The following is a 71139-nucleotide window of genomic DNA, read 5'->3' on the forward strand; positions in this document are numbered from 1 at the left end:
TGACACCCAGCACCCAGAGTTGGGATGGGAGAGAAAAGAGTTAATACATATGAAGCCCTATTGGAGTATTTGCTGGTGCATGATAAGCACTCAGTAAAGTCTGCGGACACCTCACTTTTAAATTTTAGCTCCTACCCACTTGTCCCAATCTGCTGTTGGCCAACATGTCCACAAGTTGTAATAAAAATTAATTACTAGAGGGGCACACGGGTGACTCAATGGGTTAAGCCTCTTCCTTTGGCTCAGTTCATGATCTTGGGGTCCTGGGATCGAGTCCCGCATTGGGCTCTCTGCTCAGCAGGGAGCCTGCTTTCCCCTCTCTCTCTGCCTGCCTCTCTGCCTACTTGTGATCTCTCTCTCAGTGTCAAATAAATAAATAAAATATTAAAAAAAAAAGAAAAGAAAGAGCTTCATTTAAAAAAAATGAATTTACTAGAGGGGCACCTGGGTGGCTCAGTGGGTTAAAGCCTCTGCCTTCCGCTCAGGTCCTGATTCTGAGATCTCCCGCATCAGGGTCTCTGCTCAGCAGGGAGCCTGCTTCCTCCTCTCTGCCTGCCTCTCTGCCTACTTGTGATCTCTGTCTGTCAAATAAGTAAATAAAATCTTTTAAAAAATGAATTACTAGAAACATAAAATCCACACGATAACAGAGTCATACAAGAAGACTTTCACAAGGAGAGGTCCCCTGCAATCAGGACAGGTTTTATAGAGAAGTTGACACAATAGATCGTCCCCCACACGTGAGGGACCCCTATAACTTTGCACCTAGGAATTTTCCTCCCAGAGCTGTGCCTACATACACATGCATGGATACTCACACACACAAAATCAGAAATCTTCCTTTCATCCTGCAAACTCACCTCAAGAAGACTGAACTTCAAACTGGGCAATCCTGGGCTGAAAGCGAGCGGCTTTGTGACTCACTCTCTGTGCTGGATTCATCGGACCGGTCTTCCTAAGGCTCCTCCCTTTTATAGGGTGTGGGCTCAAGGATGCACTCACAGATGTGATTGGATAAAAAGGCTCACTGATGAAATCCCTGATGGAATCTTCATCTGACTCCAGCTCCACCTCTCCAATACGTTATCACAGAACAACCTGGAAGGGCCCCTGGGGGGCTCAGTTGGTTAAGTGTATAGCTTTGGCTCTGGTCATGATCTCAGGGTCCTGGGATGGAGCCCCTGCCTGCCTCTAGCCTGGGCCCCGCCCTAGCCAGAGCTCAGACCCCCATGCTCAGTGGGGAGTCTGCTTGTCCCACTGCTCCTCCCTCTGCTCCTGCTTTCTCTCTCATATAAATACATAAATAAATAATCTTTAAAAACCCCAAAATATCCCTCCTGCAGGGACAACTGACCACAAACACACTCTCTTTTTTAAGATTTTTAATTTTTAATTTAAATTCAATAATTAACATATAATGTATTATTATTTTCAGAGATAGAGGTCAGTGATTCATCAATCTTATATAATACCCATAGCTCATTACATCACGTGCCCTCCCCCACCCCACCCCCAACATCCCTCAGTATGTTTCCTATGACTGAGAGTCTCTTATGGGGGTTCCTGGGTGGCTCAGTCGGTTAAGCATCTGCCTTCAGCTTGGGTCAGGATCCCAGGGTCCTGGAATTAAGTCCCACATCAGGCTCCCTGCTCAGTGGGGAGCCTACTTTTCCCTCTAACTGCTCTGCCTGCTGTTCTCCCTGATTGTGCTCTCTCCATGACAAATAAACAAATAAAATCTTTTAAAAAATAAAATTTATTTGAGAGAGAGAGCAAGAGAGAAAGAGAGAGAGAAGGAAAGCACAAGCCAGGGGGAGAAGTAGAGAGAGAAGCAGACTCCCTGCAGAGCAAGGAGCGTGATGTGTGACTTGATCCCAGGATCCTGGGGTAATGACTGGATGTGAAGGCAGACACTTAACTGACTGAGCCACCCAGGTACCTCGGAACACACTATTTCTGCAGTGAAATGCAACAACACCTCCACAGAATGGAAATAGAAAGATTAACACTAGTCTCACATAAATTGTGGCCAAGTTTTGTCTTAGGTGAGTCTCACCCAAACTTGCTAATACTTTCTAATTTTCCGAGATTTGTGGATGACAAGTTTGGCAGAGAACAAGGCCACTGTTCTTGCTTCCTGTGTCGATCCCAGGCTGGTGAGAAGGGGACTTGCACCTCCAGGAGGTGCTCCTAGTCCAGAAAAAAGACCACAAGGGCCGAGACTAAGGTCATTTCAATGGAAAGGGAGAGACAGATTCTTATTTTATGTTGAGAAAGTGCACGATGTCTGAGACTCATTTGTCAGAGATGGAGGAGTTACAATGGGGAGAGATCCCTGGTTTGAAACGAGGCTGGGTGGGTGGCAGGAATAGATTTTTGGAAAGCCAGCATTTCTGTTTCCTGACTCTTTGTAGTGGGAATGACCACCAGTACAAGATGAGGGAGAGTTGGGGAAGCAGAAAGCACAGTAAGGGAAGGGAGCTATGGGGCAATCCAAACATCATGTCTGTCCTTTACTTTCAAGCCATATCCACATATCCACAGTGAAACCACCCCACCTCATACTGTGCAGCCCCCACCACACCTCATTGGTGGGGTCTGCTCTTGTCCTCCTGCCAGTTTTCTGTCCTCAAAGTAGCTGTCACAAGGACCCTGTATAAACCATCTGACCACATCCTTCCCCTGCAGAACACCCTGATGGCTTCCAGAGTCACTCTGCCACAGTGCAAACCGCCCTTGGCAAAGGACCTCCCCACACCCTAAAATGTTGCAGACTCATGGTTTCACAAAAATGCAATAAAAATGAGTTAGCAGAAATGCAAAGCCAAAGAGAAAACAAAGGCATACAAATTGTAAGGGCTTTTATGTCACCAGATTCAACAGACATAAAACGTCTGTAACTTGTCCTGAGTTTATATACTTGCTCTCTGCTTAGGTACTTTGCTCACCAAAGACAGGAGCAAGTGTGCAGAATGGCAGGGCCCCTGGACCGCTCTAAGAGTCACAGACACAGTGTGAAACCAGCTTCCTGATAGCAGCCCAGAGATCCTGTTGATCTGGCTTCAGTGGCCTGTCTGCCTTAGCGGCACCCCCCTGCTACAGCCTCACAGGCTCCCACACTTCTCGCTGGCAGCCTCACTCTCGCCTTCAGTCTTTATTTCCCCCTCCCTTTGCTCCTCATCTTCTGTCCAGGTCTGCAATGGACATGTTTCCTCCCATCTTGGGACCCCACTCCCATCAGGCAGTCTTTGGTCATCCTCTTTGCTTTATTTTTCTCCACAGCAATGACCTTCATCAGACAAACTATATTCTTCTTGTCTTGTTTATCATCTGTCACTCCCCATAGAATTTAACCAACTCACAGACAGAAGATTTTTTTCTATACTCTATCTGGAGTGGTTTATATAGAGCCGGGCACTTGTAAGTTCTCATTACTTATGTGTCTGTTTGAAATAAGTAATACAGATATGAGAGTCTGTGCCCTAAACATCCATGGTGGCCATAGAGAGGTCAGTGTCAGATGAACCACAAAAGGAAGTATAGAGCAGAGATGTCGAGGTGGCTCTGGGATCCAGGAGAGGTAGTGCTCTTTCAAGGGCTGCTGCCTACATCCCAAAATCAAGATAGAGAAATTAGAAGTTAGAGGAAATCACCGATGAGAGCAAATTCCGGAGTCCTGTTCCAAAATATAGGGAAATGCAGGCCATCGCGGACCTGTCTGGATGAGAGCCCAGAGCTGAGGACAAGCTGAAGAAAGCCATTTCATTTACCACCTACAGGGCCGGACAGCCAATACCTTCATGTACCACCTCCTGTCTGTGGTGCTGGAATAAGCAGCAATATCATGTCAAGAGGATTGGAGGAGTGGTCAGTCAGGCTATCAGCTGCTCCTGGGCTGTTGTGCCGTTCTCTCTCCTCCCACAGACCTTTTAGGTGACAGTTCAGGTGATACCTGTACCCTGGCCAAGTTAAGCTGAAAACCGATGACCTGGTTGCCTAGTATAGAGGGAGCGGGACTCCCTTCCCTGACCCCCTGCCCTTGTTCCACATTCACTGCATCTGCCAGAGCACATAGCCTGATTTTGGTCTTTCCTCCGTACGCACGTGAGACAGAGCATCTCATACATCCAGTGAAAGTAATTAGATATGGACAAATCACAAAAAATCATAATAAACAATATATGACATCTGGAAAACAGTGATGGAAGAGTACAAATAAATGCAAATAAGCAAATAGAGTATCCAGGAGGGCCGCCTGGGTGGCTCAGTTGTTAGCAACTCTTGGTTTCTGCTTGAGTCATGACCTCAGGGTTGTGAGATGGAGCCCTGCGTCGTGCTCTACGCTCAAAAGGGAGTCTGCTTCGGGATTCTCTCCTTCTGCCCCTTTCCCCGCTTGCTCTCTCTCTCTAAAATAAATTGATAAATCTTTTAAAAAATAATCAAGGAGATGAAGAAAGACAGAAGCCATAGGAAGAAGATATGCCAAAAAGAATTAGGAAAATATTGGTCATGGAAAACGTTTATAAAGATAGGACTGGGAGGTGCCTGGGTGGCTCAGTGGATTAAGCTGCTGCTTTGGCTTGGGTCATCTCAGGGTCTTGGGATTGAGCCCCATATCAGACTCTCTGTTCAGCAGGGAGCCTGCTTCCCCCACTCTCTCTGCCTGCCTCTCTGCCTGCTGGTGATCTCTCTCTCTGTCAAATAAATAAATAAAATCTTAAAAAAAAAAGACAGGACTGTGTAGAATAAATAGAATGAGATATTTACAGAATTAATTAGTGAGTCAGACTATCAGAATGAAGATGAGATCTGAAAGGCAAAGGATGAAACAGAAAGCATAAAAGAGCTAAGGTCGTGATCCGGCCTGTGGGAATGGGTATTTTTCTGGTTTATGCTTGTGAAAGTGACTAACACACAATGGTACTAAACATCACTGTGGAATACGTAAAGAAAATGAAAGTACAGTTACCAAGATCTGGATGTAAGTATTACCAAAATGAGGGGGAAAGTATGTGATGACCCAGCAGAAGACACATGGTAGGAGATTCAGTGGCTTGAATCGGGCATGGACACAAGATCCGGAAGTTGCTGGACTCTGAGGCATGTGAGACGCGGCAGCAGTAGTTCAGGGATGAGGCAGGAGATGCACACTATGGGTGACTCGGGCGAAGAAGAAGGATACGCATGTGATCCTTGTTGTGGGCACCACGACAACGTAACCTAAGTGTATATGTATAATGGTTGGTAAGAGTGGTAAAGAGAGGCCAGAATTTCCTCACTGGGAAATGGTGTAGCTCATTTAAAGGGAAGCAGATGGGGCAGGGTCTGGGACAGGACAGGGAAAAGGAGATTGATATTTCGGTGAAGGAGACCACGGTGTGAATTGAAAAGCTCTCTTCCTTCTCCCAGTGGCCCTCAATCTTTCCCCAATTAGTAAAGCTCAGAGGAAAGGAACAAATTTCTGATTCCTTCACCTCAGGCTGACCCATCAGAACTGGGCACCCAGGGTCACATTCCAGGCTTCATATTGTTTTCTTGTTAGTTATTAACAGCTCAGTGGGAGAGCTTTATATCTCTGTCAGGCAGTTGTTGATAAAGATGATGCACACATCCATACGAATTATAATGCTTTTGATATTGATGGGTTTTGAAATCAGATCTTTAAGTTCCAAATCTGTTCTATTTTAAAGAAAATGTTTTGACTCTTATAGGTCTTTTGCATTTCCATTTATATTTTATTTCATTATTTTTTTTAGTAAACATAACTTCAAGATGTTATTATCTTCATAACATAACTGAAGGCGAAGCTTAGAACTGGATTGCTTGGCTCTTTATCTTCTTCTCCTTTTTTTTTTTTTAGATTTTATTTATTTGAGAGAGAAAGAGTGAGCATGAGAGGGAGAAGTTCAGAGAGAGAAGCAGACTCTCCACAGAGCTGGGAGCCCGATGTGGGACTTGATCCCGGGACTCCAGGATCCTGACCTGAGCTGAAGGCAGTTGCTTAACCAACTGAGCCACCCAGGTGCCCGGCTCTTTATCTTCTTATCTAATTCCAGTTCATGTGTGAAAAGGGGCAGGAGGGGGCGAGGAGCTAAGTGTTTGACTGTGGGGACAGACGGATTCTAAATCATCTAAATTGTGACCATTACCAACTGGCTGACCTTGGTCACGTCTACTCTTCCCAGGCTTCAGGGTTCATGTCTGTAAAAGTGGGCAAATGGACATAAAACTGTACAGCACAGAAAGTGAGGCAGACATTAAATAACAGATGATATTATACAGCTCAGTGAAGACCCTATCCCAGTGCAAAGGTGAGGAAAGATTCTCAGCAAAGAGAAAAGCAGGCACCAAGACTCCGAAGCTAGTGAGAACTTGGCATGTTTGGAATCAAGTGAAGGCCAGTAGGCTGGAAGAGGAGAGTGATGGTTGGAGGATGAAGGGAAGGGGCTGACGAATATGTTTTCATAGGCTATGATGAGAAACTTGGATTTAGTCTGACCATTCTAGGAAGCTGTGGGAAAGATTTAGCAAGACAGACACATCATATTTTTAAAAATGTCTTATTTCAGAATAATTATAGATTCACAGGGAGTTGCAAATATAGTGCAGAATACCTTTCACTTAGTTTCCCCTATGGTAACATCTGACATAATCTTCATATCAAAACTGGGAATTTAACATTGGTTCAGTCTTCAGACCTTTTCCACAGTTACCATTTTACACGTGCTTGTGTGTGTGTGTGTGTGTGTGTGTGTGTGTGTGTAGTTCTGTGCACTTTTATCATAGGTGTCGATTCATTAACTACCTCCACAATCAAGATACAGAACTTTTTTTGGCAGAAGGTCAAAGTTTGTATTTAGGCCCCAAATGGAGATGGTGCAAATCAAATGAAGAGAAGTCTGAGGTGGAGCAAAATATGCCTGCGGAAATGAGGGGTCTTCATAAAAATAGTCCTTGGGGGCTCAAATCTTGGTCTTAGCATTTGACATGTGTCAGTAAGCATTTTGGTCATGACATTACAGTGACCATCCTGACTAGCTGGGAGTTGTTTTTTGAAGGGAAGGCCAGGAGAACAATCAAAGTTTAGAAATGTATCCATCCAAATAGATCAATTGGGTGTAGGTTTGCTATGAGCAAAGTTTAAGATCATCTGAGTAGGCTTCAACATGGTCGGGCAGTTTAAGGGAAACTTATGGCATGTCCAACTGCACAAAATTTTGCCAGTGAGATGGGAACAAAATTATGGCACTAACCAGTGGTTGGCTGTGGCAATGGGGTTTACAAGGGCATTGGTGTCAGTGTGCCAAAATACAGCTAGATGGCTGTTGCATTGCCAGATGGGGTCTGCTCAAGGCCTGCAGTGTTCCAGGCCCATGTTATTATCTACACAAAGTAAGTATAGCCAAGCTATGAGAAGCCGGAAGGCTGGGCGACATATTTGTCTTGTGGGAGTGCTATAACCAGAGGCACCGAGGGCGCACTGACCACATGGGCTTTGTGTGGACTGGGTAATACTCCCACTTCAGGTCTATGTAGTTGGAGGGAACCTGCATTCCTTAGTGGAGTATCTTACTAGATAAGTCTGGTTTTAGTCTTTCTTGGCTTCTCTGGTATTCACACTGCTGTGGGTATGAGTTCTGGACACATGATCTCTACTTCCTAAGTGAGATTAAAAAAAAAAAGATTTATTTGTTTGACAGACAGATATCACAAGTAGGCAGAGAGGCAGAGAGAGAGGAAGGAAGCAGGCTCCCTGCTGAGCAGAGAGCCCAATGCAGGGTTCGATCCCATGACCCTGGAATCATGACCTGAGCCAAAGGCAGAGGCTTTAACCCACTGAGCCACTCAGGCGCCCCCTAAGTGAGATTTTTATAGGCATTTGAAATTAAGTATGTTTTATAGCCAGGAATATTTGGCAAAGCGTGTGGTATAGGCTACGCAAATCAACACCTATCAGGGTGCCAAATAACTCTGGCAGATAGCCAAAGGGACACTCGATAGAGAGATGATCATATCCCACAGTAACTCAAGCCTTGACCTGACTTCCATCCTGCTCAGGACTGGGGGAAGTCCAAAAAAGACAGATAAAAGAGGAAGAGGAAGAGGGAGAAATGCCTAATCAATGTGATCCTTGTAGATGCTGATATGTGAGGTGTCACTGGAGAAAGGAGGTGAAGGCAACTGATTTCAGTGCATTTTGATATTGAGTAGAGGGACCCAAGGCCTGGGGATTTACTATAATGAGGTCCAGTGGTAGGAGGCAGACCCATTTATAAGATCACTTGTTGTCTATAATTTCCAAAAGATTTAAGTGTTGAGGCATTCTATAAGACCAGCAGCCTGGGACAGATAGGGAAGGTGAAACATCTGTTGAATGCCTTGTTCTAAAGTGAGAGCTTCTTCATTCAATGTTGGTAATGTCTGGAACTCTAAAGGGCATGAGTGTTTTTGTAAGGCTTTGTATGGTAGCTCCATCAGTGGCATGTGTAGTGGGGTGGATGAATAAGGTGTATGAGTAGGTATTCAGTACTGTCAAGTCATAATAATAAGTGGTATTGGCAGAGGCAGGCAGATGCCTGATAAAATTGATTTGCTGGTGACTATAGGAGATCCCTCTGGGATGGCACCCCTCCATTGTATTGCCAATGATACAGATAGAGTGCATTGACGTGTCACATGTAGGCCATGACAGGAGAGTGGGGGAAGCCCTCTGAGTGGGGGAAGCCCTCTGAGTTTAGCCCAAATTTCAAGGTTTGAAGTTCCTCTATGACTGATATTTTATGGTCTAATGGGCTTTGCAAAGAAAGATTTATGGGGTCGTCTGACAGTTTTCAACCAAGGATTTGAAAGTTGTCCCAATCTATCAGCTTTGGAATTAAATGAGGCCCTAACAGCATGAAATTTGGCATGGGCAAAGACACAGGTGATCTTAATTAGTACCTTTGGGGTAAAGTTCTTTACCCCAGAGGAGTAAGTTTTGAATGAGGTTTTATTATTGCCGTTGGTTGCACCAAAGAACTAGAAGTGGCAATGACACAGGAGCCTGTAAAGTGTCCTTGGGGTCATCTGTTGGCCAGGGCATTCCCCAGTGCTAAGTGACTGCCTGGAGTTAGGCCACTTGTATTGACTCTTGGGTCCATTTTTGGGGATGTCCTGTTTAAAGGAAGAAAAGCAGCAGCTCTTCAGAAAATTCCATCACATGTACTGGTGGCATTATCAGCAATAAAGCATGTGATTCCCTTTGTTGTTCAATTAGTTATCCTAAAGCTATCCCCGGGTAATCAAAGGTCCAGGAGAAGGGTGCCCTCCTTCATTACTGTGGGATCTGGCTAGAGACTGAGGACAGGTAAAGCCCTCTTCTTTCAGGTGGGATCCACCAGCAGGTCCTGGTTTGTCTCCATCCCCTATCAAAGCCTTGATGGTCATGCTGAGTTTATCGGATGTTGCCTTCATGACCAAGGAAATAATGGGTAACATTGAGTGCAGAGTGTCACAGGGTTCAGGTCCTGGGACAGCTTCCATTTCCAAAAGGGCTCAGCATGCAACCAGCAGTTGTTCTTCAAAGGGCATGTAATGTGGTCAAAACAGGCAGCTTTCTGCACCGGAAAGGCTTACAGGTAACCAACTGTAAGCATGAGTGGTCCAAACACTCTAAGAAACACAGGTGAGCACAGAACTTCTACCACGTTGCCAGTAGGCAACTAAAAGATGGGCCTGTTGTAGGGCCATCTGAACTGAATATAGGGCTTTCTGTTGTAAAGATCCCACTAGTAGGCTAATTTTTGGGTGAATGTATAATAAACCTTAGTAGTATTTGTAAATGAAGAATATGTTGCCTTCAGAGCCAGAAAGACTCACTAGGTTTGGTCGCTCAAGACTGACTAAAGCTGGGGCGCCTGGGTGGCTCAGTGGGTTAAAGCCTCTGCCTTTGGCTCAGGTCATGATCCCAGGGTCCTGGGATCGAGCCCCACATCAGGTGCCCTGCTCAGCAGGGAGCCTGCTTCCCCCCATCTCTCTGCATGCCTCTCTGCCTACTTGTGATTTCTGTCAAATAAATAAAATCTTAGGGGTGCCTGGGTGGCTCAGTGGGTTAAGCCGCTGCCTTCGGCTCAGGTCATGATCTCAGAGTCCTGGGATCGAGTCCCGCATTGGGCTCTCTGCTCAGCAGGGAGCCTGCTTCCCTCTCTCTCTCTCTGCCAGCCTGTCTACCTACCTGTGATCTCTGTCAAATAAATAAATAAATCTTTAAAAAAAATCTTAAAAAAAAAAAGACTGAAGCTGACAAAATTAGAAGTTGCCTTTTTTTTTTTTTTAAGATTTTTATTTATTTATTTGACAGACAGAGATCACAAGCAGGCAGAGAGACAGGCAGAGAGAGAGAGGAGGATGCAGGCTCCCTGTCGGCAGAGAGCCCGATGCGGGGCTCGATCCCAGGACCCTGAGATCATGACTTGAGCTGAAGGCAGAGGCTTTAACCCACTGAGCCACCCAGGCGCCCCTAGAAGTTGCCTTTTAACAACATGAGTACAGTGGCCCTTAGGTACACTAGATGAACCTAAGACTCACTGAGGTGGCATGACCTTGAACTTTGGGGTGGGGGCAGAGCCCATTCGCTCTCTGTAAGTGCAACAATGATTGTTCGCATATACTGTGTGTCTAGCAAGTTCCCTCAGAGGAGGATGTCATCAGTGTAGTGGAATACATGGGTGCCTGGGGACAGCTAAAACCAATCGGGGTTTTGCCAGTAGACAAAATGTGGTGGTTGAACTTCTGAGGTATCCCATGGGAAACTGAGTAAAGTGATAAACTGTTGAATTCACCTTTGAGACTGAATGTGATTGAAAGGGTGTTGAGGGGCGCCTGGGTGGCTCAGTGGCTTAAGCCACTGCCTTTGGCTCAGGTCATGATCGCAGGGTCCTGGGATCGAGCCCCGCATCGGGCTCTCTGCTCTGTGGGGAGCCTGCTTCCTCCTCTCTCTCTCTGCCTGCCTCTCTGCCTACTTGTGATCTCTGTCTGTCAAATAAATAAATAAAATTAAAAAAAAAAAAAAAGAAAGGGTGTTGAAATAAGCACTGAATAGAACATACAGAACAGCAAAATATTTGCCAGCAGACGACTGGATGGCTTCACTCATTTCAGTTATGTGAGTATAGCGATTTTAACAGACGGGACTAAGGTGGTAGTAACTTACCGTGAAATGACATTCCACTGAGGATTCTTAAATATCTACTGTGGTGGGATGCCTGGGTGGCTCAGTTGGTTAAGCAGCTGCCTTCGGCTCAGGTCATGATCCCAGCGTCCTGGGATGGAGTCCCACATCAGGCTCCTTGCTTGGCAGGGAGCCTGCTTCTCCCTCTGCCTCTGCCTGCCATTCTGTCTGCCTGTGCTCGCTCTCTCGCTCTGACAAATAAATAAAATCTTTAAAAAAAAAACATCTACTGGGGCACCTAGGTGGCTCAGTGGGTTAAAGCCTCTGCCTTCTGCTCAGGTCATGATCTCAGGGTCCTGGGATCAAGCCCCACATCGGGCTCTCTGCTCAGCAGGGAGCCTGCTTCCCTTCCTCTCCCTCTGTCTGTCTCTCTGCCTGCTTGTGATCTGTCTTTCAAATAAATAAATAAAATCTTAAAAAAAAAACAACAACATCTACTGTGGTTTCTCAGATATAAACAAAACTGGTTACATCCTATATGTCAATGAACCTTACCTAATTTATATGTTAATGTATTCTTGGGGACGCCCGGGTGGTTCAGTCAGTTAAGTGCCCTGCAGCTTGGGTCATGATCCCAGGCTCCATGGGATCAAGTCTCCCATCAGGCTCCTTGCTCAGTGTGTAGCCTGTTCCGCCTGCCTGCTGCTCCCCCTGCTTGTGCTCTCTCCCCCTCTGAAAAATGAATAAATAAAATCTTAAAAATATATATACATATATATTCTTGATATATCTTCAAAATGATTCCTGGCCCTTTTCCAGTTTTTTTTTTTTTTTAAGATTTTATTTATTTATTTGACAGACTGAGATCACAAGCAGGCAGAGAGGGGGAAGCAGACTCCGCACTGAGCAGAGAGCCCTATTCGGGGCTCGATCCAAGGACCCTGGGATCATGACCAGAGCTGAAGGCAGAGGCTTTAACCCACTGAGCCACCCAGGCACCCCGAGTTTCTTTTTTCTTATTCAATTGATTCAATTGTTGTTTTGCTTACTGACTTTTGCCTACTACTTCCTTTCCTTATTTCATCTTTGTGCTTACTTAAAATTTTTCATTTAAATACATGAGGACAAATTTACACAAATGATTTTAGTCCCTGCCAGATGCCTGTAGACAACTGTGATTACAGCTAGTGAGATGTGTTCTCTGAGATCCAGCCCTGGATCTGAGGCAGGGAGACAACAGACAGCTATTATCTTCCCCAAACATGAGTGCTACTAACATTCTTGTTATTAAAAAAATACCAAATACAGGCAACTGAAATGTGACAGATTTCAATAAACCTTAATTTATATGCACTGGAAATCTTTAGAAATTAGACGCTAAGACTCATTCTTCAGTAAAATATGGGTGATAATATCAAGAATGTAGAGAGCATAACAACACTTTAAATGTTCCCTCTGAATGTTTTCAAATTTATTGAAACTTGCCAATCATTTTTATGGAACCCCAAGCTGAGAATTATGATGGATTACTTACATTTTTTTTTGTCAACAAAAACAAAGATATAAGTTTCATATAAAATTCATAATAAATTCAGATAAAGTTCATAATAAAAACATATAAAGTTCATAATAAAAACGTGAAAAAATTTTCATATGAAGTTCACAATAAAAACATGCTTTAACCCCCAAATAAAGTGCTGGAAAATTGCATCTCAACTGTTAGTTTGCATTCCTGCTGATACCTTGCAAGAAAAGCAATTTCAAAGTTTGGCTTTTTTCCAAGAATTTCTGTATTTCAAATATCTTGCCTGCTTTTTTTTTCTTCAACAATTGAAGTATTTAACTGAATTGTCAGCAGTATTATAGATCTTCTTTTGTGCTTTCAATAAAATTTTTGGTTTCAGGGGTGTTAAGGATATTCGAAAACATTAACATGTATATCTTAACTATGGTGCAGTTTATAGCTCCTAATTATAGCTCTAGTAAATCTCAACTTGTCATGTCTTAATCAGTTTAGTATGTTTTATTATTGCCCATGTTCTACAAATTATTTGCAGCTACTGGATTAGAAGTGTGGTAACAGAATCCTATGTCTCTGGCGATTCTTCCCAACTGTGCTCAGTGACATCACACTGGCAGCTTGAGATCGGCCATAGTGGGAGTATTTATACCAGCGAACTTGAAAGACTCTACAAACCAGTACTTACATGTATTACTGAAAGTCTGGACTTAAGAACATGATGGAAAATATGTAAATAATGCAGATTAAACTTGAAAGTGTGTGGTGCATGTAGTCTTACCTTCTACTTACCACAGAAACACCTGAGGGATAAACGTAAGCTATTCCTTTGTTAACAAAAAAGGAAATAGCCACAATTCATAAAAAAGAAAATAGGCTAAAGATATGAACAGACATTAAGATACATGGATGACAAATAAACACAAGAAAAAAATGTTCAACATCATAAATCCCTAGGGAAATGTAATTAAAATTACTGCTTGCTTGTTAAAAAGGTAAATTCCAAAGACTGAATCAAAAGACTGATGCCGGGGCGCCTGGGTGGCTTGGTGGGTTAAGTCTTCCGCTCAGGTCATGATCTCAGGGTCCTGGAATCGAGCCCCGCATCGGGCTCTCTGCTTAGCAGGGGGCCTGCTTCCTCCTCTTTCTCTGCCTGCCTCTCTGCCTACCTGTGATCTCTGTCTGTCAAATAAATAAATAAAAAGTCTTAAAAAAAAAAAAAGACTGATGCCATGTATTGGCAAGGATGTGGAAAAACTGAAATGCTCATGTGCTACTGGTGGGTATGCAAAAACAAAAAATCATTTTGGATACTCTGGTAGTTTTTTTTTTTTTAGAGATTTTATTTATTTATTTGGCAGACAGAGATCACAAGTAGGCAGAGAGGCAGGCTGAGGTCGGGGGAGTAGGCTCCCCACTGAGCAGAGAGATGTGGGGCTCAATCCCAGGGCCCTGGCATCATGACCTGAGCCGAAGGCAGAGGCTTCAACCCACTGAGCCATCCAGGTGTCCCTCTTTGGTAGTTTCTTAGTAAGTTAAACATTTACCTGTCCTATGGCTCAGGCATTTTACTTTGAGTTACTAACCCAAGAGAAGTGAAAAAATACATATGTACATATTAAATTATATATAAGTGTTCTAGCAGCTTTATTTGCAATCGCCCAAACGAGGTACCAAAGGCTCCTAACAGATGAACAGATAAACAAATGGAATATCCATAGAAAAGATACTATGCAGCAACAGGGTGAAACACTTATATAAGCATCACTGAAGAATTAATTATCTTAATTAATTATCTTAAGATAATTACAAATCATGAATGAAACCAGAAAAAAAAAAAACACTTTATGACTCAGTCTATATAAAATTCTAGAAAATACAAACTATTATAAATGAAGGTAAATCAAAGGTTGCCTGGAGAGGGGAAAGACACATTATAAAATGATGTGAGGCAAATTAGGGCTGATAGACATGGTCAAAATCATGATCACGATGAAGTTTTGCAGATTTGTATGTACATCAAAACTTAACAAACTGTACACCTCAAATAGGTGGAATACATTGTATGTCAACTATACCTGAATCAAGTCCTACAGAATAGTTCCAAACAAACAAAAAAACACAAAAAAATACAAAAACAAAACCTGAATAAAGTTCTATGAAATAGTTCCAAACAAAAAAAACACAAAAGACGTCCCTCCCTCTTTTCATAAAACCAGGTTCTGCAGCCCTGTATTGACTCTCTCTCTTTCCCGATGGCCTTGGAGAAGCAGCCTTGCCTTAGTGGTAGCAAATACTTATGACTAAGTAAATCCATACCACTCACTGAACAGGAATGCTGGCTAGGTCACAGAGCCACACCGAGGGACTAAGGGATCTCCTTTCTCTGCATGCTTGTTTTCCTATGTGTGTAGAAATGGCTTAAGGTGAATATACTAGAACCAGTAGCTTATTTTTCTTTGACAAAGATCTCAGCGACAAAAGATGCACAAACCCAGAGGTCCTGAGTTTCTATACATACCTATCCTGCACAATCACAGTCACTGGAGCATTTCTTGATGCAATGCTAGAAGGGGCAAGTGCAGTGTACTTTGCTTCAGACTCCTCCATTGTTACTGTACCAATTATAGTTCCCCTGGGGCTCTGTATTCTCACCATGACATTTGCCTAATGAATCCTTGGTATCAGGGCACATGGCTCCCTTGTAGCACCTGGGGTAGAGGCTCAACACTACTGAGCGTTATGTGACATCCACTGTGAAAAAGAAAAACAATTCCTGTAGTTCTTAGAACCACTGAAGGTTGTCACAATTTCCTGACTCTTCAGGGTGTTCTCTGAGCCCATAAAAAAATCCTGAAACCCAGTCCACAAATTAGGACAAGGCCTGGCAGTCTTTCCTACGAGACCTCAGGCAACAATGTAAATTGTTGGAAAAGCTGGAAAGAGAGCTATTTTCTTTCCAGACTCTCATCTCTGAGGCACACAAAGCATTAGGAACCCCCACAAAGCTGTTCACTCTGTAATGCCGACAGAACCCAGCCATTTTCAAATCACCTCACATAGCGAAGAGAACCCCAAGAGCAAAGATGGCTTAAACAATAAAGTCTTTATTACTGCAAAATCTAAAGGAATAGGAGGCAGGGAGATCCCAGGCTGGGGACTTGGGAGGTCAGGAAAATCCAAGAGGAGTGTCACAGAACAAACACATCCTTGAAAATGTGGTCCTTCTTGGCAAGTTACCAGCAGAACTCAGCTTGGGTCCTCTGGGCCATGCTCTAACTTCTACAAGAGAAGAGAATGAAGACCCTATAAGGGCTAAGAGTAATCATGATTTCCTCCAGCAAAAGGGAGGGAAAGAGGTCAGCTTCCCTGAGCACACTGTGGTGGTAACTAAAGCACTAGTGCACACTGTAAACGCTGAGTGGTAGAGGTGATAAAACTCTTCCACAGAAACTGGCAGTGACATAAACCTGGCAAGAGCCCTGGACAGGTTAGAAGTGTGACACAGCTCCTGTATAGATTCCCACATACTAAAGTGAGATCTCTCCATTGTGGATTTTCAGATGTATGGACTTAAATTTAGGTAGATGGCTTCCTCACAACTTCTCTCCTCCAGTGTAATTATCTAAGGCCTTTCTCTAGTATGAAGTCTCTGGTGTTGAATGAGGTCAGATTTGGAGCTAAAGGATTTCCCGTATTTTCTGCATTCAGTAGATCTCTTTTCAGTGTGAACTCTCCGGTGCTGAATGAGGCTGGAGCTTTGGCTAAAGGATTTTCCACATTCCCCACACTCATAAGGCCTTTCGCCCGTGTGAACTCTTAGGTGTTTAACAAGGTTAGATTTGCAGCTAAAGGACTTTCCACATTCACTGCACTCAATAGGCCTTTCTCCAGTGTGAACTCTCCAGTGGTTCTTGAGGTTGGAGCTATGGCTAAAGGATTTTCCACATTCCCCACACTCATAAGGCCTCTCTCCTGTGTGGACTTTACGATGTGAACTGAAGCTGGAGCTTTGCTTAAAGGATTTCCCACATTTACTGCACTCATAAGGCCTTTCTCCAGTGTGAAGTCTCCTGTGGTGAATGAGGCTGGAGCTTCGGCTGAAGGACTTCCCACATTCACTGCATTGATGAGGCCTTTCTCCAGTGTGAACTCTCCTGTGGTAAATGAGACTGAAGTTTTGGCTAAAGGACTTCCCACATTCACTGCACTCATAAGGCCTTTCTCCAGTGTGAACTCTCTGATGTTGAATGAGGTTGGACCTTTGGCTGAAAGATTTTCCACATTCCCTGCACTCATAAGGCTTCTCTCCAGTGTGAACTTTCCTATGGCTATTGAGGCTGTAGCTTTGGCTAAAGGATTTCCCACATTCATTGCACTCGTAGGGCCTTTCTCCAGTGTGAACTCTCCGATGTATAATGAAACTGGAGTAATAGGTGAAGAATTTTCCACATTCATTGCACTCATAAGGTCTTTCTCCAGTGTGGACTTTCTGGTGCTGAATAAGGTTACATCTTCGGGTACAGGCTTTTCCACATTTGCCACACTCATAGAGTCCTTCTCTAGTGATAACTCCCTGGTCCTGAGCAAGTGTGTCTGCGCAGCTGAAGGCTTTCTTGCATTCTCCACAGTTGTGATGACTTTTATCACTGTGAAAGACAGCCTTACACTCATTGTTCGGCTTCTCCCCAGTGTAAGTGACCTGTTGTTGGAGAAATCCCATGCTAGCTAAGAAGTCCTTCCCTGTCTCCTCACAGGTAAAGGGCTTTCCTGACACGTGGACTGTACAGTTCTTTATAAATGAGGCTCTGTCCACAGAATTTCTGAAGGTTATCTCTCCAGTGTGCTGCCCCTGGTACTGCTGAAGGTTGACATCTAAACAGAATTGTTTCCTACATGTATATGGTTTTTCCCCAAGATATGTTCCCTGGTGCTCAGCCAAGTACAAAATGCTTCTCAAGATCGGGCCATGCAGTTCAAAGGGCTGGGCCTTCTGGGAAGGTGAATCTGCCTTCAGAGTCCCAATCTCTGAAACTCCTATAGGAATGCTCTCTTCGGAAGGTGCATGCTCATCCTTCACTCCAAGCCAACAACCTGAAAGCAAAGAAGTGATGATGAAATACATGTTGACTTTATTGGGAAGGGGCAAAACCCATCACAAATGTACATCTGACACATTAAAGAACCAGTATAAGGAACTGTTTTCAGGAAAAGGAAGTTGGGATTAGGTTTTGGAAACAGCTGCTTTATACTACTGGGTCCCCAAGGTCACAGAACTGGGGAGGCCTCATTAGGCACAGGATACAAGAAAAGGGTTGGGCTGGGGTGAAACACATATTCTACAACTCATTCTACTGTTAATGGCTTTTAGCAGGATTACCTCTGCTGTGACCTGTGATGCTGGACAGAAGTCTATGTCCACATGTAGGAAAATCTGACTGGAACAAAGTAAATGGCTTTAAGAATTCATAAAAGGTGGGGCGCCTGGGTGGCTTAGTCAGTTAAGTGTCTGACTTTTGGCTTCAGTGCAGGTTGTGATCTCAGGTTAGTGAGATCGAGCCCCAGGGCAGGCTCCACACTGGGCATGGAACCTGCTTAAGATTCTTTCTCTCCCTTTCCCTCTGCCACTACCCCTCTCTTAAAAAAAAAAAAAAAAAAAAAAAAAAATTAAAAGATATGTGCACACTTTACTGTGGAGAGAAGAGTGTGAGGAATGAGTAAGAAAAAAGGTCCAGAGAGGTGGAGATTGGCCTGGGGCTAGAGAATGAATAAAAGTGACAAGTCAGCAAAGTGTCAAGAATGGAGAAGGGACGGTAGAAGTGAGTTGTGGCCACCAGCAATGGCACCAAAACACAAGTCAAACACAACAGGTTCCTGGTGTGATTTGTAACAAAGGTCTGATATCACATTCTCCCCCAGCTGTCATTCACCTAGATCAGGCCCTCTCTGGGCCCATCTTGTGAAGACTGGAATTATATCCATCCTGTGAAGCACAGGAGACTCTTCCCCTAACCCCAGCTGAGTAACTGCATGGGACTTGGAAGATCCAAATCCTAAGGATAAGATAGGATAGGTCAGTTGTTAATACTGGCCTGGAACACCTCAGCACACAATGGATCACAGAAAACATACTATAAAAAGTACCTCCATGCCCAGCTAGAGGGAAGATGGTGGGGCAGTAAGCACCAGGAGCCTGTCTCCTCACCCGGGACCACAACTGTATTGACAGACTCAATCTGATGTAACTATTTTGCAACTCTAGAGTCTAATGAATGCTTGCAACTTGCTAAATTGCTTTAACTTTGGTCAATATCAGTTCTTAGCAATGTGTTAAGTTATAAACATCCCAACTTGTCTAACTCTTGAGTCCTACAGCAGGCAGTCATACACATTTTTCTAGAGCAGCTTGCTGGAGTCCAGGTGGGCAATAAGGACTCTGTCCTCCAAGTATCACAGATCTATGCTTCTGATGGTGGAGGTGTAATAGACAGGTGGGCAGCCATTGTTGCAAAACCTCTCCCTCCCTGACTCAGGCAATTTTACACGAGATTTAAAGGGCAGATATCTATCCATTCCACCACCTCCTGTTTCTCTTATTCCTGTTTTGGGAGACAGAAATTCAAGACTAGGATATTCAAAATCACATATATGGAGGAATAGAAAAAAATCATCATACATGCCCAGGGAAAGGCACAGTCTTAGAAAAAAACAGAGGAGATCTTAAGTTTATACCTCAGACTGATCTCCAGTAGACACCCTACAACCATTAAAAAAAAACCTCCAAACGTTTGGTTTTCAACAACAAGAAAACCAACAAATCAGAGGACACACAAAGCAACAAGAAAGTTTAATCCATTCTAAAGAAAAAGAAAAAAATCAAGAGAAAGTGTCCTTGAGAAAGACTACATTGTGTACTTATTAGACAAAGACTTTATTTTTTTCTTCAAGATTTTATTTATTTGACAGTGAAAGAGAGAGAGAGAGAGAGAGCGCACACAAGCAGAAGGAGCAGGAGAGGAAGAAGCAGGTTTTCCACTGAGCAGTAATCCCAATGTGTGGCTCCATCCCAGGACCCTGGGATCATCACCTGAGCTGAAGGCAGATGCTTAACCAAATGAACCACCCAGGTGTCCCTAGACAAAGACTTTTATTTAAAACATCTGTCTAAAAGACGCTCAAAGAGTGCTCGCTTCGGCAGCACATATACTAAAAGACGCTCAAAGAGCTAAAAGAAAATGTGGACAAAGTCAAGAAAATGTTGCATGACCAAAACATAAATATCAGTAGAGACAGGCAATATAAAGAATAATCAAAAAGAAATTTGGGGGCTGAAAAATATAATAACTGAATGAAAGAACTCACTAGAGGGATACAAAAACAGCTTTGAGTAGGTAGAAGTAATCAGCGAACCTGAAGATATCAAATCTGAGGAAAAGAAAGAAAAAGGATTGACCAGAAGTGAACAGAACATAAGAACCTATGTTCTTGTGTTCTATAGTATACCAAATATAGTATAGTAAACCAACATATGCAATATATACAATGTGTAATATAGTATGTGTATAAACATATGTATATATGGGTATAAAATGTGTATACAGTAAACCAATATATGCAATGTGTTAGCCTAGAAGAGGGAAACAAAAGGACAGAGAGCTTATTTGAAGAAACAATGCCTGAAAACATCCCAAATTTGATGGAAGACACAAATATTAACATCTAAGAAGCCCAGTGAACTCCAACCAGGCTAAACTCTGAAACTCACTCTTGGCACACACTACAGTCCAAGTGTCAAAAGCAAAAGGCAAAGAGAGAATCTTGAAAGCAACAAGACAGAAGTGACTCATCACATACAATGGATCTCCAAGATGATCAGATTTTTCATCAGAATCCATAGAGGCAAGAGGTAGTGGGCTGATATATCCAAGGGTTGAAGGAAAAAAATCCAAGAATCCTATAACAAGCAAAAATGTCCTTAAAAAAGGAGAGAGAAATTAAGACCTTGCAGATAAGTAAGAGCCAAGGAAGTTCTTTACTACTAGATGTATCCTGTAAGAAATGGTAATGGGGGTCCTTCAGGTTGAGATGAAAGGACACTAGACAGTAACTCAAAGCCATCTGACCAAATAAAGATCTCTGTTAAATTAATATAAAAACAATTATAAAAGCTAATAACTTGGGCTTATAACTCCACTTTTGGGGGGCACCTGTGTGGCTCAGTGGGTTAAGGCCTCTGCCTTCGGCTCAGGTCGTGATCCCAGGGTCCTGGGATCAAGCCCTGCATCAGGCTCTCTGCTCGGCAGGGAGCCTGCTTCCTTCTCTCTCTCTGCCTACTTGTGATCTCTGTCTGTCAAATAAATAAATAAAATATTTTAAAAAAATTTAAAAAATAACCAAAACTCCACTTTTGGGGGGCACCTGGGTGGCTCGGTCAGTTGGGCATCTGCCTTCCGCTCAGGTCGTGGTCCCAGGGTCTTGGAATTGAGCCCCACATCGCGCTCCCTCCTCACCCGGAGGCCTGCTTCTCCCTCTCCCACTCTCTCTGCTTATGTTCCCTCTCTCACTGTGTCTCTCTCTGCCAAATAAATAAAATCTTAAAAAAAAAAAAACCAACTCTACTCTTTGTTTCCTATGTTTAAGAGATTAACACATAAATAACAATTACTGATCCAAATTTCTGGACATATAACACACACAAGATGTAATTTTATGACATCAGTAACTAAAGGGTGTAGGGACAGAGTCGTATAGAAGCAGAGTTTTAAAAAAATATGACTGAGGGGTGCCGGGGTGGCTCAGTAGTTAAGCCTCCGCCTTCAGCTCAGGTCATGATCTCAGGGTCTTGGAATTGAGCCCTGCAGAGAGCCTGATCCAACCCCCCATGCCTGCCTCTCTGCCTACTTGTGATCTCTGTCAAATAAATAAATAAAATCTTTTAAAAAATATGATTGAAGCTAAGCTAGCATAAATTCAAATTAACTGTTATAATTTTATATGTTAAATGTAACCCCATAATTAACTAAAACAAAACAAAACAAAACAAAACCCAAAAAAGAAAAAACAAAGCTCTCTAGAAGGTATACCAAAAAAACCCTCCAAAACAAAACCAACAAATCAGAACATCTCACTACAAAAAAATAAATAAATAAATAAAAATCAGTTGAATGCAAAAGACAGTAATACAGAAAATGAGGGGAAAAAAGCTTCAAGGCCTACAGAAAACAAATAGCAAAATGACAGATGTCCCTGCTCATCAGTAGTTACTATAAATGTAAATAGATTAAACTCTCTAAACAAAAGACAAAATTGGTGGAATGGATAAAAAAAATGTGAGCCGGGGCGCCTGGGTGGCTCAGCTGGTTGGACGACTGCCTTTGGCTCAGGTCATGATCCTGGAGTCCCGGGATCGAGTCCCACATCGGGCTCCCAGCTCCATGGTAAGTCTGCTTCTCCCTCTGACCTTCTCCTCACTCATGTTCTCTCTCACTGTCTCTCTCTCAAATAAATAAATAAAATCTTAAAAAAAAAAAAAAAATGTGACCCAACTATATGTGGTCCAAAAGACACTCACTTTAGACCCAAAGACATAAGTTCAAAGTGACTTCTTGGAAGTGACCATGCAAATAGTAATCAAAAGAGAGCAGGGGTGGCTATACTAATATTAGACAACAGAGTGATTTACATCAAAAAAGGTTATGAGACAAAGAAAGTTATTATGTATTAATAAAAGGTTCAAGACACAAGAAAAGATAATAAGTATAAACATTAGGCACCTATAACCAAATAAAGATCTCTTATTAAATTAAAGATCATTGGGGCACCTGGGTGGCTCAGTGGGTTGGGCCTCTACCTTCAGCTCAGGTCAGGATCTCAGGATCCTGGGATCGAGCCCCGCATTGAGCTCTCTGCTTAGCAGGGAGCCTGATTCCCCCTCTCTCTGCCTGCCTCTCTACCTACTTGTGATGTGTCAAATAAATAAACAAAAAGAAATAAATTAAAGACCATCAAAACCATGAAATAAAAATTGATAGAACTGAAGGGAGAAACCAACAGTTCTAAAATAATAGCTGGAGATATCAATGCCCCACTCTCAAAAATATAGAATAAACACACCAAAGTAAGGAAATAGAGGGCCTGAACAACACAATAAACCAAGTATAACTAGCAGAATATACAGAATACGGCCCAACAGCAATATAATACACATTCTTCTCAATTGCACATTAGACATTTTCCAGGAAAAAGCATATGCTCAGCAAATTAAGTGCTACTAGATTTAAAAAGACAGAAGTCATACAAAGATTCATTCCAATCAAAATGGGTTAAGTTAGAAATCAAAAGCTGAAGGAAAACTGGAAAATTCATCAGAAAATTCACCAAAAAACCCCGGGGCACCTGGGTGGCTCAGTGGGTTAAGCCTCTGCCTTCGGCTCAGGTCATAATCTCAGGGTCCTAGGATAGAGCCCCGCACTGGGCTCTCTGCTCAGCAGGGGCCTGCTTCCCCGTCTCTCTCTGCCTGCCTCTCTGCCTACTTGTGATCTCTGTCAAGTAAATAAATTAAATCTTAAAAAAAAAAAATCACAAACCTATGAAAATTAAACAAATAATTTTGGGGGGCCTGGGTGGCTCAGTGGATTAAGCCGCTGCCTTCAGCTCAGGTCATGATCTCGGGGTCCTGGGATCGAGTCCCGCATGGGGCTCTTTGCTCAGCGGGGAGCGTGCTTCCCTCTCTCTCTCTCTGCCTGCCTCTCTGTCTACTAGTGATCTCTCTCTCTGTTAAATAAATAAATAAAATCTTAAAAAAAAAAAAAGAACAAATAATTTTTAAACAACCAATGGGTCAAAGAAGAGTCATAAGGGAAATTACAAAATACTTAGGTTTAGAGACAAATGAAAAGATGGTATCAGCAATAATTATGTGAAGCAGCAAGAGCAGCACTAAGGGGGAAATTTATTCCTGTAAACACATTAAAAAGGAGAAAGATCTTGAATCAACAGCTTACCTTTACAAACTTTTTTTTTTTTTAAGATTTTGTTTATTTATTTGACAGACAGAGATCACAAGTAGGCAGAGAAGCAAGCAGAGAGAGAGAGAGAGAGAGGAGGAAGCAGGCTACCTGCTGAGCAGAGAGCCTGATGCGGGGCTCAATCCCAGGACCCTGCGATCACGACCTGAGCCGAAGGCAGAGGCTTTAACCCACTGAGCCACCTAGGCGCCCCTACCTTTACAAACTTAAAGAACTAAAAAAGAGCCAATAAACCCAAAGCTAGTAGGAAAAAAAAAGAAAGAAGAAGAAATATTAAAGATGTGAACTGAGATAGAGATAAAAAAAACAACAAAGAAAAGGCAACAAAACTGAAAACTGGTTCTTTCAAAAAGCTATCAAAATTTAGACAAACTTTTAGGGTGCCTGGCTGGCTCAGTCAGTGGAGCATGATTCTTGGTCTCGGAATTGAGCTTAAGCCCCACATTGAGTTTAGAGATCATTTAAAAATAAATTCTCTAAAAAAAATTTACCTGGATTGGCCTTAAAAAAAAAAAAAAAAGACTCAAAGTGGTAAAATTAAAAATTATAGTGGGAACATGACTACCAATTCTACAGAAATAAAAGAGATCATAAGAGAGTACTAGAAAGGAGACTGAACCACTAATCAAAAACCTCCTGACAAAGGAAAGCCTTGGGGCACCTGGATGCTCCCTCAGTTAGTTAAGTGTCTCCTTCCAGCTCAGGTCTTGATCCCAGGGTCCTAGGATTGAGTACTACATCAGGCTCCCTGCTTAGTGAAGAGTCTGCTTCTCTCTCTACCTTTCCCTCATACTTGTGATATCTCTCTCTCTCTCAAATAAATAAATAAAATATTAGGGCACCTGGGTAGCTCAGTGGGTTAAAGCCTCTGCCTTCGGCTCAGGTCATGATCTTAGGGTCCTGGGATCAAGCCCTGCATCCGGCTCTCTGCTCAGGGGGGAGCCTGCTTCCTCCTCTCTCTCTGCCTGCCTCTCTGCCTACTTGTGATCTCTGTCTGTCGAATAAATAAATAAAACCTTTAAAAATAAATAAATAAAATATTAAAAACAAAATAAACTTGGGGCAGCTAGGCGGCTCAGTTGGTTGAGCATCTGCCTTCGGCTTGGGTGGTGATCTCAGGGTCCTGGGATTGAGCCCTGGATCGGGCTCCCTGTTCAGTAGGGAGGCTGCTTTTCTCTCCCATTCTCCCCCTACGCGCTCTCTCTCTCCAAAGAATAAATAAAATCCTTTTAAAAATAAATAAATTAATTAAAATAATAAAATAAAATAAATTCAGCTTTCCTTTGGGGAAAAAAAAGAAAAAGAAAAGCTTGGACTTGATGGTTTCACTGGTGAGTTCTGCCAATCACTAATTGAAGAACAAACACCCATTTTTATAAAAAACAGACAAAGCCACTAGGAGCACACAGAAGACCAATAATATACTTGACGACTCATCAGGTAAAAAAATCATCAACAAAATACTCCCAAACTGAATTCAGAAGCATACTGAAGGATTATACACCATGACCTACTGGGATTTACTTCTAGAATGAAAGGATGGTTCAACATACAAAAATTAATCAATGTAATACGTCCCACTCACAAAATGAGGGAAAAATTACATGATCATTTCAACTGATGCAAAAAAAAGTCTATCAAAATTTAACACCCTTTCATGATGAAAATAGTCAATAAACTAAGAACAGAAGGAAACTACCTTAACATAGTAAAAGTAAAAGATCACAACCCAAGACTAATATATTCAATGCTGAAAGAGTGAAAGCTTTTCTTCCAAGATCAGGAAGAAGGATACCAACATTCACTACTACTATTCAAAATGGTATTGGAAGCTCTAGACAGAAAAAAAAAAAAAAGGAAAAGAAAAAGAAAGGCATCCAAAGTGAACAGAATAAGTAAAATTATCTTTGCTTGTGAATATATCATATACAGAAAACTAGGCCTAAAGACTTAAAAAACTTTTAGAATAAGTGAACTTGGCAAAATAAGAGGATACAAATAGGATATTTAAAAAACCCAGTTGTGGGACGCCTGGGTGGCTCAGTGGGTTAAGCCGCTGCCTTCGGCTCAGGTCATGATCTCAGGGTCCTGGGATCGAGTCCCACATCAGGCTCTCTGCTCAGCAGGGAGCCTGCTTCCCTCTCTCTCTCTCTCTCTGTCTGCCTCTCCATCTACTTGTGATTTCTCTCTGTCAAATAAATGAATAAAATCTTTAAAAACAAAAAACAAACAAACAAACAAAAAACCCAGTTGCATTTCTGTACATTAATAATGAATAATCTAAAAAGGAAACTAAAAACAATTCCACTTATAACAGTATCAAAATAATAAAATACTTAGAAATTAACCAAGAAAGTAAAGTATATGAACACAAGAAACTACAAAACTTTGATAAAAGGAATTAAATTAATAAGTGGAAAGAATTCTATATTCCTGGATTGAAAGATTTAATACCGTTATCAATACTACTCCAAGCCATCTACAGATTCAATGCAATCCCTATCAAAAGCACAATTTTTTTTGTAGTAATAGAAAAATTCACATGGAATCTCAAGGACACCAAAAAGCCAGAACAACCTTGAAAAAGACTAAAGTTTAAGGAGTCACACTTCTTAATTTAAAGTTTTACTCCAAAACTAAGTAGTCAAAACACTGTGATACTGTCATAAGGACAAATAAAGACCAATGCAATAGAATAAACACTCGAGAAATAAACTCTTGCATATATGGTCAAATTATTTTCTACAAGGAGGCCAAGACCATTCTAGACCACTCAATGGGGACAATCCATTAGGTTGACATCAAGGTTACAGATCCTGAATCCCTCCCTGTGAGGGTCTGAAGCAATAGGTGTTGTGGCAATAAAGGGAGAGAAGGGGACATGCAGACCAGCTCTAGAAACCACAGCACCTACCCAAGGAATTGGGGAAGGCAGCAGTACCCATTATTCAGAGGTGAGACAGAGCTGCTCCTACAGAAAAGAGAAAGGCAGAGCCTCGCCCAGGGCACGGAGGTGGGTGTGAGGGCCTTACCTAGTGAGGATATGAGTGCAAAGTTCTCCAGCATCACATCATGGTACAGGCATCTCTGATCCTCGTCTAGGAGATCCCATTCCTCCCAGGAGAAATAGAGGGCCACATCTTCAAAAGTCACATTTCCCTGCCAGGATAAAGAAAGGTGAAACCACGAAAAGCCTCACTCCTGAAGACCCATACTCCATATCCCCACAGATCTATCTCACGTCCCTCCTCCTCTCAAGATCCCCAAATTAGAGGAGATACCAGACTCTTATGTCACTGGTGTCTGCTCTTTCCTTTAACTCCCGTTAATTGCTGTGTTCACTCTGTTTCCCACTCTACAACCAAATGGAATGTGCTAAGACCTACATTAAGATCACCTGCTGGGGTGCCTGGGTGGCTCAGTCAGTTGAGTATCTGCCTTTGGCTCAGGTCAGGATCTCAGGGTCCTGGGATCCACTCCCACATGGGGCTCTCTGCTCAGCAGGGAGTTTGCTTCACTCTCTCCCTCTGCCCTCCCTCTGCCTTCTTGTGCTCGCTCTCTCTCTGTCTCTCCCTCTTTCACAAATAAATGAATAGAACCTTAAAAAAAAAAAAAAAAAAAAGACCACCTTCTTCCACTGATCCAGACTTTCCCTTGCCTCCAGATGGACGCCTAACTTCAGACGCAGTCATTCCGAGCTCGACTCTGGCGCAGTGCCTCGGTTTGTTCTCACTAGAAAGGAGGCCTGCAATCACCTAAATGCGCTGAGCCTCATCTCCAGGCAGTTCCACATACTGACACATCTCTTTCCCTTGATCGGCCCAAATGGGAGCCCCTTCGTATAAGTCCTGGCCTAGACTCGACTTTGAGCTCGGGTTCTTCAGGGTCCCCAAACTCAAGGGCTGGGAGAACGGCAGATGAAGAGTTCATGATCATGACGCCCCGGATTTGGACAACATGTGGTACGGAACCAGGAGGGACTGGTACCCGTCCACTCACCTGTGTAGGTTCCAAAAGCATTTCTGCAACCATGGAGACCTGTGGGAAGAGGCAGGTTTTCGAGAGATGTGGCCATGGCGACTTTCCAGGGCCTCAGGCCTTCCCTGTGTCCCTGCGGGGCACCAGAGCCAGGTAACCTGGGGCAGACTGGCCGGCCAACCTCTGTGCTGTGTGTCCTTGGGAAAAGACTCAACCTCCCCCTGTGTCCTCATCACCGCCTACAACTTTTCTATTGAGCAGACTTCAGAGGCTACTCAAATGCCAGCGTAGACAGCGTCTCTCTTTTCCTCAAAATTCTCCACGGGTGGGCGCCTGGGTGGCTCAGTGGGTTAAGCCGCTGCCTTCGGCTCAGGTCATGATCTCACGGTCCTAGGATCGAGGCCCGCATCGGGCTCTCTGCTCAGCAGGGAGCCTGCTTCCCTCTTTCTCTCTGCCTGCCTCTCTGTCTACTTGTGATCTCTCTCTGTCAAATAAATAAATAAAATCTTAAAAAAAAAAAAAATTCTCCACGGGTCCCAGGACCCTCAGAACCGAAGTACGGCACCTCGGCCCGCCAGTCCAGGGGTCTCCACCTCACGCCCTCTGAGGGCGGGAGGGCAGAATCCTCCCCCTCAGGCCCCCTGCGGCCCCTGCCCCAGGAGCCCCTCAGCCCCAGCCAGCTCTCGCACGCAGCCCGCCGGCGCCCACACACGCGCCCCCGCCCACCAGCGCCTGCCTGTTCCGGACACCTGGGCCTGGGCCGCAGGGCCGCGAGCAGGCGCCCCGCGCTCGGGCCTTTGGAGTCTGGGTGGGGGGCGGAGGGGAGGCCCCGGGAGACGAGCGTTTACCTCAGCCGGGTCCCTGGGAGCGGCCGCCGCCATCGGAGCCTCTCGGCGGAGCAAAGTGATGACAGCTGAGTGGCCCCGGCAGTCGCGGACACTGAGGTCTCCAGGCGGTCCTCGCAGGCGGCGAAGTCCCCGACCCCAGACCCGCCTCCCTACAGCGGAGACAAAGCCTCCTTTTGTGCCTTCTCTATCGGTCGCAACCGGTGTTCCGGATCCTCAAACCGAGCCCGAAGACCCCAGAACCGCTAAAAATGACCGCCACAGAAACGACGGAAGCCCCGCCTCAAGGCGCATTGCCCTGCCGGAAGTGTCCACTTTCTGGGTTTTCATTGGACTACTGCGGCTGCCGCTCAACACAAGCCTTTCTGGGTAATGTAGTTCCTTCGGCAAGGCAGGCCTGGAAGAGGGGCGCCCAACACCAGGAACTCTGAAAGAAAAGATCAAACAGGAAGGCCAGGGCCAAGGAAAATGACCCTCTACTTCTGGGGTCCGGGAAGGTCTTCGGTTCCTCTTAAAGAGGCAGCGGACAACTTCTGGGGAGTCTTAAAGTGCCCTCTAGGGTCTTTGGTGCTACCGATCACTGGAGTGTTTCCTCATTATTTCAGACTCTATGAAGCTGGCTCTAGCAGACATCCACTGGTAGCGTCCACTGATGGCGGGCAGCGAGACCAGTCTTTACACGCAATTGGCCTGAGGTGTTAGTCATTGTTTCGAGCTTCAGTCCGTTGGTTCCGGGACAAAGAAAAGCATTTGACCTTTTTTGGTATCTATTTGTCAATAAAAGAACATTCTGAAAATAGCACCAATCAATCATATCAGGTCCAGCATGGCTACTAGCATTTCCAGTGAACTTAAGAAATATATAATTTGAGGGGCACCTGGGTGGCTCAGTCAGTTAAGCATCTGCCTTTGGTTCATTCAGGTCATGATCCCAGAGTCCAGGGATGGAGCCACGCATCCAGCTCCCTGCTCAGCAAGGAGTCTGCTTCTCCCTCATGGTTGAGATGCTCTATTGCACGCTCTCTCTCTCTCAAACAATAAATAAAATCTTAAAAAAAAAAAAAAAGGGACACTGAAAGGTTTTTTATTGCAACCTAATTAAAATATTTAATATGTAAATTGTATATAGGAAGCGCTCCTGACAATTTTCAGTACCCCACTAATCAATTTGATAAAAGACAGAATTCTTTTTTAAAAGACTTTAGTTTTTTTTTTTTTTTAAAGATTTTATTTATTCATTTGACAGACAGAGATCACAAGTAGGCAGAGAGGCAGGGAGAGAGAAGAAGGGAAACAGGTCCCTGCTGAGCAGGGAGCCGGATGCGGGGCTCAATCCCAGGACCCTGGGATCTTGACCTGAGCTGAAGGTAGAGGCTTTAACCCACTAAGCCACCCAGGCGCCCCAAAAGACAAAAATTCTTGCAAATTTTATAAAAAAGTATTTTAGGAGGAAAATATACATATTAGGAGGAAATATAAACATTTCTCCTTTTAGGAGAAAAATAAACACATTAAATGCTCATCTGATATTATGTTTATGAAAATACAAGTTAAATGATAAATTATATTTGATATTTCATCATTAAGGAACTAATTTTCTATAATTTCTTATATGGTCTAATTTTTATTATGGATCTCCTGATAAATATTTTATACCATCATTTGTGTTTATAGAAAAACAAAAGTGAATTAAATACAATCACTATTTAATTACTAGAGCTCTTTAAGTGGACTAAAGGGGCGCCTGGGTGGCTCAACCAGTTAATCTTTTGGCTGGGGACCAGATCTCAGGGTCCTGGGAAGGAGCCTTGCATCAGGCTCTCTGCTTATCAAGGAGTTTGGTTCTCCCTCTCCCTCTGTGCTCTCCCTCTCTCTATCTCTCTTTCAAATAAATAAATAAAATGTTTAAAAAACAATAAGCGGACTAAAAATTTCAAAATGTTTCATAGATCTTCTGAGTACAGGATGTCGTAGATTATATATTACATCCTAATCATTTACAGTTTTTTAAAAAAGATTTTATTTATTTACTTGACAGAAAGAGATCACAAGTAGGCAGAGAGGCAGGCAGAGAGAGAGAGGGGAAGGCAGGCTCTCCAACGAGCAGAGAGCCCAACTTGGGGCTCGATTCCAGGACACTAGGATCATGCTGAAGGCTGAGGCTTCCCACTGAGCCACCCAGGCGACCCATCATTTACAGTTTTAACCCTCACTTTTTTTTTTTAAGATTTTATTTATTTGAAAGAGAGAGAGACAGTGAGAGAGAGCATGAGCGAGGAGAGGGTCAGAGGGAGCTGACTCCCCATGGAGCTGGGAGCCCGATGCGGGACTCGATCCCAGGACTCCTGGGATCATGACCTGAGCCGAAGGCAGTCGTCCAACCAACTGAGCCACCCAGGCGTCCCAACTTTTTTTTTTTTTTTTAAGATTTTATTTCTTTATTTGTGAGAGAGACAGTGAGAGAGAGCATGAGAGGTGAGAAGGTCAGAGGGAGAAGCAGACTCCCCATGGAGCTGGGAGCCTGATGCGGGATTCCACCCCGGGACATCCGGGACCGTGACCTGAGCCAAAGGCAGTTGCCCAACCAACTGAGCCACCCAGGCGCCCTTAACCCTCACTTTTAATTCAGATCAAATTTTATTGTAAGGATCTAAAATTTTTAAAGTGAGGAATCTTTTATTTTTATTTATTTAGTTAGTTTTTAAGAAATATGCTGATGAAGCAAACACTAGTTTTTTTAAGGAATCTTTTTTTTAAATTTTTTAAAATTTATTTGACAGACAGATCACAAGTAGGCAGAGAGGCAGGCAGAGAGAGAGGAAGGAAAGCAGGCTCCCTGCTGAGCAGAGAGCCCAATGCGGGGCTTGATCCCAGAATCCTGGGATCATGACCTGAGCCGAAAGCAGAGGCTTTAACCCACTGAGCCACCCAGGTGCCCCAAGGAATCTCTTAAATAGAAACTTTTACTTGCAATTGCATTCCACTGGTATACACTATATTAAATAAATAATAAAATTTAAAAGTAACATTGGAATTAAGAATTTGGCAAAGAAATGAACTGAATTTTTAAAAATTTTATTTATTTATTTGACAGAGAGACAGCGAGAAAGGGAACACAAACAGAGGAAGTAGAAGAGGGAGAAATGGGCCTCCTGCTGAGCAGGGAGTCTGATGTGGGGTTGATCCCAGGACCCTGGGATCATGACCTGAGCTGAAGGCAGATACTTAATGACTGAGCCACCCAGGCGCTCCATCAACTGAATTTTGATAAATGTAAGACCCTATGGTGGGAACAGAGGGTATGAGACAACACATCCTCCAAGCAATGATTTGCATTCTGGGACTTTAGTGAGTGTATTTTATAGAGCTAATGAGAAAATGATTAATTAAGACAGAAGGGCAAGTAAGAGAGAAAGCACCATGTATTTCTAAGTAAACCAAATGCCTCTCAGAGAGCCCACACTGTGACAACAGTGCTCACCACAGGTATAGAGAGGAGACATGGGGAGCTGCAAATGGCTTCAGAGAGCAACATCTACTCCAGTCTCACTCTCTGTCTTTCTCTCTCTCTCTCTCTCACACACACACAGCACATATAGAACTTTTCTGGAAGATATTCTAATTTACATAGTAGCACTTAAAATAAAGAGAGGGGCATCTGCGTGGCTCAGTTGGTAGAGACTCCGACTCTTGATTTTGGCTCAGGTCACAATCTAGTGGCCTGGGATGGAGCCCTGTGTCCGACTCTGCACTCAGTGCAGAGTCTGCTTGTCCCTCCCTCCTCTATAAATAAATAAATAAATAAATAAATAAAATCTTTAAAAAGAAAGAGGGAAGCACATTTAGGATAAAAATATTGAATTAACTAATGAAGCAAACTAAGTTAGGGAGAAATGAAAGAGTCAAATTATTTTATTTTGATTTTTATTTGATTTTTTCTTTTTTGAGTCAAATTATTTTAAATCATGCAATGAATTTAGACAATAGGTCAGTTGACTTGATGTGAACATGAACAAAGTTTGCATTACCTAGAATTCCACTGAGCCCGTGAGTCTGGAAATTACTGTGGTCACGGATCCCATCCGTCCACTAAGGACTGGCAAAGCTCAGTTCCTCTCTGCTCATCAGTTTCCACGTGGGCCTTCATGGAAAGCATCCTGCTCTCAGGAAGAGGGGAGAGCACCCAGCCAATTAGAGCTCCGAACACAGGAATAAGAAGCCACCTTATTATTGCGGGTGGACGGGTAGGGCGACTCCCGGAGCGCCCTTGGACGCAGAGGCCCTGCGAGTGCAGACAGACTAAGACGCGACTCAGTGAACAGTGACACCAAAGCACAGTTCAAAGCTGCAGTTTGTGAAGATCATTTCTGTAAAGGGGAGTTGTAAGTATACTAGGGTCCACTGAGGGTGGGAATTCTGGAGACGCTCCATTACAGACCAGTTAGGCGCACTGGCTCCCCGCGATGAAGAAACAGGCGCCAGCACCACCGAGTGTTCGCGGACGCCGAACGTCCCCTGGGGGTTGGAGCTGCCAAATGCTCTCTCTGCCCTTTCTGTGTCTACAGAGAAGAGTCGTAGGGGAAATACTTTCAGGGTCAGTGGGTTTGTCGGCCACAAGATGGAGGAGATTTCAGGGCACAGAAAAAATGGAGGGGTAATGCTGGCAGTCTCAGAGGAGCTGGACACCGGGGACAGCTGTTTCTCCAGAGCCCTCAGGACACCGCCACCTTGCCTGGTTCTGGGTCCACGTTCCGGCCCACAGGCAGAAGGCTTTCATCCATACACTGTTTCCCACTGGAAATGTGGGATGCTTAGATGGATTCTGTTTCTTCTAAGAGTCTAACAGGTATTTGAAAAAGATAGCTACTTACCAAATCAGTGGTTGATGCCAGGACGATGACCTGAGGGGCAGCATTCACACAGGTGTAGCAAGGGGTCAGCTGGACAAAAAGTCAAAGGTTGGAGACTCAGCAAGCTCACCTGCTTGCTGGAAAGTAATTATCATTTCATCTATAACTGCGCTGACGTATCTGCACAGGGATTTGAGACTGTCCCTGAAAAACGTCTGCGATTTGTGCATAACACTGATAGCTCTTAGCATTTATAGTAAAGTTGTCCAAGAGGGGTGCTTGGGTGCTCAGGTGGGTAAGCATTTGCCTTCGGCTCAGGTTGTGATCCTCGGGTCCTGGGATCAAGCCCCACGTTTGTCTCTCTGCTCAACGGAGCTCTTGCTTCTCCTTCTCCCTCTGCCTGCCGCTCCCCCTGCGTGTCCACTCTCTCTCTCTCATAAATAAATAAAATCTTATTTTAAAAAATAAAGTTAGGGGCGCCTGGGTGGCTCAGTGGGTTAAGCCTCTGCCTTCGGCTCGAGTCATGATCTCAGGGTCCTGGGATCGAGCCCCGCATCGGGCTCTCTGCTCGGTGGGGAGCCTGCTTCCTCCTCTCTCTCTCTCTGCGTACTTGTGATCTCTATCTGTCAAATAAATAAATAAAATCTTTTTAAAAAATTAAATAAATAAATAAATAGACTTATCCAAGAGGGTGAGGTGAACAGAAATAACTAGAGGACAGCCTTAGTTTAGGTATCTAAAAAAATGATAAGTTATCATGGGAAGGTCAGCAGAAGACACTGAAGGTTTTTTGGGATTTTTTCTGGTTTGCTTTTTAAAGACTTATTTATTTATTTATTTATTTATTTGAGAGAGACGGAGAAAGCGCACCAACAAGGGGAATGGGAGACGGAGAAGCAGGATCCCTGCTGAGCAGGGAGCCCAACACCATGCTTGATCCCAGGACCCTGGGATCATGACTGAGCTGAAGGCAGATGCTTAACTGACTGAACTACTCAGGCACCCCTTGAAATAATGTTTTTAAAAAATAAAGAATGATTGTTTTGTCACAAAAAGGCCAAGGGTAGGACACCTCGGTGGCTCAGTCTGTGAAGCAGCTGCGTTCGGCTCAGGTCATGATCCTAGGGTCCTGGGGATCGAGACCTGCGTTGGGCTCCTGCTTGGCAGGAAGTCTGCTTCTCTCTCTCCCATTCTTCCTACTTGTTTTCTCTCTCTCTCTCTCTCTCTCTGTTAAATAAATAAATAAAATCTTAAAAAAGAAAACAAATCCTCACTAATAGATGTGCAAAGAATAAAGGAAGAATTCCAAGGACGTCACTAAAAAAAGCCAACATACCATGAAAGAGCAGAAAAAAGGATCAAAGAAAATCCATAGGAAGAACTACAAAACAGTAACAAAATGGAAATAAATACATACCTATCAATAATTAGTTTGAATGTAAATGGACTAAACGCTCCAATCAAAAGACATAGGGTAACAGGGAAAAAAAAAAAAAAAAAAGACCCATCAAATGCTGCCTACAAGAGATGGCTTCACAGATGAATTCTACCGAACATTTAAAGGAGTTAATACCCATTCTTCTCAAACTATTCCCAAAAATGCAAAAGGAAGAAACTCTTCCAAATTCATTCTGTGAAGCCAGTATCGCATAGACACCACACACACACAAAAAGACTACAGGCCAATATTTCTCATGAATAAAGATGCAAAATCCTCAACAAAATATTAGCCAACCAAATCAAACAATACATTAAAAAAAAATCTTACAACAAGATCAAGTTGAATTTATTCCTGGGATGCAAGGATGGATCAGTATTTGCAAAACAATCAACATGACATATCACATCAATAAGAGAAAGGATAATAACCATATGATCATTTCAAATGATGAAGAAACAACATTTGAAGGGGCGCCGGTGGCTCAGTGGGTTAAGCATCTGCCTTCGGCTCAGGTCATAATTCCAGGGTCCTGGGATGGAGTCCCACATTGGGCTCTCTGCTCAGCAGGGAGCCTGCTTCCCTTTCTTTCTCCACCTACTTGTGATCTCTGTCTGTCAAATAAACAAATAAAAACCTAAAAAAAGAATCTGCTAAAAAAAAAAAAAGAAAAAACATTTGACCAAGTACAACATCCATTCATGATAAAAACCCTCTACAAAGTACAGGGAATATATCTCAACATGATAAAGGCCTTATATAAAATATCCACAGCCAACATTATATTCAATGGTGAAAACAAAGAGCTTTCCCCCTAAGGTCAGAAATAAGACAAGGATGTCTACTCTCACCACTTTAATTCAACATAGTCCTAGAAGTCCATACGTAATTAGACAACACAAAAAATAAAATAAAATAAAAAGCATCCAAACTGGCACGGAAGAAGTAAAATCCTCACTATTTGCAGATGACATGATACAATATATAGAAAACCCTAGATTCCACCATGTATCTGTTTTTTACATTCAGTTCTTGCTTAATCAAGTTGTTTTCCCCATCTTTCCAAGAACAAATGCAGGATGTATACATCTATATATCTATATCTATATCTTTATCTATATACTTATTTATTTGAGAGAGAGAGAGAGAGAACAGCTGGCGGGGAGAGGAGAAGCAGACTCCCTGCTCTGGGGATGGATCCCAGGACTCCAGGATCATGACCTGAGCCAAAGGCAGATGCTTAACCATCTGAGCCACCCTGGTGCCCCAAAACACAGGATATTTATAAAAGTTCTTTAACATGCTTGTCTAGTTTTATCATTTCAGTCACTTTTTGTGCATGTTTCCACTTTTTAAAATCCTGATACACTGTATGTCTTATATTCCTGCTCCTCTGTGTGCCCAGTAACTCACTCATTGGGTGCCAGACAAGATAAATTTTACCTTGTTGAGTGTTGCATTTGCTTGTCTCCCTTTAGTGTCAGATTTTGTCATGGCTTTCAGGTAAAGGTACATGGTAGCAGTTCTTCCTTTGAATGTTTGCTTTTAATTCTTTTCAGGGTGGGTCCGGAGCAAATCTTAGCCCGTGTTTGATTAAGTCCCACTATCTAGGTGATAGATTTCCAAGGATTCTACCTGTTGTTCTGTATACTGTAAAATAGGTGTTTCCACACCGGCAGATAAGAACAAAAATGATTCCCAGTCCTGTATGAGCTGAATTATTTGATATACTGTCTTCTAGTGGTACTTGTCTAAACTTCGGACAGTTTACTCTCACACTTGTATGGATCCAGATACAGTCAACAATTCAGTGTTGTTCAGTGCCCTCTCTCTCTCTCTTTTCCAGGGGGCATTAAACACCCCGAGGGTGTTCTGTCAACAATTCAGTGGATCTTTCCTCAGTTCTTTGCCTCTCTTCCTTCCCTGTGCCCCCTCATCTCTAGCTCCCTAACCTTTCACACCAAAATTCTAGTCACGTTAGTTTTATACCCTGATTTTGGTCTCCAGGCTCTAAGGGCAGGAAATCACTGGGCTCCACTCCTATTTGGGAAACAGTGTCCCAGTGGCTAGTTCTAAATTTCTGGAAGAATTCCTTAATACTTGAACAACAGGAAACAAAGACCAAAGAAACTGACCAGAAAACAGGAAATGAGGGTCTTTGCCAGGAAGAGAAAAAACACCCGAAAGGCTGAGAATGAAACCTTCACCATCTGAGAGCCATCTTTCTGATGGAAAGACTTGAGCATCTGCCCAGAGGGTGACCTTCACTTGTTCCTAGAGAATCACTTTAGTGCCCAGGAAAATACCTCCTTCCTTAGAACTCACCCTGAATTAGGTACACTTGAGATGGGAAAAGCCCCTACCTGGTACCCATGAGAAGCAGCCCTCTTGTATTGTATTGTATTGCACATCCTACCCCAGTATGATCTCATTACCCAGAGGTCCAGTTTCCTGGGCCCTTTGGAACATTTCCTCTCACCCAGATTACACTTCTTACTTCAGTGTTTCCTCTGTGTCATAGGGTAAAGGAGAGGGAGAGTTTTTTTTTATTATTATTATTATTATTTTTTAAGATTTTATTTAGAGAGAGAAAGCGCATGAGCCAGGGGAGGGAGCAGAAGGCAGAGGAAGAAATAGACTCTCCACTGAGCAGGGAGCCTGATGTGGGGCTGGATCCCAGGACCCTGTGATCATGACCTGAGCTGAAGTCAGAGGCTTAACCCAGAGTCTGCAGGCGCCCCAGAGAAGGAGTGATTTTGCAGCAGTCTTAGCAGGCAGAGAGAAGCTAAAACCTTGAGATGCCAGGGATAGGGCCCAGGGGTCTGCAGCCTGAGCCTCAGACCAGATGGTAGGAGGTGGGTAATGGGGCCTGGGGCAGAGGAGGCAGCGGTGCATAAGGAGGTGAAAGAAGTAGCCTTGAGGATGAGGTGGGGTGGGGAGGGGCAGGAGGAGAGCATGGGGATGGTGGTTCAGACGTCAGCACAGAGGCTGGGCCATGGAGGGAGCAGGTTGCCGAGGGCCAACAGGGACAGCCACTAGGGCTGGGTGTCTTGATAGTGCAAGAGGTCCAGGGAGTCAATGCTGCCACCAAGGAGCCATTAGGTGAGGAGGAAATTCCTAGGCTGGGCCAACAGGGCACATGGAAGGCCCCAAAGCTGGGCTGCTAGGGACTGCAGAGGTGGGAGGCAGCAGAACCTGGTGCCTGGGGGCCAGAGAGCCCAGACAGGTACAGCCACTTAGCCCAGAGCACTCTCTGGACTCTGCCTGGGTACCCCCCGACACCCCACCTCTGAGCCAACAGGTCAGGATGTAAGGCTCTGGCTTCCTTACCCTCTGAACCAAAGCATCTCTGCAGGCAAGTCCTACCCTGGCAGGCTCCAGCTCCTTCACACCTTTGATGCAGTGTCCTGGCCACTGGGGCTCTCCTCCAGTCCCTGGGGCTCCAGCTGCTCCCGAAGATGGCAGGCTGGCTTTCTGGAGGCTCTGGGAACTTGGATTCCTACTTGTAGGTGCTGTTGGCAGAATTCAGTTCTACATGGTTGTAGGACTGAGGTTTGTTTCTAAGCTTCCAGGGCGTTTCCTGGTTGTGAAGAGGTGATCTGTAAAGTCAAACAATTTTTTCAAAGGGCTCTTTGTGGGACTACTCAATACTCTGATCTTGCTGAGCCAGGACTGAAAATGCTGGGCTCTCAGAGGTATGGTGCTCAACTTAGCTCCTAGCTATTATCTCAGAACCAGCAATGGGACATCAAAGGGCCTGATACAGCCCTGTCTGACTTTCCTGTTTCTTTCTTCCTACAGATGGAAAGGTTCTCTATTGTTAAAGACTCATGTGAGGGGCCCCTGGGTGGCTCAGTCGGTTAAGCATCTGCCTTCAGCTCAGGCATGATGCCAGGGTCCTGGGATCGAGCCCCCATCAGGCTCCTTGCTCAGCAGGGAACCTCTTCTCCCTCTCCCACTGCCTGTTGCTCCCCCTGCTTGTGCTTTCTCTGTCAAATAAATAAAATCTTTTTAAAAATAAAAATAAATACTCATGTGATTAGATTGAGCCCTCCGGGTAATTATCATCACGAAGTGCATTATTCATGCAAAGCCCCCCTCACCATCTACAGGAACATTCACAGGTCCTGGGGATTGGGCACCAACATCTTTGGGAGCGGTGATCCTATTTTCCACAGTCTGCTGTCTGGTCCTCAGATTCCTATCTGTCCTGCTTGGAAAATATATTCTACCCATTCCAAGATCACAAAATGTCTCATTCCGTTACAGTAGCCACTCAATGCCCAAATCTCATCAGCCCCCAAATCTCAAATCTCATCACCTTAACTGTCTAAATCAGATATGGCCAAGGCTCTGGATATAGTCCACCCTGCACACACCCTCTCTGTCTGCAGATCTGTAAAGCTAGAAGACGAGGTATTTGCTCCCAAAATAAGACAGTGGAAGAGAAATAGGATGATAGTTATATACATTGTTTCGGGGGGGGGGGGATGAAAAAGTAGCCACAAGTTCCAAGAAATTCTGCAATCAAGCTTAGCAAACTACATGAAGTATCAAAGCCTGGGAAAACCTTCTATAGTTCAGGACTCTGGCCTCAGGTCCCCATCCTGTATTCTACTGTCCTCTACCTCCTTTTCTATGACAGGTAACAAAGGTTTGCAGCTTAGTAATTTTCGTAGCTGGTTTCATGTGTGCAGAATATTGAAGGTCCCAATTTCATATTCTGTCCCTTTAAGATCCAAGGTGTTTCTCGTAGAAAGGAATTTTCAAGAACTTTGTGGTTCCTCTGTATATACCACAGAGATTCACTCCATTAGACAAGAGGCTGGTTCACACATCCCCCACCCCACCTTCCCCGGATAATCCTCTATCAATTTTTTGGCTTTTGCTGAGATGGCCAAGGGATAACTTTAAATTTCCTAGATGGACTCTGGGTTGGTCTTCAAAGAAATTTTACATGACTAAATACACTTGTCTTTGGATCTTGCTGAGATACTACAAAAGGCTGTATAGCTACATTTCAATGTCTTCTGCAATTAAGATGAAATAAGAATTTCCCAAATCATAAATCTTGGGGTCTTTCTGTGTAATAGTTCTTCTGTATGTTTCTCTCTTCCCTATCACATTTTACCATAAACAATAAGCAAGGCCACACTTTTAATGTTTGCTTAGCTGAGTGTCCACATAAGGACTTGTACATTAATATTTGCAGTAGCTGTTTTTAAAGATTTTTATTTATTTATTCGACAGACAGAGATCATTAGTAGGCAGAGAGAGGGGGAAGCAGGCTCCCCGCTGAGCAGAGACCCAGATGCAGGACTCGATCCCAGGACCCTGGGATCATGACCCGAGCCAAAGTCAGAGGCTTTAACCCACTGAGACACCCAGGCACCCCTGCAGTAGCTGTTTTTAATACTTAGAATTTGCAAGGTGGGGGGCTGTTAATTAAGGTAAAGGGCCGCTCTTTTTGCCCACGGGTCCTGTCCCTGAGCTTCAATAAAACCGGCATTTTGTACACACACACAAAGATAATAAAGGGGTATAACCGCAGGATATCCAGAGGATTACTCAGTAATGAAGAGAATGAACTATTTACACAACGAATTCTCCAAATAATGTTGCCTGGAAGACAGTGGACCCTAATAAACTTCTAAGATTCCACTTACAGAGTCTAGAAAAGACTAATTCATCTGTGCTGAAAGTGAATCAGTGGTTGTTCACGGAAGGGATAGAAAGGCACTGAGAGGGATTTAAGAAGGGCCATGAGGTAACTCTAGAGGTGGATATGCCCAATACAACGGCTGGGTGATTTCTTACGTTTATACAGATATTAAGGATTACAAATTGCACACTTCATGTATGTGCAGTATATGGCATGTGAAACTGTAAAAACTGATTCCACTGCAACACCTGGGTCTCCCACTTCTACTGGAAAACCAGATTAAGCATCAATACAGTGACTCTACCTTCTTTCTCCAAATGCCCTGTAAAGAGAACCTCTTCCCCAGCAACAAAATAGGCAAGCACTGAATGCGGTTTCCAAGTGAGTCACCAAAAGCTCTGGTTGGTCACAAAATCTACATCCTTGGACCACAATGTCTATCCCAGAGTTCTTTGCTCATGTAGCAAAGACACAAGGTATAGAGCCCACGGAGGTACAGACATCTATAAACTTGACATTCTTTGCTCTGCCACTGACCCTGATGCTACAGTGACATGGCCCTGGAGATGCTAAGAATTCCCAGGCAGCTCCATCTCATACAGCCACAGTGCCAGGAGTGTTTGTGGCTTTTTTTTTTTTTTAAATGGGCACATCTACTCTCATTTGCTGCAGTCTCCCCAAACCCAATTATTCACACCCAGTGTTTCTGTATCGGTTTTGTTTCCTTCCTGGGATGGCAAGTCTTGTAGCCAACCTGGGTACCAGATCAGATTCTGGCCTTCAGGGCCTATGGCGCTTGGCAGGTTCTCAGAAAAGCTTCCCCTCAACAGTGCTGTGGAATATGGCACATATCCTGGAAATAAGTCATTCACTGCATGCTGCTGCCAAACATATTGAAGGCTGTTACAACCTTCCTCCATACCACCCTCAGGGTGATGTCTGGGCCCTCAAATAACTCTGAAATCCAGCCAAAATCAGGCCCTGAACTCTTGCCTAAAAAGCTTTTGTCAGCAACACCAGAACTGGACTGAGAATGGTTCTTTGCCAACCTGCTCTTCCATTTGAGGCACAGGAAACTGGAGGATCCACCTGCTCCACTGTTTATCTCTTCAGTTTGGCAGGGCCTAAGTGTTTTCAAACCATTCCAAACAGTAAAAACAATGTCCAAGATTAACAATGGCTTAAATAAGAAAAAGGTCTTTATTATCACAGAAACCAGAGCAACGCAAGACAAATAGTTCTCCAGGATGGGTGACTTGGAGACTGGAAAATCTGTCACAAGTACCACATGAGACCAACAGTGTCCAGAAGAAAGTAAACCTTTTCTGTAAGCCAGAACACAGCTCAGATCCTCTTGGCTAAAGACGTACAGTAAGGTCCACACCTTTAATCAGTCAGTGGGGGAAGAAATGAGAAGTCTTATTTAATTCAGGATTCTACCTTCCCTGAGGACATTATGGTAAGTACGCTGATAGAGCTAAGATGGGTGTCCGCCACAGGTATTGAGTAGCAAATCTGGCAAGGACCTGTCTCAAAGTGCAATGCAACCCACGAGAGCTTCCCTGTATCTGGCATTCATAACCCATCTCAGGTGTTAACGCTGTATAGGAGGAACAACACTTCACTGATGTCCTCCTCTCAAAGGGTCCTCGCAGAGTTCCTCTCCTTATGAGTCCCGCTGCGTTGAAAGCCTGCCTACAGCCTCCCTGCAGTGTGAACTTTCTGGTGCCGAATGAGGTGGGAGCTTAAACTATAGGCTTTCCCACATTCATTGCACTCATATGGCCTTTCTCCAGTGTGAACTTTTTGATGCCTAACAAGGTGAGATGTTCTGATGAAATCTTTTCCACACTTGCTGCATACAAACGGCCTTTCCCCTGTGTGAACTCTCTGGTGCGCAATAAAGTCAGAGCTTCGACTAAAGAATTTCCCACATTCGACGCACTCAAAAGGCCTTGCCTCAGTGTGAATTCTCTGGTGTTTAATGAGGGTGTATTTGTGGCCAAAGGATTTCCCACAATCACTGCAAACATAAGGATTTTCTCCAGTATGGATACTCTCATGCTGAACAAGTGTGGATTTGTGTCTGAAGACCTTCCCACAATTGTTGCACTTATAAGGCCTTGCTCCATTGTGAACTCTCTGGTGTACAATTAGGTTGGAGTGATGGCTAAAGTATTTTCCACATTCACTACACTTGTAAGGCATTTCTCCAGTGTGGATTCTTTTGTGCTGAGTAAGGTTGTCTTTGCGACTAAAGGCTTTCCCACATTCTTTGCACTCGTAAGGCCTTTCTCCAGTATGGATTCTCTGGTGCTGGATAAGGGTGGCTTTGCGGCTGAAGGCTTTCCCACATTCACTGCACTCGTAAGGCCTTTCTCCAGTATGGATTCTATGGTGCTGGACGAGTGTGTCTTTGCGGTTGAAGGCCTTCCCACATTCGCTGCACCTGTAATGTGTATGTCCACTGTGAGAGGCCCCCCTGCTCTCGGTGCTCCTTGTCTTCTTCTTGCTGTGGCTAGCCTTTTGCTGGTGACTGCCCAAACTGGCCTGGAAGTTCTCCTCCTCACATCGTAAAGGCTTTTCTGACAGGTGAGGTTCTTCACAAACTCTACAGTTCTTCACAAATGAAGTCTTGCCTTTGTCTCTTCTTAAGGGCTTCTCTACATTGTACTGCTTCTGGTGCTGAAGAAAGTCTGCACTGAACCAGAACTGTCTCCCACATGCCTCACATGTGTAAGGTTTCAGTCCTTGGTGTGTTTCCTGGTGTTCATCCAGGTGCAAGATATCTTTCAAGACGGGGCCACATGTGTCACAAGGGTGAGCCATCTGGGCTGATGAACCTGCCTTGGAGATACTATCCTGTGACACTTCTAAAGAAATGCTCTGCTCAGAAGGCGCCTCTTCATCCTCCACTGCACACCAACAACCTGAAGGCAGAAAAAATGCTGTTGAAGTGCATGATGACTTTGGTGGGAAGGAGCAACCCCATCGCAGATGTGTCTAGTATACCCAGGATTTAGTGTATGGGGCTGTTGGCAGGACAGCGGATGTGGCATGAGGTTAAAGAAAAAGCTGCTTTGCAATATTGGGCCTCAAACAGTGATAGAATGAGAAAGACTTCCCAAGGGACAAAGACACAAGGACAGGGTGCGCTCAGAGAGAACTGGGAAGCAGAAATGTCCAATTTACTCTTCTGCAAATGATTTTTAGAAGGGCCTTGGCTACTGGTGAGCACTATACAGAATGTACGTCTAGGCCTGGGAAATCGGATCTAAAATGAGCAAGTGGTATTCAGGAGTCATTTAAGGACATATGTATGTCTCAGGGCACGTGAACACTGTCCAACACAGAAGAGCACTGCAGAAGGAGCAGTAGAGAGCACTGGTGAGAGGGCGTGGACAGCCCTGGGTCAGAGGTCAGACCAGAAATGACAAGTGTGATGGATCACACCTGTACGCCTGAAACAAATAATACATTATATGTTCCTAATTTAAAAAATAAAAATTAAAAAAAAAAATGACAAGTGTGTAGAATGTCCCGAATGAGGAGAAAAAGACAGAAACAGGTACGGTTTATAACCTAGGCACCAAATAGGAGTGGGGCAAGGACAGGCTTCTGGTATTATTTGAACCCAACCCTGAAGTTACACCCTCCCCAAGCTCCCACTCACCAGGGCCTGTCCACGTCCCTCCTGCCATGGCTAGAGTCATGACCTCTCAGGCACTGAGTTCTTTCCCTTACTAAGTTCAGGAACCATAAAGGATCTGGAAGAAACAAATCACAGAGGAAAGACAGGGCAAGGAGGAAAGCTGTGGCCCAGAGCAGCTCACCACAGGATATTAAGACAACTAAATATTACAAAATGAACATCAGTAATGTTTCTGCAAGATCAGCACACTGGGCCTCACAGCAGTGACCATCACAGCAATTCATGACACAGGTAGGCCCAAGAAAATGCCAATTACAGAAAAGGGGCAGAGTCTAGAGTACAGAGGTATTATGAATGTAGGCAGAGCCATACAGTCAGGGAAAGGGCAGCAGGGTAGTCCACTGGGCTGACTACTAATCCCTGACCCTCAAACCCTTCCTGGTGATAGTCTGGGGCAGCAGGGGTGGGGGAGCATAGGGAGTAAAGGAGGCAATACACAGCTGAGCCTCAGCAGCCCGAAAATCTATCTTAGAGAAGGAAAACAGCAGTGCCCATGACAGCTATGCGAAGAAAAGGGCAACCTTTAAGGGAAGAAAGAGTAGAGCAAAGCCCAGAAAACTGGGGTGTGGGGGGGCCTTACCCAGAAAGACCGTAAGCACAAAGCATAGAAAACACTGCACTGTGACACAGGTCTCTGGGTCTTCTCACACAGTCCCCACTGCTCCCAAGAGAAATACACAAACACATCCTTCAAAGTCACATGACCCTGCATAAAGCCAACGACTAAGCACAGGGACAGCAGTTCTCCCCAGGAATCTTGGTCTACCCACCACACATTCACTTTCCTCCCCAGCTCCCCAACTTAGGCCAGATACCAGGCCCTTGTGACTGGTGCCTACTCACTCTCCCCATTTCCTAGTAATCATTTTGTCCAGCCCAGAACAACAGGAGGGGGACGGACAGATCTTTTGCTAGCTAGTTCCCCTGAGGTCTAGAGATCATGTCTCTCATATACAAATATGAGCTCAGAGTTCTCCCTAAAGCCCTCACTACGAATTCAGATTCCATCTCTAGCACACATCACTTTTTAGACCATAGCTCCCTCAAGTCTACGAATACCCACAACATAGGTCATCTCCCACATGCAAATCTGCACACAGCATCCAGAGAATTCCTGGTTAATCATCCAAGATCACATTTGGCTCCAGTAGGGGGTCCTCACTGCCATGTAACGCTGAACCCAGCTTTTTTTTTTTTCTTCCTAAGATTTTATTTGTTTATTTGACAGAGAGAGACACACACTGAGAGAGGGAAGAGAAGCAGGGGGAGTGGAAGAGGGAGAAGCAGGCTTCCTGCCGAGAGAGCCCGATGTGGGGCTCGATCCCAGTACCCTGGGATCATTACCTGAGCGGAAGGCTGATACTTAATGACGGAACCACCCAGGGGCCCCCTGAACCCAGCTTTTAAATATTCCCTTCCTGGTCCTATTTCTTGATTCAACTTCAGCAATCCAGAACAACATACAGATACCAGGTAATTCTAGCCCCTTCTGACTTTGTGGTCACATACTAAGGATACTATATTTTCAACAGGCTTAACCCCTAACACTAAACACTCATTCAAAGCCCATACCCCCTGTCCTTCTACTGCAAGCAATTACTCTGCCAGCTGGCCCACTCTGCCCCTGAGCTCATCTACCAGCTTGACTGAAACTTTCCACATCCCATGAAGTCACTATAAATAACTGGGAAGCAAACCGAAAAGGGAAAGCAGCTGCTCTGGCCTCACTTTCATCTCATCTCTAACACTGCTCTCTACTCCAGCACCCATCTCTTGTCCATAATCTCTCTGGAAGACTTCACCACCTGCCAAATCCTACTCTCTCCCTCTACCATGGACACCAATCTCCCTTCTCCTCTCTCTTAGGTGACTCCTGTCTCAGGCTGCTGTGTCCACCCCCTTCCAGACCCTTAATGGCACTGCCACTATGACATAAAGGTTTTCTGATAAGCAGCTCCACTCCAATGCATATACTGACTGCTACCCTGTGGACCTGAATCCCTCCTCTAAAATCAAAACCTATGTGTCCAGCTGTCTACCTATACCTCCACTTAGATTCAACATGGTCAAAGTTTAATTTTTTTTTAACATTTTATTTATTTATTTATTTATTTGACTAGGAAAGACACAGCCAGAGAGGGAACACAAGCAGGGGGAGTGGGAGAGGGAGAGAGAGAAGCAGGCTTCCCGCTGAGCAGAGACCCCATGCAGGACTCAATCCGAGGACCTTGGGGTCATGACCTGAGCTGAAGGCAGATGCCTAAGACTGAGCCTCCCAGGCGCCCCACAAAGCCATTTAATTCTTGGTATTACTTCTGAAAGTTACTCCCACCACCAAACTTTTCACCATCTCAATGGAAAATTTTCCCATCCTTATACCTGCTTAGGCCCAAAACTTTGAAAGCTGTGGAGTCATCCCTGACTCTTCCCATTGTTTCTCTCACCATCCACATCAGAAAATCTGGTTAACCCTACTTAAAGAAAAACAAAAACGAACAAAAGACGGACCAGAATCCAAGCAATTGTCCCACACTTCCAGAGCATCCAGTCTAGTCCAGCCATCATAAACAGTGCTCCTTCCTCACCCCAAAGTCTCTTGTTCACTGTACAGTCAGAAGAAGCCTGTTGAGACCAGAGTCAGATGACTCCCTCCTCTGCTCCAAACCTTCCATGGCTCCCACCATTCTCAAAACAGAAGCCCAGTTCCACAAGGTGCCATTCCAGAGTTGAATACTACTCTCTGATCAAGCTAGACATAATGGAGACCCGAGGCTCCCTAAATACTCTTGATTAAGCCTCAAGTGATGCTTCTGCACATGCTGGTTCTTGTGTCTGGGGCACTGTTCCACACTTCACCCCACTGCACTCAATTCAAGGCAAAAGACCGTTAGTGACACCAGCATCCCCAAACTCAACATCAAGTGTAAGGGTAGGTGAAGAGTCCTAAGACACCACCATCTGCCATCTGGGGTTGCCAAGATCATGGCCAAGTGGGGAGTGATGAATGAGGACCTGCATGCTCTGCACTCACCTATAGAGATCCCCAGTGCTGCTACCATCAGGGCAACCTGGCAAAGAGAAGGAGTTGAGAGTGGCAGGTTACCAGAGTGGGGTACTGGGGACTGAACTATGGCCCTAACTCCTGCCCTGCCCTTTGGTGAGGATGATTTCGGAAAGTCTAATGTCAGATGTTAAGACTTTAGTGCTGCCTCCCATCAGATAGGCGTCCATGAACAGACGTGCTGCAGTATCCTCCTCTGTAAAGCAGGGCTAACAGTGGCATCCACCCTACAGGGCTACTGCTCGTATCAAACACCGTTAGTACAAGCAAGGGTCCTTGAATTAGCTTTTACTGTCCACAAGCTTCATTCACATTTTTCCAAATGGTTTTGGAGCAAATGAAGGGATAGGTTTTTGATATTTAGGATTTATTTTTAATCTTCTAAGAAAACGTGGTATTTAAGACTTCCATCTTAATCAAACACTCAGAGGCAAGCACCTCAACCACTATTAAGCATCATGAGTATAAATTTATCATATCTATCCATCTAAAAATCTTAAAGGCCTGTACACCTGCCAAGTGCATTAGTCCTGTCACCAAACCAGCCTACCTGGTACACACCCCCGAAGGTGAGCCTGCTGGTGGCCCCTCATGAGAGATGTCCATGATCTCTGCTCGCCTGAGAGCTGGGGAACTGGGGTACCAGGGCCCTGGATCTGGCTGAGGCTGGCTTTTCGTCTCCTCCACAGGCCGTGCCGCTGCTGAGTCCACGGAACCGCAAACAGATAGCGCGTCACGCCTGCCTCTGCGGCTCAGGCCGGGCTCCTTAAAACCCAGGGTCCTCTCCTCCCGCGAAGACCAGCCAGAACTCCTTCCCATGCTTCCCTCTGGAGGGGATGAAGGATGACCCCTTCCCCCGCCCTCCAATCTCTCGCCTCAAGAACCACCTGAGATAAAAACACCGTTAATATCGTTCTTGCGCATCTCACCTCCAGGCTTCGACCTGGGGCCTCATCCCTCAGTGGTCTCCAACACAGCCCCCGCCAGAATCCCTGACGCACGGCCAGATGCCCATGGGCAACGTCCAAAATGCATTCCCCGAGACACAAACTGCTCCGGCCCTCCACTCGGTCTTCCCGCACCGCCGTTAGCCGACGCGACAAGAATCCCGTCGGCTTCACCTCTACCATCCCCTTCTCCACCTCCCACCTCCCGCTGCAGCTCTGGTGCAGCCACAACACTCCGGGAGTCGGCGGTCTCCTCGCCGGTCAGCCAGCCCGCCGCGACCCACCTGCCTAAGCCAGCTCACATCATGCTCCCCCACGGCTCCCAGTGGTCCGCCCGAGGGCACCCTCGGCTCACGCAGCCTTTCCACGCAGGGCCGCCGCTCTCCTTCTAGGCTCCCTGCAAACCCCAGGGCCCGGTTTCCTGAGTCCTCCGACTCAGCCGCGCCTCCAAGCCTTTGCTCCTGATCGTCGGTCCCCCAGGGACACTTCGACGGCTCACCGCACCGGCTGCTAGGAAGGGGCTCCCCACACCAACGCCCCCACGGCCCACAACACCGGAGCCGGAGCTGCATCGACCTCAACAGGCGCCGCTCGTCCGTGACTTCGTGATTCAGAGTGAAGGACCGAAACGCCTCAGGGTCCAGGGAACAAAGTACCCACCTACGCGGGATCCATCACCGCGGCCGCCGCCATCACAATCTGGACCACAGGGACCCGTGAGGAGTCCCAGGTCGGGACTCACGCGCAGCCGTGGGCTGGCCCTGGCCGCGGAGACTTCGCGCTTGCTGCCACCCCCGAGCTTTTCTGCAATGTACACAAGGTTTCCTCCCGTGCCTTTCAGCTTCGATCACTCTGAACCGTACTGGCGTTCCCAAAGCTCCGCTCCGAGAGCTCCACCAGGAGCGAACAAAATGTCCGCCGCGAGGAAGACGCCGGAAGTCCCGCCCAGACGGCTTGCGCGCTTTTAATGGTGCCGCGTCCGTGCTGCGCAGAGACTTCTGGGTACTGTAGTTTCCCTGGGGAATCGGCCCTCGTGACCGTCGGAGTTCTCCCGGCAGGGTCTGGGGCTGGGCAGCGTGCTCCCGCGAGGGACGCTGGGAAATGGTGCCTCCAGGCTCAAAGGACGGGACGGGGCTTTGGCCCTGGTTCGGTACCTTGTAGTCCGCTGGAGGTGGGTACCCGAAGAGTGTGGGAGCGTTCTTGTAGATATTCCCCAAAGCCACAAAACCACACGGACATATCATGTGCAATATCATTTTGAGTCCACTCACAGTCCACTCGTATTTCCTTGCTGTTTTTTAGATCCATGTAGATTGAAGCTTTAAATCGGTTTTGGGCTCTTTGGCTTGGTCAGGGACCCAGGATCAGAGGTCAGGTCAGCGGACAGGGCCAGGGCGGACTCTGGGAAGGGTTAATCTGCCAACGAAGGCACTTTCCTACCGGTGGGGGCGCTAATGGTGGCCAGCCTGGGTGCAGCACCCTGTAATTCAAACGCTCCTCAGCCTAAAACTGAGATATACTGATTTCCCTCTAGGAATATGCCGCCCATCTGAAAAGGGCCATTATAAATGCTTTTTGATGTGCCAGGGCTGGTGGCAGTAAATGTGCAAAGGGGACCATCTGACCCACAAATAAAAATTTAGAGCATCATGATCTCATTTCTTTGCTAGGAAGTGATTTTCACTTCACTTGCAATTACAGAACAGTGTCTGAATTGGGATTGGAGATTATTTTTGGTAAACGGTGAAGAAGAGTAGAGGAAGGGTCAAGGGAGGGGAAAGAGGAGAAGGGAAGGAAGGAAGGAGGGAAAGAAGGAAAGCAAAGAAGGAAAGAAAAAGGGAGGAAGGCAAGGAAGGAAAGGAAGAAAGAAAACATTTATGAATTGTTTAAATTACTGAAAGCTAGTAATATAATTCTGTGGTTATGCACAAATATACTAAAAAAATGGCTCCCAGGGGACACATCTGTGACAAGTGAAAACGGTTAAGATGTCAGCAAAAATTAAGTTGGAAACATCAAAGTCTGAGAAGTGAGAGAATGAGGCTGAGCATACATGGGGTCTGAAACATTGAATACAGGAAGGTTTAGTCTCCAAAATGTAATTTCTTTCCATTCTTGAAAATGTTGAATATCTTGTAAATGTTGAATATCTACTTTGAAGGAGAATTCAAATATTTAGAAGTGTTACCAAAGGGCAAACTTCTCTAGTCCCCTCCCTCTTTGGGAGCTTTGTACTATCACTCAATAAACCTTGCTTTGCTGCCCACCCAAAACATAATAAACAAAACAAAAAAGTGTTGCCAGAATGATGAAGATGAACAAGAATATTGTAACACCATGTGTGTTCACGGCTCTAACAAACATTCAATGAACACCTACTGAATTTTAGGCACTATCTTAAGGGCATGTTTCAAAATTGAAAACAAGAGGGCGCCTGGGTGGCTCAGTGGGTTAAGCCGCTGCCTTCGGCTCAGGTCATGATCTCAGGGTCCTGGGATCGAGTCCCGCATCGTGCTCCCTGCTCAGCAGGGAGCCTGCTTCTCCTCTCTCTCTCTCTGGCTGCCTCTCTGTCTACTTGTGATTTCTCTCTGTCAAATTAATAAATAAAATCTTAAAAAAAAATTGAAAACAAGAAATAAAGACCCCAGCCTTCAAGGAGCTTACACTCTACATATTCAAGAAAGATAGAGGAAGAAATACAAAATATATACTGAATTATGTACAATGTTAGAATGTGGTAGGCACAACAGAAAAGAAAGATGAGGGCACCAAGACATGGGGTATAACATGTAGCATTATACAGCCAAGGGAGGCTGATTTGAGCCCATGTCTTAGTTTATAAAGGTGACTTAGTGACAACATGGATAGGTCAATGTCACTGAGAGAAAAGTTTAATGTTATTCACCATTTCCCTAGAAATGAGAGCCATAGCATACCACAAAACGCCACAGAGGGAACAGGCCATAGGTTTTGGTTAGGACACAATGCAGGAGCCAATGGAAGGCCTAGCTGTGAGACTGTATTGTGTTTTCTACAGGAAAGGCAAGGCAGGGCGGAGCAAACAGCTGAAAACTGGCTAGTCTGAATAATTCCAGTGGGCTTTGGGTTATAAGCATGGTCCCTAGTTGCCTGGTACCTAGCACTGGGATAATTTAGGGCAGGCAATTTTCTTCAGGAAACCTTTAAATGATTCAATATTCTAAGTAATGGCGCTCCCCATTTAAGGTAAGCCACTAAGTGCTTATATAAAACCTTGAGCCAATAAAAAATATTAACACACGTTAAACTCCCTAAAGAAAACATGCAGATTTTCAATTAGAGGACAATGGTCTAATGAAGAAAAAGAACAGCTCTCTCTGTAAGATACAATGTTTCTCTTGAGTTTACTAGAAGCCAGAATATTTTCATTATGATTTATCATTCATAACAGGCTGCTTAAATATATTGGATTAACATGATATTTAGATAAGTTAAGCATATGTTTTATTTTTATATACATTAAACTATTTTACATTAGATACTTGCAAAAAATATAATAGGGGTGTCTGGATGGCTTAGTCAGTTAAGCATCCAACTTTTGATTTCGACTCACATCATGATCTCAGAGTCATGAGATCGAGCCCCATGTTGGGCTCTGTGCTGGGTGTAGAACTTGCTTAAAATTCTCTCCTTCTCTCCCTCTGCCTCTCCCATGCCCTCTCTCTTAAATATATAGATATATAGATATCTATATATATCTATAAATATCTGTATATATAGATATCTCTATGTAGATATCTATATATATTTAGATATATATATATAATAAAATTAATTTTAATACAATTTTAGTTATAGACATAGTACAGAAATATACATTTAGCCACATATATTTTTTAAAGACCAAGTATTATATTTTTGAAGTTAGCATGGGGAGTGGCAGGCAGAGGGAGAAGGAGGCTCCCTGCTGACCAAGAAGCTGGTTATGGGACTGGATCCCAGGACTCTGGGATCATGATCTGAGCTGAAGGCAGACGCTTAACCAACTGAGCCACCCAGGCATCCCAAGTGATTATTTAAAGATGGAAAATAAAGGTTAAATAAAAATGGAACTCTTTGAAAGTTTCCTTTAAGTACCAACAACAAAACACTTTTCTAAAACTCAGTTTTACTTCATAAAGAATGATAACTTTCATGATCTATTAAAGAAAACCAGAGCTGAACAGTAGGTAAAGGAGCAAAACCAGCTTTTAATCAGGAACTGTTGTAATAGTGGAAAGAGAGCCCAGTATAGAACTTGGCTCAATTCCAAATAGAGTATGAACAACTTGGTTCATAGCCAAGAGGCAGTGTGGGAGTCAGTGGATGGAAAAGTACTGAGAAAAAACTTCAGGGGTAAGGGGGATTCTGGCTGAAAGCAGGCAAAGGTGATCAGTACCATCTGGGGGATGGTAGGATGAGCAATTTGATCAGATATCAAGGGTTATCAGCTATTAATCAGGGATGGTTTCTGGATAAAGCAACTTAATAAGATTCTTGTTAAAACTGGGCAATGCAAAGATGGGCGCAGAAGTCCAAATGTTGAGGTCTAGTTGTGAATAGGATTCCTGACAGGAACCTGGCTAAAGTTTGGTCAAGGAGAGACTCTTTCTTAGTTTTGACCCTTAAATATTGCTAAATTGGAAGTGCATTATTTTACCACCTATTTTTTAAATGAAAAAATATTGTAAAGTAAGGTCAAAGAAGGCTAAGTTATAATGTGTACTAAATTTTATTTTAATTAAATTATTTTTTATTTTTTATCACAGTTTTGATTATTTCACTGGACAAAAATTCTCAGTGACCCATGATCTTTCCTATGAAAGGTTTTTTTTTTTTAAAGATTTTATTTGTTTATTTCACAGACAGAGATCACAAGTAAACAGAGAGTCAGGCAGAGAGAGCAGGGGTGGGGGGGGGGGAAGCAGGCTCCCTGCTGAGCAGAGAGCCTGATGCAGGACTTGATCCCAGGACCCTGAGATCATGACCTGAGCCAAAGGCAGTGGATCAACCCACTGAGCCACCCAGGCGCCCTCCTATGAAAGGTGTTGATCATTGACATGACCTCCAACACCTGCCAGAAGATATCACCTACTTGCCTGCCTCGCCACATTGTATGCCACATACTCTGCTAAACATCATGAACTTCTTTTCACTCTTTTTTTTTTTAAGATTTTATTTATTCATTTGACAGAGAGAGATCACAGGTAGGTAGAGAGGCTGGCAGAGAGAGAGAGAGAGAGAGAGAGAGAGAGAGAAGCAGGCTCCCCGCTGAGCAGAGAGCCTGATGCGGGACTCGATCCCAGGACCCTGAGATCATGACCTGAGCCGAAGGCAGCGGCCCAACCCACTGAGCCACCCAGGCGCCCCTCACTCTTTTTTTTTTTTTTTTTTTTTTTGACAGATGGAGACAAAGTGAGAGAGGGAACACAATCAGGGGGTGTTGGAGAAGGAGAAGCAGGCTCCCCGCTGAGCAGGGAGCCTGATGCAGGACTCAGTCCCAGGATCCTGGGATCATGACCTGAGCCTAAGGCAGAGGCTTAACCCACTGAGCCACCCAGGCACCCCTCTTTTCACTCTTTGAAGTCCACCTGTGTTGTACCAATTTAGGATATTCCCCAGTCATTTTCTGTTCCCTTGAAACATTTTTCACCCAATATGCTTTAACAATGCAGTAAATCTTTTGGATGTCACTTCAGAGTTGAATCAACAGTGAGTTTCCACTCCTGAACTCCCGAAAGCTGAAAATCTCCCCCAGGTCATTATCTTATTGCTTGATATTCTCCAAAGAATAGCAGATGCAATTTTAGAAAGTCATTGTCATATTCATACCATGTTCATTTTGGACAATCATATACACGGTATGAGGCCAAGGTTGTTTTTGCTTATTCCATACTGATCCCTATGGGATAATAATATATCATCTGGCAGAAAACAGGAGTGTTTTATGTGTAAACACACACACACACAATGATCAAATAAATACTTAACTAAATTATAGGATGCCCTATAAGGAACTTACCATCTGGAGACCATACTTGGAAAAATCACTTCCTTCCCCAGAAAGCAGAAAATCGGGAGGCGCAGGCGTCACACGCAAGGAGCACAAAGGGGCTGAATGCTGGGAAGCCAGAAGATGCCAGTGCACAGGTATTAGTCAACCAGTGGGTTGGGTTCACAGTAAATGCTATGCATGAAGACAAAATGGAAGAGAGGAAATAAAAGGAGATGAACATGCTCACCAGGATCAGGACGGTCTGTGTGGGAAGGTCTAGAGAAAGGGTTGTTGCTGTGAATGTATTGGGCTCGCTGCTTGTGCCTGAGCAGGACAAGGACGATGGAGCCAGGAGACCAGGCCACGAGGCCCAAACAAGTGACATAACAAAGGAGAACATGACCGCATGGAGTAAGACTACAGATTTGATCGAAATGGGTGAATTATAGTATTCATACGTTTTCTCCAAACTCATGTTTTTTCTCTTTCTTGGTTCAGTAACATGCAAAGCAGTAAAGATATATAACAGGAGATGCAGCATCCAGCAGAGGAAACAGCAAAAGCCAGTGCACTTTGGGGCTTGCACCCTGAGCTGACCACATGGAGGTGTTAGCATTGAGCTTACTGGCCTGGAAGCTGCTGTGAAGGTGGTGCTGAGAGAAACCCTTCTGGCCACTTGGTGAGAAGAGAAGACCAACCCATGTCCAGCTTCATCCAGGAAAGATTCCAACCCAAATGCTGCCATTGTCTGAGGGATCCTAAAAAAGACTCATGGTTGGGGCGCCTGGGGGGCTCAGTGGGTTAAAGCCTCTGCCTTCGACTCAGGTCATGACCCCAGGGTCCTGGGATGAGCCCCACATGAGGCTCTCTGCTCAGTAGGGAGCCTGTTTCCTCCTCCTCCTCTCTCTCTCTGCCTACTTGTGCTCTCTGTCTGTCAAATAAACAAATAAAATCTTAAAAAAGAAAAAAGAACCACGGTGTCAGCTGTGACTGCCCTGACAAGAATCAAGTCTGTGGGCCTCAACATGCGCCTCGTGAGTGAGGTAAAGATAGAAAGACAAAGTGAGGCACTCCCAAGGCTCCCAAGTGAGGAAAATAATACCCAAGTTTAAGTCAGTGGAAACCATTTCATCAGTTTAAAGGGGATACTGTGGCTGTTTTATTTGAATCGCAGGAATCTGGAGACTAAAATAGAAAATTTTGTTACTCTCAATACACCAAGACAGCACCTTTGATCACATAATTTCTCGACTCAATATGAGTATTTAGACATGCCTTTCATAGGCACAAGGCAATTTTTTGCAGGACTAGTTGTAATAACAAAAATTGGAATCAACCCAATGTATGTCAGTAGGAGACTGAAGGAATCATAGTGCATTTTCACAATGGGGCACTAGGCAGCCATGACTAAAGTTCTTTTGACTGCTGCATTTCCAGGACGTACAATTAAGTAAAAATAGAAAGTGTCAGAATATTGTGTGTACTTAGCAATATTTTCCTAATAAAGGGAGCATAATTAATATCCATTTATCTGTATGTATATGACTGTATTTTTCAAATATTAAGAACATAAAAAAATTACAAAAATAAGGGGCACCTCGGTGGCTCAGGTCATGATCTCAGGATCCTGGAATTGAGCCCCGCATCAGGCTCTCTGCTCAGCAGGGAGCCTGCCTCCTCCTCTCTCTGTGCCTGCCTCTTTGCCTACTTGTGATCTCTCTCTCTCTATGTCAAATAAATAAGTAAATAAAATCTTTTTAAAAAATTACAAAAACGAGCACCTGCAGGTCATAGTGATAAAAGAATAGAGGAGAAAGTATGAAGCCAGATGGCGCTCAGTGTATCTGGTTCATGGTTTTTGTTTCAAAATTTTTATGTATTTATCTAAACATATATGGTGCCAAAAATGTTATAAAACATAACTTGAACATAAAAACAAAAAAATAAATAAACCTAAATGTGTGCCAAATTCAGGTTTAAGCCAAAGAAAAGGAGTTACTTCTATATTTTAAACACCATAATCTGAATACATATTCTATATTAATATATATGTAAAGATAACTAATTATGTACTTATTATAAGTAAAAAATAGCATTTTTAAAAAAGATTTTATTTATTTATTTGACAGACAGAGATCACAAGTAGGCAGAGAGGTAGGCAGAGAGAGAGAGAGGAGAAGCAGGCTCCCTGCTGAGCAGGGAGCACGATGCGGGACTCGATCCCAGGACCCTGAGACCATGACCTGAGCCGAAGGCAGAGGCTTAATCCACTGAGCCACCCAGGTGCCCCCCCAAATAGCATTTTTTAAAGATTTTTAAATTTAGGGTGCCTGGGTGGCTCAGTGGGTTAAAGCCTCTGCTTTTGGCTCAGGTCACAATCACAGGGTCCTGGGATTGAGCCCTGCGTGGGGCTTTCTGCTCAGCAAGGAGGCTGCTTCCTCCTCTCTCTCTGCCTGCCTCTCTGCTTACCTGTGATCTCTGTCAAATAAACAAATAAAATATTTTAAAAAAAGATTTTTAAATTTGGTGAAAAAGAGAGTGCATACAAGCAGAGGGAGAGGCAGAGAGGGAGAAGCAGACTCCCAGCTGAGCAGGGAACCCAATAGGAGACTGGATACCAGGACCCTGGGGTCATGAAGGCAGATGCTTAATCAACTGAGCCACCCAGGCACCCCCCCCAACAGTACTTTGATTCTGTAATTATATATGTTCATATATACATGTATATACATATATAGTATATACACACTATTTTATTAAATGATAACAGATCTTTCTGAAAAAAATAAATGAATCTATATCTGGAATAGAAGTTATAGAAAACTACCTCAGAACTCCCTACTGTATAAGAAAACAAAAGAGTCACCCCAAACTACTGAGATTATATAAACAGGACACTAGAGTTGGAGTGCCTGGGTGGCTCAGTCAGCTCGGGTCATGATGCAAGGGTGGTTCTCGGATGGAGCCCCGTGTTGGGCTCCCTGCTCAGCAGGGAGTCTGCTTCATCCCCTTCTTTTGCTCCTCCCCCTGCTCCTTCTTTCTCACACTCACTCTCTCTCTTTCTCAAATAAATAAAATCTTTAAGAAAAAAAAAACAGGATGCAAGAGTTGACAGGAATGATTCTAAATTACAAAGTAAGGGACACAGGTGTGCCTGGGTGGCTCAGAGGGTTAAGCCTCTGCCTTCAGCTCAGGTCATGATCTCAGAGTCCTGGGATTAAGCCCCGCATCGAATTGGGCTCTCTGCTCAGTGGGGAGTCTGCTTCCCCCTCTCTCTCTTCCTGCCTCACTGCCCACTTGTGATCTCACTCTGTTAAATAAATAAATAAAATCTAAAAAAAAAAAAAAAAAAAAGGAAAAGAGCCTGAGATTTTTAGTATCATCAACTGGAAGGATGGAGTTGGTAGCAACTGAGAATGGGAAAACTATGCTCAGAGAAGAGTGAAAAGAAAGCTCACAGTGACACCACCAAATAAATGCTGGTGAGAATGTGGAGCAATAGGAATTCTCATTCATCACTGGAGGGGACGCAGAATGGCACAGTCACTTTGGACGACAGTCTGGCAGTTTCCTACAAAACTAACATAGACTTACCAGGCAATCCAGCAATTGCATTCCTTGTTATTTACCCAAAGGCGTTGAAAACATATCCACACAAAAACCTGCATATGGATGTTTACATGCAACTTTATATCGCCCTCGATGCACAAGGATGACAAGAAGCCCCAGTTCAGATGCATCTTCTCTCTCTTTATTTCCGCAAGTCTACACACTTATATACGCTTACATGACCAATCAGCGAGCAGGGTACAGGAGGGAGCGAATCAGGCTGTGCACCTAAACAACAACTTCACTAGCAACCAATGCTGTTTACTTCCTCTTTGGGCATTCCGCTTAGTCTCACGAGGCAATCCTAACCTGGCAACTAGCCAGGCGCCATCTTTTAATGGCAGAGGCCACCCTGGCCAGGGGCCTGCCTCCGACAACTTTAGCCGCTATCACCAAAACTTGGATGCAACCAAGATATTCTTCAGTAAGTGAATGGGTAAATAAACTGGCACATCCAGACAATGGAATATCATTCAGAATTTAGAGCACTGTCAAGTCATGAAAAGACAAGGAAGAAAGTTAGATGCATATTACTAAGTCAAGGAGGCCATTTTGAAAAGGCTACATAGGACATAACATTTTGAAAAAGACAAAGTTCTGGAGACACTAGAAATATCTGTAGTTGCTGGAGGTTAGGCAGGAGAGAGGGACAATTAGTGGAGAATTTTTAGGGCAGTGAAACTGAAATTTTAGGACAGTGAAACTAATCTCTATGAATTATTGTGGTGGACACATGTTGTTATAATTTACCCAAACACATAAAATGCACACCAAGAAGGAACCATTATGTAAACCATGGTCTTTGGATGATAACAAGTCATTGTAGGTTCATCAATTAGAACAAATGTACCACTGTAGAGGGGACTGTTGATAAGGAGAGAGACTATACATATGTGAAGGCATGGGATATATGGGTAATCTCTGTATCTTGCCGTCAGTTGTTGTTGTTGTTGTTTTTAAAGATTTTTTTTACTTGTCAGAGAGAAAGAGACAACAAGCAGGGGGAGCAGCAGGCAGAAGGAAAAGCAGGCTCCCTGCAAGAAGCCCGATGTGGGGACTTGATCCCAGTTTGGGATCATAACCTGAGCCGAAAGCAGCTGCTCCACCCAGGTATCCTACTTGCTATCAATTTTGCTGTGAATCCAAAACTTCTCTAAAAAAATAAGATAGGGGTGCCTGGGTGGCTCAGTTGCGAAGTGTCCGCCTTCGGCTCAGGTCACGATCCCAGGGACCTGGGATTGAGCTCCGCAACGGCCTCCCTGCTCAGCAGACAGCCTGCTTCCTTCTCTCCCTCTGCCTGCTGCTCTGCCGACTTGTGCTTGCTATCTCTGTATCAAATAAATAAATAAAATATTTTTAAAAAATAAGATTTATTTAAAAAAAATTTTTAAAAGGAAGCTCAGGAGGAGTTTAAAGGTGTTGAGTCTGTGATGTCTATCAGATGCCCAGGAATGGGCTACAAGAAGATCATTAGATAAGAGGATCAGGACTTTTACACAGAGACACACACTTTCAAGTTCTGAGTGTGTAATATTTACAACCGTGCCACTGTGGAAGATCACCAGTAGAAGGTAGACAGATTGTGGAGAAATAACTTCAGACTGGGCTCAGATTCATTACAATACTAAGAGGAGAGTTTTTGTTGTTTAAGCCAGTGTGTTCAGTTAAGAATACAAAACAGTAGTAGCAACAAAAACCTCATGGTGCAAAAGCTGCTGAAAGAAACTTTAAGGAAAACTTTCGATGTCATTATTGTATTTTTAAGTTCATTAATGGTGACAAAGTTGTAAAGACAGAAACTTTATACAAATGAGTAGAGAACTACATAGGAATTGAAGTAATAGAAACAAAAGGAGAGAACATGCTTATAAAAGTTTAGCAATAAAGGGTGAGGGAGAGCGATGACAGAAAAGAAAATGTACTAGCTCAGAGGGAAGGGTAGTTGTTTTATGAAGTACAAAAACCATATTGATTTTTTTGGTCGAGGAAATTAAGAGGCTGAAGGTCAGTGATGGGTGGTTTATCAGTCAAGAGATTTGATAAATGAAGAAAAAAAACCCTCGGAAGCTAAGACATGGTAAAGTCATAGGTGGGATGGAGGGATTGATGCTAAATTTGGGGGGAGGCATCATTTCCATTTTAACACAGGGAGCCCGGAAGAGATTTGTTTTAGGAAGCAGAGGATGTTATCAGACAATATCAAACAATGATCTTTTATTCTCTGTATAAAGGTGGCAGAATATTAACATAGACAAAAGTAATACTGGAGGAAATTTATAAAGTAAAAAACAGATTTGGCATTCTTGAGATTTTAGTGAATATATTGAGCTAGGAACACCAAGATGGACAAGCAAGTAACAGAAGAGTGGAAGAGGCTGCAGGAGTAGAAGACAGCTGGAGGATTCAAGTAAGGTCCTTGACCAGGATTTGGGAAGCTTCTAAGTGACAGATCAGTGATGACAGCTCTTCGAATAGATGGACTGACTTCTTTATAGATAATTATTAGGACAATTCAGGATAGAAGAGAGGTCTGGATTCTCCAAGTAAACAATGGGAGGTTTGAAGTTGGTGGCAACAAGCCCAATTAGTAATCAAAATTGCTAATCAATTAGACTATCAAAATAGTCTTTTTTGACCAATGGCAACAGTGGAATGTTAGAGCAGTAACTGTTGAGCACAGGGAGTTAAATGGCTGAAATAGAGAATGTGTTTGTGACCCCAGATGGTGGATCTGGCTTTTCCCTCTATCTGAGACCAGCTTATGCTCCATGCTATAATGGCAGCCATGTGCCACTGGGCCAAGGGTTACTGGGGTAAGGTGCAAGTACAATTCCCTAATTGGTTGGATCTAGTGGTTTTGCTGTAAGGAAAGTTCTCATTAGAATCATAAATATGAATTATGTATTCTGCTACAAATAGCCTATGACACATCATGAAGCCATATGAGAATTGAAGTGGGGTTAGTGTACAAAGCAAAAATAACATTTCAAGAAGCCCTTAGCATCTGAATATCAGATCAAAGATCGCAGATTTTGGGTATAAACAAAACACCTTAGAATTGTAACTCAGCTTTGCAAGTGAGGTTTTTTTTTTTTTTTAAGATGATGACTAAGCAAATGGAACATGGAGAATGCAGCAAAGATTCTCTGGGCTGATAAAAATGTAAGTGGACATTGTGCAATGAGGAGGTCACCATCACTGGTATTGGTAACATTTCCATTACTCATGAGGCCTTTTTTTTTTTCCCCAAAGATTTTATTCATTTATTTGAAAGTGAGAGAGAGAGAGAGAGACAGAGAGCTCAAGTGTGGGGAAGGAGCAGAAAGAGGAGAAGAGGACTCCTTGCGGAACAGGAAGCCAGGCACAGGGCTCAATCCCAGGACCCCAGGACCCCAGGACCCCAGGATCATGACCTGAGCTGAAGGCAGATGCTTAACAGACTGAGCCTCTCAAGCACCCCCGACCCCTGATGAGTCCTTTTAAAATTTGTTCTAAGGGATGCCTGGGTGGTATATTAAGTGTCCAACTCTTGATTTCGGCCCAGGTCATGATCTCAGGGTCTTGAGACTGAGCCCCATGTCAGGCTCCTTGCTCAGAGGGGAGTCTGCTTGGATTCTTTCTTCCTCTACCTCTGCCCCTCATCCCAATCATGTGCATGTGTACACATACTCTCTCAAACAAACAAATCTTTTAAAAAACCTGGTCTTAATACTCAGGTATCTCAATAATTTCAGTCAGAGAAAAATTAAGCACTTTGTATTTTCCTAATTCATTTTAGACAATCAGGCCTTAATAATGTCATGTCCAAGCATAATTCAAGTGCTGCTGATTCCCATCACTACACCTGGGAGAAATTACCCTGTCCTAGCCTTTACCAAAAGCATTGTTGGTTGTCGCAGCTGTACCCTCCTCCAGGTGATCTTTGGGGCTACAAACATCCTGACATTCAGGCCACAAATTAGGACTACAGATACCTGTAGTCTTTTCTAGAAGGCCTTACGCAGTATATAGCCTTTTCTGATCTCAAATGTGTCATTCCAACACCAACTGGGTGTTCAATGCAATTCTGACACTAGCTACTTGGCAGACCCCACAGGTTAGGACTCAGTCCTACAACTGTCTCTTAAAATGCCAGCCGCAAATGGGGTCCCTAGACTACCCTCACTTCTACCAAGTTGACTATAAATCTGGAGTTGCCTCGAGTCTCCACTCAGATTTAATAATTTGCTACAATAACTCACAGAACTCAGGGAAATGCTATGCTTACTATTAGTTTACTAAAATGGACACAAATCAACAAAGAGATGAAGAGGTACATAGGGTGAGCTCCGTAAGAGCCCCAAGAGCAAGAATCCTTGTCACAGTGGAATCAGTATGCACCCCCTCCTGGCCGGCTGGTGTTAAGTCCTGTTTTTAGGGGTTTTAGCCATTCCATAGGCGTGATTGACTAAATCGTTGGCCATTGGTGAGTGAACCCAATGTCTAGCTCCTTCCCCTCCCCAGATATCAAGGATAGTGCTGCTTCCCGCACAGGAGACGAATGAGGTACAAACAAGTCAGCTGCAAGAGAAAGGGAGCAGGTGATGACAGCAGAAAAGACTGTCTCTCTGAACAACTCCTTAGTCTCATATTTATTGGAAAGTCGGTAACAACCAACAAAGAAGCCAGAGTAGGTTACACACTGACCATGAGTCTTGCAGATAAGTAAGAAGAAAGGCAAAATACATCTGGTCCTGTAGCCCGTGATCTAGAGTGAGCAAGCCCAAAGAGAAGGATCGTCTGATGAGCTGCAGGTGCTCCTGCAGGAGCAGGAAGGGGAGGTATGAATGAAGCAGGTGGCGTTCCGGCCTGAGCAGGCCGTGCGTCCTCAGCAGCTCAGCTTCAAGGACATCTATCGTCCTCTCCCTCAGAGGCCTGTTGCTAGTGCATATTTTTCTTAAGGCTGTATCTAAGCATGTTTAGTGGCTAGTATAATTTCTTATGGGTTATATCTTAAGCAGTACGTTATTCTGAGGGACAGTTACAGATAGGGCGTACAGTTAGAACTCTCTAATGTCTAGTCACCAGCTCCCATCCTGAAGTTCCTTTATTGGCCTCCATCTTGAGTGATTTCACCCTCATACAAAAGACTCTTATCCAGGAAATCCCAAGGGTTTCAGAAGTTCTATGCCAGGAACTAGGGACAAACATCAAATAATTCTTTTTTAAATCAGGTAGGAATGCTGATTAGGTAAAAACTATAGTGAGAGGTAGTCTCTGACATTATAGTCTCCTTGATGTCCAAGAAAGCTGTCCACTTTTCCACAATGGCAGAGCCCAATGTTTTCAACCCACCCCACACAATGAATAAAAATCTTAAGATTAAATGTGATTTAATAAGATGTTTATTATTGAACAAATCAGAGCAAATGTGAGGAAGACAGGTCCCACCTCAGTGACTTAGAGGCTGGAAAATCCATAAAAAGTATGGCATAAGATCAACAATGCCACAAAGAGGGTAAAACTTGCAAAATATCAGTGGTTCCTGGATTGGGTTCTGTGGCAAAAAGTGGATCAGGTCCAAGCCATAGCTAGTCAGAGGAAAGGTCCCCACCCCAGGGTTTCAGACCATGATTTCCACACAGATCAGAAGAACACAAACATCTGTCTTCTCTGAGCATGCTAAGGTGACTCGCATGCCATGAGGAGGACCTCCTGGGTGTCAGAGGTGAGATACCTTCTGCCACCACTGGCAGTGAGAATTCCGGGAAGGTCTGAGCAGGTCAGAATATGAAATGCAGCTCCTGAAAACTTCTTGTAACTGGAATGTGTGGTAGATGGCTCCTCAGAGAAGCTCTCTAGTGCTGTTACATTGAACAAAGAAAGAGCATATTTCCTGAATGTTTAAGGCCATTTTCTTATGTGGAATTTCTTTTTCATGCTGAATGGGCTTAGATCTTGGCTGAAGGTTTTTCCACATCTACTGATTCATAAAACTGATTTGAGTCTTTAAGTTTTTGGTGTTGAATCAGAGCAGACGGCGGAAAACTTTCTCAGGTTGGCTGCAGTCCTAATGCCTTTTTCTAGTGTGAAGTTTATGGTGTTGAATGAGGCTATAGTTTTGGCTAAAGGATTTCCCACATTCACTGCATTCATAAGGCCTTTCTCCAGTGTGAATTCTCTGATGTAGAATGAGGCTAAAACTTTGGCTAAAGGATTTCCCACATTCACTACACTCGTAAGGCCTTGCTCCTGTGTGAACACTCCGGTGTTGAATGAGGCTGGAGCTTTGTCTAAAGGATTTCCCATATTCATTGCACTCATATGGCCTTTCTCCAGTGTGAACTCTCTGATGCTGCATGAGGATAGAACTTTGGCTATAAGACTTCCCACATTTGTCACATTCATAAGGCCTTACTCCAGTGTGAATTCTCTGATGTTGAAAGAGGCTGGAACTTTGTCTGGAGAATTTGTCACATTCAGCACACTCATAAGGTCATGCTCCTGTGTGAATTCTCTGGTGCCGAACAAGTTTGGATTTGCATCCAAAAGTTTTCCTACATTCACTACACATGTAAGGCCTTTCTCTAGTGTGAATATGTAGGTGCTGAAAAAGTTTATATTTGAACCTGAAGGCCTTTCCACACTCACTGCTATCAGAAGGCTTTTCTCCAGTGTGGACTGTCTTATGCTGAACAAATGTATGCTTATAGCTGAAGGTTTTCCCACATTCACTGCACTCAAGCAGTCCTTCTCCAGTGTGAATTCTTTGGTGCTGAACAAGTGTACATTTACGACAGAAAGCTTTTCCACATTCACCACATTTGTAAGAACTTTTCCACTATGAAAGGACCCCTCACACTTAGTACTGCTGTGTATACTCAGTATTGCTTTGGGAGTGGCCTGATGCTGGAGAAGTCCCAAACTGGCCAAGAAGTCTTTTTCAACATCCTCACAGGTGAAAGGCTTCCCTAATGAATGGTGTCTATAGGTCTTCACAAAGGAAGTCCTGTCCATGTTCTTGCTATTGGGTTTTCTCCCACTGTGCTCATTCTGGTGTTGGTGAAGATGTACACTGAAACAGAATTGTTTTCCACATGCCACACATGTGTATGATTTCTACCCAGGATGTGTTCCTTGATGCCTATCCAGGTATGAAGTATCTTTCATGACAGGAACATGCTTCTCACAGAGATGAATCTTCTGGGTGGTTAGATTTGGCTCTGAGATCCTGATCTGTGGCATTCTTCCCAGAGAAACATTCTGTCCGAAAGGTGCCTCCTCAATCTCTCTGGCACACAAACAATCTGAAAGCAGAAATGCTAGTCATGTACATGTTATCTCAGGAGACAAGTGGCAGCCACATTATAAATATGAATACATGAGACTGTTCTCAGGATGGAGGAGTTGGGAGGCAAGATGAGGAAGGGGCTTCTTTGCAGTACTGTGATTTTATTTTATTTTTTAAAGATTTTATTTATTTATTTGACAGAGAGAGATCACAGGTAGATAGAGAGGCTGGCAGAGAGAGAGAGAGAGAGAGGGAAACAGGCTCCCCGCCGAGCAGCTGAGCAGAGAGCCCGATGTGGGACTCGATCCCATGACCCTGAGATCACGACCTGAGCCGAAGGCAGCAGCTTAAACCACTGAGCCACCCAGGCGCCCCTGCAGTACTGTGATTTTAAAAGGCTCTCTAAGAAGCAGGATCACAAGATGAAAGTAGATCAGAATGGGATGCAGCACAGTAAGGAGAAGCAGGCAGAGTTTCTGACTTACTCCTTTGAGAATGACCTCCAGGAGGGGTGTTGCTCACATGTGAGTATCATGAAGAAACAGGAAAATGACTGCTGGTGAGTAGCTGGTGTTCAAGGACTACTGGGGATATGTGTTCACCAGCTATTATGCACGAGCCAATGCTGGGAACACTGCGAAGGCAGCAGTGGAAAGGAATGGGTAACTGATAGATGTAAGAAGTTGCCAGCAGCCAGGGACTAGAGGTCAGAGTAAAAATGACAAACTAGTCAAGTATCAAGAATAGGGAAGAAAAGGTGAAAGTGAGGTGTGGCCATTTAAATGGCACCAAAACACTAGTTTGAACAAGTTCCTGGTATTATGTGAACACAGCCCTGACATCATGTCCTGTCTCAGCTGCCAATCAGCAAGATCAGGTCCCCTCTGGCCCCTCCTGCCATGGCAGGAGTGGTATCATTCTGTGACATGTTCAGAAGTCTCCCCCACAACCCAAGTTGAGCAACTACATGGGACTTGGATAATGTAAGTCCTAAAGTTAAGACAGGACATATACCAGCCTGCCATGACAAATTGTAGAAAACTAAACGTTACAAAAAACCTCATACAAAGGTCTCCAAGAACAGCGCATAGTAGACGTAAGTAGTGTCTGTTTCAACGATGGCAATTCCCCGCACATGCAGACATGTAGAACTATCCAAAGAAGGGAGCAAAATCTGAAGCAAGTATGTACCATGGATCTGCAGAAATCACCCAGCCAGGAAGGGGTCAAGCAAGGTGGGATCCATCCAGCTGACTGTCAAGACTACCTAGAAGGACGACCCAGAATCCTTTGCGGCTAGACTTCAGGGCTGCAGGTGTTGAGGTAGCAGGGAGAGCAGAGGGCAGTGCTAACAGTCCAGTCCAAGCAACAATAGCACCTACCCAGGGAACTAGGAAAGGTCGTAGTGCCCATGGTCTGGATGGAAGGACAGAGCAGCCACTAGGGAAAAGCAGAAAGGCAAACTTGCTACCTAGGTCACTGTGATGCTACCTACCTCACACTGTGATGTGTGAGGGCCTTACGCAGGGAGGCCATCAGTGCCAAGTTCTCCAGCATCACATCATGGTACAGGCGTCTCTGAGCCTCATCAAGGAGACCCCATTCCTCCCAGGAGAAGTACACGGCCATATCCTCCAAAGTCACATTGTCCTGTCATGTTGGGGACAGATGAAATCACAGCCTCCCTCCTGAGGACCGACAGTCCACCCCACACATTTATCCCACACCCATCCCCTTCCCAAGCTCTCCACTTTAGAGGAGAAACCAGGACCTGATGCCACTGATGCCACCTGATTCCTCTTTCCTCATGGTTCTATTAATCAACATGTCCAGCCCTTAGCAACCGTAGGCAAGCAGGCAGAGACACCATCTACACTCAGGAACTGGATTACAGGGCTGCATCTCTTCCTGACAGGCAATTTTCCTGGAGTCCTCCATATCATGCCTCATAATAAAATTTGGGGTCACCTATCACCCTTAAGTCTCCAGTACCAGGACCCAAGACCATCAATTCCCACTCCTTCTCTCCACATGCACATGCACCTCTCACATCCTCAGACCCAACACGTGCATCCCCACAGCCCCTGCTGATTCCCTGCCTCACACCATATACATCTTCCGGGACTTGCTCCGTGCTACCTGGCACACGGCATCCAGAGAGAAATTGGCAAATTCAAACAGGATCCAGTACTCCCCCGGACCTCTGATGGGTCCCACACCAGGGGTAGCCCTGGATACTGCTGCAAAGGCCTCTCTGCCTGTCTCTAATCCTTGCTTCAACATTAGTCACATGGAACCACACATGAATTTCTGATGCCCATGACCCTCTCCCAGTTCTGTCCTGCACTTGCTGCCCCTTCAGGAGCCACAACCCTCCTCTTTCCACCAAAACTTCATTCAAAGCTCAGCCATACTGGCAGCCATACCAAGCACAGTGATTTTCACGGATGGCTACACTTGCCCCAGACCATACACACCGGCAAATGCCCCAGAACCCACCAAAGCTCACCACAAAACTGTAGTAAACCCATCTTATCTCAAGCAGTCCTCCTCATCTATTTCTCGTCCACTCTTCCCTTGGAAGTCTTGGCCACCTGCCACGACTAGGCTTTCCACATACTCCCTTCGTGGTTCTCTCCTACCTCAGTATTTATGATATCCATTGCCCCCAAGCATGAGCCCAAGAAATAGATCCAGCCCTTGGAACTCTTACTCTTCTTTCTGAGCTGCTAATAACGTTACTGCCATGACGGGACTCCCACTTTCTAAATAGGACCCTCAGCTCCACCCTGGTTCACACAGCAGCCACCACTTCCAGATGCCTCCATCCTAAAGCTCACTCCAGATTCCAGACCTATGTGCAGCCGCCCACTTGATGCCACTACTCATTTTTTCTCTGGAGTATCTCAGAATCTTAACATGGCCCCACACAAAGCCTGATATCGCCAGTGAGAATCACTCCTGCTACTGACCTTCCCATCTCAGTTGATCTACCTTCTACCCTACTTGCTGCTAAAACCAAAACTTTAGTGTCATATCCGACTCCTTCCTTTCTGTCTCACCCTCAAAATCAGCCCTTCTGGAAACAGAGATCCAGAATCCAAACACTTTTCCCACCTCCACAGCCAGCACTCTGGTCCATGAACACTCACCTGCACGATTGCAGCAGTAGCCTCTTCCCTGGTCACCCTACCTCCTCCCTCAATCCCAAAGTCTGTTTTCCACTCTGCAACCAGATGGAGCCTATTCAGACCTAGGTAAGACCATCTTCCTCCTCCGTTCCAAATCTCCCATTACATACATCCATTACAGCTGCCTGACTTCTCAGGCAACCATTGCCAAAGGAACTCTATCCCCTGCTCTTTGTTCCAGAGAGAACGGAGACCTGCTGCGCCCTCTTCCCACACTGCAAGTGTTTGCACTTGCTTGTACCTGTTCTGAGGTCAGCGTCTACACCTCTTTCCGTTGGTGACCAGAAGAACTCCGTATCATCCTCAGCCTGGACTCAAAATGAGTCTAGATTACGCCCTGGCCTTTGGATCACTCCCACGTCCCCAAACTAAAGGGCCGGCAGAAAAGCGGGTGAAGAGTCTTCGGACATCGCATCTCAAAGTTGATATGGGGGATGGATCCACACCAGCGCGGGAGGGACACCCTCCACTTCACTGTGCAGGTTCCGTAAGTGCTACTGCAGCTTCGGGACCCGAGGGTAGAAGCACGTCACAGAGGCTGGGAGCCATGGTGCATTTCAGAGGGCTTGAACCTCCAACCCCGGAGGCCAGACCTTGGGCTGAAAGGATAAAGAAACTCGGGATTCCAGTTCTCTGGACTTACTCTTCCCAGTTCCGTAACTTGGACCCACCTCCCAGTGCTTCAGTATCCTCACTGTCGCTCCAGCCTGTTCTCCCTCTGAGCAGCCCTTGGAAAAACTTTTAAAACCCGGAATCAGACGGCGTCCCTCTTCTCTTCACAACCATCCACGGCTCCCATGGCTCTCGGGGCAGAGGAGCCGCACCTGGGCCTGCCAGCGCAGGCATGGGTCCGCCTCACGCTCCGTCCCCTGAGGGCAGAATCCTCCACTCTCAGGCCCCCTGCAGCCCCCGCCCCGGTGGCCCCTCAGCCCGGAGCCCGCTCCCGCCCGCCGCCCGCCGACGCTCACACACGCGCCCCCGCCCACCGGCGCCTCCCTGTCCCGGACACCCGGGCGTGGGCCGCAGGGCCGCAGGGCCGCGAGCAGGCGCCCCGCGCTCGGGCCTTTGGGGTCTGGGTCGGGGGTTAAGGGGAGGCCCCGGGAGACGAGCGTTTACCTCAACCGGGTCCCTGGGCGCAGCCGCCGCCATCGGACTGAGTGACAGAGCGGACACCCGGGCCGGCGATCCCCGTCCTGGCCCCCGCGCTGGGCAGCTCGGGTGGCGTCACCTGCCGCGGGTCTCAGTCTGTGAGGCGGGGGCAGCCTCTCCCCTCGCACCTTCTCGGTCTGGTTAGTCCCAAACCTGCCAGACGTTGCCGCAACAAAGCGAGGAGCGCCCCAAACCGCCGCCACAGCGAGGACGCCGGAAGTCCCTCCCCAAGAGCTGTCAAACGCGTAGAAAAACTCTTCTCTTGCCGGCAGCCCGTCAGCGCCCCGCCCTCTGGGTAACGTAGTAGGAGCCCAGGCGAAAACGTTCTTACCAGAACCGTCCCAAGGGCTTGGAGCTTCTTCTGCGAAAGGTCTAATGAGGTTCTGGAGGCTTCCTTAAGGGATTCGCGCAGGTTTATAGGGGTGCTGTCTACAAGTGGAAAAAGTTCTTAGGAACATTATTTCAGAACCCCCTGAAGCTCAGCAGGCTCCCAGAGCATAAAACCAGTACTTTAGGTGCCCCCCAAGGCTACTGATACAAATAGACATATTCCATTAAGTTATTTCAACATAAAAGATGTACATTCTTAGCTGTACACGAATAAACATTATCTTATTGTTCTTGGTGTTGGGGTTCGTGAGCAAAGGAACGAGACTGATACAAAGCGAAGGTCAAGCATAGCTTTATTTCACGCCAAGCATCAAGAACCAAACTGACCTGTCAGGGCTGTCTCTTACGAAAGGTGACAACCAACATGGCCGCTCTGGATGAGGCTGCTCCCCAGACAGGGCCGCTACCTGGATAGGGGCTGCTCCTGCGAGGCTGCTCCCTGAGGCCGCGACTCAGGGCGCTGGGGCTGCTGGAGGCTCTCACGGCTCTGACAGCTCTGACAGCTCTGACAAGAGCGCTCTGACAGCTCTCCCAGCTCTGTAGACTCTCCTACTCCTCCCGCTCTTCTACGCCTCCCCAGCCTCGCAGACTAACCTTTAGAGGGGTGGTTGAGCCCCGCCGCCCCACACAGGTGGCCAATGGGATTTAGACTCACCTCAGTAAATATATGCGCGCCCCTCTGATTGGATATCTTCACCAGGCCTAACTCGCCCTTGTATCTAGGCTTTGCTCAAGTAAATTCCTCTGGGAGGGGCAGGGTCAATCTAATTTCACTGCATAGGGTCAATATAAGTTCACTGCAACAAAATAGCTCCCTCTGGCCAACCAGGCCCTTACACTTCACATGCCGTGAAACTTCAAGAGTCCGAAGTGAGTTGTTGAGTTTAATTATGTTCAGTCAGAAACAAGAGGAAAAGACTAGATAGGTTCGTGACAGGAAGATAGAAGAGGGAAGTGGGATTGCCCTGAAGCAACTGCACAAGGGTGAAGCTTCGCCTCTGGGTCCCACAGAGAACGCCTATATATTGTGACTGAGTCCTACCCATTGAGGAACAGCTTAATCCATAGGGTATTTCTTGCCCTATGTTCCAAGATATCCAACTCCTTTCAGCAATCAGACATGTATCTCAAGTGGAGAGAAACTAAACAAACACTACTTAAAAAAAAAGGAAAAAGATTTTATTTGAGAGGGAGAGCACAGAGGAAGATGGAGAAGCAGACTCCCCACTGAGCTGAGAGCCTGAGGTGAGGCTTGATCCCAGGACCTTGGGATCATGGCCCAAGCCGAAAGCAGAAGCTTAACCGACTGAGCCACCAGGCGCCCCCAAC

At 44.8% G+C, this 71139-nt stretch overlaps 2 protein-coding genes and 1 long non-coding RNA gene across 14 annotated transcripts; all 3 read right to left on the bottom strand.

Moving 5' to 3' along the window:
* Nucleotides 1–14291: 14291 nt before the first annotated feature.
* On the bottom strand, nucleotides 14292–29296 carry LOC309852602 (uncharacterized protein). Of its 2 annotated transcripts, XM_082709593.1 has the most exons (4): nucleotides 28522–29295; nucleotides 27695–27733; nucleotides 26728–26854; nucleotides 14292–17762 (listed from the first exon to the last, which is right to left on the bottom strand). In XM_082709593.1, the coding sequence occupies exons 1-4, from the start codon at nucleotides 28552–28554 to the stop codon at nucleotides 16294–16296; spliced, it is 1668 nt and encodes a 555-aa protein (XP_082565719.1). In that variant the 5' UTR covers nucleotides 28555–29295; the 3' UTR covers nucleotides 14292–16293. The 2 variants fall into 2 exon arrangements, with proteins under 2 accessions (XP_082565719.1, XP_082565720.1); XM_082709594.1 differs by lacking the exon at nucleotides 27695–27733 and having other exon boundaries at nucleotides 28522–29296.
* Nucleotides 29297–41649: 12353 nt separating this feature from the next.
* LOC309852618 (uncharacterized protein) lies at nucleotides 41650–49581 on the bottom strand. Of its 11 annotated transcripts, XM_082709662.1 has the most exons (6): nucleotides 48849–49144; nucleotides 47792–47942; nucleotides 47212–47248; nucleotides 46560–46651; nucleotides 44142–44235; nucleotides 41650–43398 (listed from the first exon to the last, which is right to left on the bottom strand). In XM_082709662.1, the coding sequence occupies exons 5-6, from the start codon at nucleotides 44179–44181 to the stop codon at nucleotides 42164–42166; spliced, it is 1275 nt and encodes a 424-aa protein (XP_082565788.1). In that variant the 5' UTR covers nucleotides 44182–44235; nucleotides 46560–46651; nucleotides 47212–47248; nucleotides 47792–47942; nucleotides 48849–49144; the 3' UTR covers nucleotides 41650–42163. The 11 variants fall into 11 exon arrangements, 10 of the variants coding, with proteins under 10 accessions (XP_082565788.1, XP_082565785.1, XP_082565792.1 ...); XM_082709659.1 differs by lacking the exon at nucleotides 46560–46651 and having other exon boundaries at nucleotides 48171–49581; XM_082709666.1 differs by lacking the exon at nucleotides 47792–47942.
* A 13584-nt stretch (nucleotides 49582–63165) lies between these two features.
* On the bottom strand, nucleotides 63166–69638 carry LOC309852667. The gene is made up of 2 exons (XR_014305329.1): nucleotides 69388–69638; nucleotides 63166–65096 (listed from the first exon to the last, which is right to left on the bottom strand). It is a non-coding gene; the product is annotated as an uncharacterized lncRNA (long non-coding RNA).
* Nucleotides 69639–71139: the final 1501 nt, after the last annotated feature.

The sequence above is a fragment of the Mustela nivalis genome (genome assembly GCF_964662115.1).
Source record: "Mustela nivalis genome assembly, chromosome: 18".
NCBI classification, from domain to species: Eukaryota; Metazoa; Chordata; class Mammalia; order Carnivora; family Mustelidae; genus Mustela; species Mustela nivalis.

What these genes read in the sequence shown, in the direction of transcription:
- LOC309852602 (XM_082709593.1), bottom strand. Translation starts at nt 28,554, where the DNA reads ATGGCGGCGGCCGCTCCCAGGGACCCGGCTGAG. An exon ending in CTCCCAGGGACCCGGCTGAG is followed by an intron (nt 27,734 to 28,521) that starts GTAAACGCTCGT and finishes CTCTTCCCACAG; the next exon opens with GTCTCCATGGTTGCAGAAAT. An exon ending in TGCTTTTGGAACCTACACAG is followed by an intron (nt 26,855 to 27,694) that starts GTGAGTGGACGG and finishes TTATCCTGGCAG; the next exon opens with GGAAATGTGACTTTTGAAGA.
- LOC309852618 (XM_082709664.1), bottom strand. Translation starts at nt 44,181, where the DNA reads ATGACTCTAGCCATGGCAGGAGGGACGTGGACAGGCCCTG. An exon ending in AGGGACGTGGACAGGCCCTG is followed by an intron (nt 43,399 to 44,141) that starts GTGAGTGGGAGC and finishes TTCTGCCTTCAG; the next exon opens with GTTGTTGGTGTGCAGTGGAG.